Raw genomic sequence first — 60,948 nt, 5'->3', positions numbered from 1 at the left:
GGTCTAATAAGGTAAACAAAAGAAGTCCTGCATATTCAGTGAACAGCAATGAATGCAGGAAATACCAGATGTTATCCACTTAATTCATTCCTGATTAGACAAAGAGTGGGAGGACTCATGAAATGAATTTAAAACTGCTATTGTTATTCAGGTTATGGAACGTCTCCACAACAATGAGGCTGAACTGGCAGGAATGAAGTGTAAACTAAAGATAAGATTAGAACATGCTCAGAATATTTGGAGGAGGTCAATATAAACAAGCAGAAGTCAAGGTTTGATTGTCATACAAGCATTTATCAGACTCTTAAAAGACACTTATTTATTTTAGATACAATATATATAAATAAGTAACATGTAAATATGTACCTGTAAATGTAAAATCTGTCTGTACAGTATGTGTATGTGTGCAGAGAGAGAAAGAGAGAGAGAGAATTTCCATAGACAACAAGTAAGCGGTAAGTGGGGAAAAATGGAAATGGTTAGTCATTTTATCATATTGTTTGTAATATTTGCTTGCTTGGTCAGTGGGTTTTGGTTCATTCGCTGCTGTAGGCGGGCTCTGGACCTTTGAAATAACTGAAATAATCTGCCCTGGAACTACTTCATAGTTGTGCGTTTACTGGAAATAATTGCAGGTATTAATAATAAACGTCTCCGGGTATTATAGGCCTCCTTTGTGTTTGTCAGAAGAGTCCCCCTAGTGGATGACTGAGGGACACATAGCTACTATGCAGACATCTCTGTTGTGATGGTATAATCCGTTATGCGATGTTGGATGATTGTTAAGTGGACCTTTTTCAATATCCGTATGTGATGTCACATTCTTTACAAAGAAGAAGCCCCAAGAGAATGCACTGAACATCATGAATGTCACATATAAAAGATTCAAGAATTTGTCCAGCAACCGTGTGGAATTATATTTAGAACTAGATACAGATCAAGAACCAGAGACATTTAAAAGACCTGCATCATGTCCCTTTTCTTTAACAAAAGCCCTTAGGCTTCAGAAAAACCAATTGAATTAGAGTGGTTCTACAAAGGGTATTACTACTCTCTTTGCTGCAACCATGCACTAAGGTCATACATAGCATCATAAGATCATTCCTTTGGATTTATCTGCAGCTTTCAACTGTCAACATCCAAGCTGGCAGTGATATCCGAGTCAGCTCTTTGATTTATACTCCACCAGGTCCTACCAAGTCAGCTGGATAACTCACCCTCCACAGCCTGCATCCTTGGTCACGTGGATACTGTAGGGTACACCAGTACAAAACTCATCCATTTTCCAATATCATTCTGATATCTCTATATCCCCCCTCTGTTTCTTCATCTAGAATCTCAGAAAGGATCTTTGCATGCCTCTCTGATATGATTAACTCAAGACTGAGCTCTGATTCCTTTATAGCCAGGATGTCCTTTATATTTCCACCATAGGTCACACAGTCAATGCAGTTATTTCAAAGCACAGCTTCATTGAACACATTACGACAACCGCTGGTTCCTACCATAATATAAGGAAAATGAGGCCAACTGTAGACATTTCATGCCTACATTAACCAGACTAATAGAATACATTGATATCTTAAGTAGTTAACTTAGAAAGGTTATCTTTAAGTTTAAAAAAAGTAAAAAAAAAAATAAAAATAAAAAAAAAAAATATATATATATATATATATATATATATATATATATATATATATAGCCTATATATATTTTATTTTTATTTTTATTTTTTTTTAAGTTTTAAATGGATAAATATACATTTTAGATACACATATAAATGTATGTGGAAACTTTTTATGTCAGTGTATCCACCCTTTTCCTTGTGAAAATGTATTTTAATCATTTTTTTAAAGGAAATCGACATACTTCAATTTTAAATATACATTTAATGTATTTATTATCAATATATTTTCTTGATATATTTTTTGTAGGCCTATGTTTGAAAAACTATTTAAAGGGCTGAGTATTCTCAAGAATCTATCCTGGCAATTAATGTGATTTGTGCATATTATATGTGACCCTGGACCACAAAACCAGTCATAAGTCGCACAGGTATATTTGTAGCAATAGCCAACAATATACATTGTATTTGTAAAAATGATCGATTTTTCTTTTATGCCAAAAATCATTAGGATATTAAGTAAAGGTCATGTTCCATGAAGATAATTTGTAAATTTCTTACTGTAAATATATAAAAAAAATTACTTTTGTGAGTGGATATGCATTGCTAAGGACTTCATTTGGACAACTTTAAAGGCAATTTTCTCAATATTTTGATTTTTTTCACCCTGAGATTCCAGATTTTATCTCTCGGCCAAATATTGTCCTATCCTAACAAACCATACATCAATGGAAAGCTTTCATCAGCTTTCAGATGATGTATAAATCTCAATTTCAAAAATTGACCCTTATGACTGGTTTTGTGGTCTAGAGTTACATATGTGTGTGTGTGTATATATATATATATATATATATATATATATATATATATATATATATATATATATATATATATATATGTGTGTGTGTGTGTGTGTGTGTGTGTGTGTGTGTGTGTAGTTCTCAAAAATGATACACACAAATTGAGAATTAAACCGCCAGAGGGCAGCATATAACAAAAATCCAGCAATGACATGACGCAGCCAGAGGCGCTTCACTGTTATCAAAGCCACCTGAGCAAATATTACTCTGAGATGTAGTAGTTACCATACTTAGCGAACTGATGAGTAATTTGTAAAATAATAATAATAATTCGTCAGTTTTACACATTATATAGGCCTACGTATTATTTAGGCTACTATAACATTACTATGAACATGAAAAGAGAAAAGATGAGAGTGAAAAACAAGAGATAAGGAGTAACCTTGGGAAGTGTCTCTACTCATGTGATTGGCTGACAGTTCGTTTGTGTCTGTAGTTCCACTATAAAAGGTCTGCTAACGGTACTCTCATATGTATTAGCTTGGAATACTGCGCTCCTTAAGGATCTACAACTCATCATGATTTTTACGCAATGGATTAACATATCTGGATTTTATCACCTATAAATTCCGCAAAGTATCCTGTCTGGCTTTAGATTATCTGATTATCATCTATTTCAATAGGACTTTTTTCCTTCTATTGGACACATTTTTGCGTACACTGTACACCATGGCAAATACTTGCTTACAGTTCACGGGTTTTGTGATGGGTTTTCTTGGTTGGATTGGGCTCATCATCGCCACTGCCACTAATGAATGGGTAGTCACTTGTAAATATAACATACACACCTGTAAGAAGATGGATGAACTGGAGGCCAAAGGTTTGTGGGCAGACTGCGTGATCTCAACTGCTCTGTATCACTGCATCACACTCACGCAGATTCTCGAGTTACCAGGTACGTGCAGTGAAATAATACATTCATTAATTAATTTTAAAGTTTTTTAAAACTAGGTTTTTTTGTTTTTGTTTTTGTTTTTTTGAATTTCTTTTAAGATTTTTTTTGGTCGGAGTAAAGATGAAAATCATTACAAACTTAGTTTCCATTATTTAACACAGAAGCAAAATTATAAAACAGCCTAATAATGTTTAGCCTATAAAATCAGTATACAATTTATGTTATTAAATAAAATGAAATACATCAAATGTGAAATAAATGTAATAGGCTATTTGATCGTTTTTATACATTAAAGCTTATTTAATTTTAAATCTGATTATATTTTTAAAACATAAAATTATATTGTATTATATTTAAATTATAATTAAATATATTGTAGCCAATAAAAACTATATATTATTTTTTACATTATCTATAAATTAGATTTAGGCTAAATATTTTATGCAAAACCAATTTTTTCTTCCTCCACTATTTAAAAAAAATACTCGTAAATATTAATAATTGGATTACAATATAATTAACTGGATTTTACTATTACTATATTGCCATGAAATCGAGAATAAAATGAATCTGTTCTTTTTTTAAGCGTACATCCAGACGTCTCGAGCGCTGATGGTCACAGCATCGATTCTCGGATTGCCAGCTGTAGCGCTCGTGCTCATGTCCATGTCCTGTATTAACCTCGGAAGTGAACCAGAAAGCGCCAAGAACAAACGATCAGTGTTCGGTGGAATCCTAATCCTGCTGACATGTAAGCATGTATTTGTTTTTGTTAAATTAAAGGGATAGTTCACCCATTCCCCCTCAAGTAGTTATAAATTGTATAAAATGAACACAAAGGAAGATATTTGGAAGAATGTTTGTAACCAAACACATCTCGCCCCCCATTTACTACCACAGGATAAATAAATACTATGGTAGTAAATGGGGGGCGGAGATCTTTTTGGTTACTGACATTCTTCTTAATATATATATATATTGTGTGTGTGTTCAACAGAACAAAGACATTTCTACAGGTTTGGAACTACTTGAAAGTGAGTAAATTATGACAATTTTCATTTTTGGGTGAACTATCCCTTTAAGGTCATATTATGCTCTGTAGGCTACACTTAGCTACTAACATGTCCACTCATTAATCTGTAAATTTATTTAGATGTGTGCCAAACAGACAGATACAGGCCTACTGTTCCCATATAGAAAATGCATAATTCCTAATAATTGGACTTGGAAATAGATTTCTCTCTCCTCCTCCCAGAGGACCCATTAAAATCTAATTAGCCTTAAATATGTTCATGTAATAGCCAGATTTCCTTTAAATGAGTTAAATCTGTAATCAACAGTAAGAGTCAGCTGTTTAACACTTTTGAGTGTATCTTTTGCTCTCCCACTTATATTATGGTCAAAATATACGCAAAATAATACTAATAAAGAATAATTTAATGCTAATAGTGTGTCTGTTTTCCCTCAGCTTTTTGTGGCATCATCTCCACCGTGTGGTTTCCCATCGGAGCCCATTACGAGAGAAGTCTGATGTCCTTTGGCTTCTCCCTGTATTCGGGCTGGGTTGGTACTGCACTTTGTTTTTTGGGAGGCTGTATGATCACCTGCTGTTCAGTGGACACTCCTGCCGCATACACTGACAGCAACCGATTCTACTACTCCAAACAGGGCCCCGCCCATCCTGGCCCCGCCTCCACTAACCACGCCAAAAGTGCTCATGTGTGAGCTTCGGGATTATTGCTCAGATTATTCTCTTTCCTCTCTTTCTCCACTGTTTCTTGTTTCAACCACGTCTCTATCTACAGTGGTGACTCTTTGGATAGTTATGGTACAGCTGAACTCTAACCCTTTGACTCAGCAGCAGGGACAGTCGCTGGTGAAGTAACTGCACTGAAGTATTTATTGTTCAAAGGGTCTTCAGTACAATGTGCCATTTTAAGTCCTATTTTTGTAGTGGGAAATGTGTTTTTGCATTGTTATATGAATACTAACAGTATTACCAATGTAAATCTTTCAGTTTATTTCAGTCTGTTTGTACAGCGGTCTTTTCTTTTTGATTAATTTCAGAACATTTCCGAATAGCCGTCCAAACCAAACTGCACCAAAATTGTTCCAAAGCAGTAACTATTTAGCAATATTATTTATTGTAATACTTGTATGCAGTTTTTATTATGTTTTTTTGTAATAAACAATATGGTCCATGTGAAAATACCTGTGAAAGTGTTTTTTTGATGATAGGTAATGTCATTTTTATAAATAAAACCCTCTATGCTGGTAAAATGAACTGAATTGCTCTCTGCAGGACTGTATATTGTGAAGCACATGGCGTCTGCTGTCAGATGGCAGGTGCAGTGCATCATCCTTAAACCTCTCATTCATTCTCACTAAAAGCACTCGAGAGACGCACATACAGTTCAGGTGCCCAAGACATGTACGTGTATCGATTTCTTTTTCTCCAATGAGAAGCTAGACCCATTATGTCTGATGGGCAACAATGACTGGCAGACAGCACTGATTAAAGGTTAACGGTCGCAATCAGCCATAAAGGAAGATTTATGCTCTGGTTGTGACGAGTCTCCATCTTTGTTCTCTGATTGGGGTCCTTGCACTGAATGCTTCCCTGTACACATGTGGTTACAGTGGGCATACAGTCAAAAATGGCTGAATATACTGAGGATATAAGCAACATGTGAGCGTTTTTGTACATTATGCGAAAAAAAAAAAAAAAAAAAGCAGTAAATTCGATCACTACAGTATGATTTATCCTATGATGGGTGCTTTTTAGATGTCAAATATTGCTTCTTATTTGTAGGTATTAACCGTTTGGTTAGAGGTAGTTTAGGGTGGAGGAAATTCAATGAAAACTTGCATTGGTCTCTACAATATTTTTCAAATATGGCTGCAAATGATGACCTAAAAGCAAAGGGAGAGACAGAAAAAGCAGAGATTGACCTGAGCTAGAAGGAAACAGGAAGTTGAAATGTTATGATGTTAAACCAGCCTTCGTTCGTTGCTTGGAGAGAAATGTTTTAGGACTTCCTTTTTAAAGGGTCATGTAACACTTTTTTCTTTTTTTTTTGAGACATTAAAATTATGTTTGAAGAGGAAAGTAGATAATTTAGGAATTGTTGGGCTATTTTAGTAATCCGGTGTCATGAACCCCCTTTAACGTGTGCTCTATTCAGTGCTCGGTTAAAAAACGTAAACACATGATATGTTGTTTTAACTATGTAAATATGAAATATGTTGCTTTTGATTTCACAAAGCTATAGACTGAAATTAAATATTTCTCTTTCTTTAACTGCTTAGCTCACTAGCTTAGCATACCACTAGACTGTTAGCCTGCTAGCTTTATAAATCTATCATTGTTGATCATTTGTTAAGAACATGCAAATAATAAAATGTGAAACTACACTTTTTATATTATATTTAATTTAAAATATATGTAATAAGATCACCTGTTGAACAATACAGCAGGCTACAGTAGTGCTAACATCAGAGAACCGATAGCATACAAGATACAATTACAAAAGGCTATCCCCAAGCACAAACACTATTTGTGAGAGGGAGCAGATTGTTCATGACACCGGATTTGTAATTTGAAGAGAACTGATTAATGCTGGGCGTTTCATGACCCTTCAATGTTCTTTACATAATTCAGGAAAAGGTGTATCTCCATTTGAACAAACATATCTTCAATGACTAAGGTAAATCAAAGTAATCATACTCTAATGTGGAAATACAGCAACCCTGACACACTAGTTTTAGCTCGTCTGTTTTTTTCCTTGGAAAAACTGATACTACTGAGCATAAAAATGACAGAGTTGTATATTTGGTATCTGATACTCCAGTAAAAATTGTTGCTGATTAAAATATCACAGTATGAGACTGACCTTGAACTGACCAGAAAAATCTGCAACCTGAATGTTCTGAAAACACAAAATCAGGAAATGTCTGATTATTTGTGCGGTGAGTTTATATCACCTTTTGCATAAAGATTAACTTTAACACAAGGATGTATAAGTATTAAAGCAACTACTAGGTATTGCATAAGCATAAAAGTGCATATTATTTACATGTGTTTTTAAACATATCAGGAAAATATAGCCATTTACCACACAGCATCAATGAATTTACCATCTTCCTCACATCCAGGATTAGCACCAGGATATTTTGCAACAGGAAAAGGGGAGGCTTTTCCCCAAACAGATGAAATACAATATAAGGACATCACATTTAAGTTTGATTCAGGCTGATGACAGATGACACAAATGACGTCCTATGAGCGACTCATAGGAATAACACATTAATGAAGACCCTCCCACAAAAGGAGTGTGCTTCAGGTTGTGTCGATGTCTGCACCATACAGACAGACGGGTCTGAACTGTATGAACGGAACATAACAACATGCTTTGAGATCTCCAAACCATATTGTACCACATCGACCACCATTGCAGAAATGATAATGGAACAGTACGTCTCGATCTGTTCATCTCATTCCTCTGCATAGCCAGCGGCGCCCCTCCCAGTATGACCATGTTTGTTTTGTGCTCAGGTACGACCCTCGGATCGCTGTTATTCTAGGCTCACCGCTCCACCCCACAGGAAACAGAGCGGGCCTGCACCGCTTACACAAGCCACCCATGTGAGGATTTTTATTACCTCTGATTTCGGGTTGTTGTGAGACAGCCTTAAAAAGCGAAAGGAAAACCAAGAGTCACGCTTATCTGATCTGCAATAAATGACTTTCATTGTTGCATGGAAGCAATATTAACATCTCATTACACAGTGCAACGGGAGAGCAAAACCACAAGTAGAAGAAACAATAAATAGATTCTTTAAAAAAATCATTGAAACCAGAATACATCCACTTCATACCAAAATATACAGCAGAAACAAAGATCAGATTTGCAAGGGAAGCCAATCTCCACATTTCCTGAACAAATACCAAACAAACTATGATAGCAGGAAAGATAGTTCACAAAGTACAAACACTGTACCTTTTCTCAGAGACAAATAACAAATAGTAGCTGACTTTAAAAGCAACAGTGGAAACATTTTTTGATTTTTTTTTTTCCAGATAGATTTTTAATAAAATATTTCTGTATGTAGATTTTAATCTTACTTAAAGGGGTAGTTCACTGACAAATGAAAATTCTGTCATCATTTACTCATCCTCATGTAACTCCAAACCTGTATGTCTTCTGCTTAACACAAAAGAAGATTTTTTTTTTTTTAGTCAGTGGGGTCCAAAACAACTTCCATTAATTTTTCAAAATATAGTATCTTACAGATTTGGAGTGAATAAATGATGACAAAATTTTCATATTCCTTTAAAACCTTGCCCTTCTTAAAGGATTAGTCCACTTTTAAATACACTTTTCCTGATAAATTTACTCACCCCCATGTCATCCAAGATGTTCATGTCTTTCTTTCGTCAGTCGAAAAGAAATGAAGGTTTTTAAGGAAAACATTCCAGGATTTTTCTCCTTACAGTGGATTTCAATGGCTACCAACAGATTGAAGGTCAAAATTACAGTTTCAGTGCAGCTTCAAGGGCTTTAAACGATACCAGATGAGTAATAAGGGTCTTATCTGGTGAATCGATCGGTCATTTTTGAAAAAAATACAACTGTTTATGCTTTATAAACAAAATATCACCTTGAACGTACTTTCCGCTTCCGCATTCTTCATAACGCTTACGCTGAATGTCCTACGCCTTCCCTATTCTACTTACGGAACGAACGCGACGCCAGTTTAGTTTTTTTCCGTAACTTGAATAGGGAAGGCGTAGGACATTCAGCGTAAGCGTTATGAAGAATGCGGAAGCCGAAAGTGCGTTCAAGGCGATATTTTGTTTATAAAGCATAAACGGTTGTATTTTTTTCGAAAATGACCAATCGATTCGCTAGATAAGACCCTTATTACTCGTCTGGTATTGTTTAAAGCCCTTGAAGCTGCACTGAAACTGTAATTTTGACCTTCAACCTGTTGGTAGCCATTGAAATCCACTGTAAGGAGAATAATCTTGGAATGTTTTCCTCAAAAACCTTAATTTCTTTTCGATTGACGAAAGAAAGAACATCTTGGATGACATGGGGGTGAGTAAATTTATCAGGAAAAGTGTATTTAAAAGTGGACTAATCCTTTAAGCCTATTCTTATGTTCTAACATTAAACTAAATCAAAACTACTAAATCAAAATCCAAACGTCTCCAGTTATGTTTTTTAATCTAGAAAGAGGCCATTAAAAATATATGCTTTCATCACTTTTCTTCAGAAGTTCTGCTGAACCGTAAGAGAACCCACAAAACACCACCGGCGGTGGCTACGCTACCCCATCGGAGAACCTGAAGGTATGAAATGCCTGTAAAAAAATACTTCTCTTCGATATCTCACGTCTCCACACTGTTATATGGTATTCTACTCTACAGAAGTAAAATTGTGTCTTTTTGTCAGATACAGTAAACAAAGGATGCAGACTTTGGCTTGCTTTGTAAACAGAGGCCACTCAGGACGAGGAGGATTTGAGGAGTGTACGGTGGGCAGGCTGCTACCCTCGTCTCTCAGAATGCTACATTTGAGAGTTACATCAAGTCTTTCGACGGTCACCACACATGCAAATACTCACGAACATAGTTTTACTCTGGGCCCCGTACGTCTGAACATGCTACACATTCAGCAAAATGCCACGGCGACAAAGAATCACATTATAGACCAGATGCAAGGAACAGAACCAACCCAGGCCCCGAAATGAAGCTCTATGCACTGTGGGACTAATCTATGACTTTAGTCCTATTAGGACTTTAGTTTTTTTTTTTTTTAAGTTTTAAAATATTTGTCACAAGCACAAGAGGGGAGACACATTCAAATCAATACGTCATGATGTGCTCAGTGCGTGTAGGTCTTCCACATGTGTGGATTTGAGGCCTGGCTTGGTTGTTTTTTTGTTTTTGGCTGGCAGAGCTGTAGCACAGATAGAGTTGGACTGGACAGATTGGGTAAACGCCACGTGAATAATGGGAGGAGGGAACAGCAGAAGAGCACATCCAGATAAAAAATTCACAACACGCTCTCCACCACATGCAAATTTCCCTCCCTTACCCTCTGTTTTCCTAAATCGCTTCTCCTTTTTTTTTTCAACGGACACACTGACCAGCCGAGAGACACAAATCGTACTGTGGTCACACCGTCGGTATTTACACAGAGCGGCCTGCTTGCAAGGATGAAGCGGAGTCACTGGCACATAGGATGAATGGATGGTCGGTTGTGACACGTGATGGCTGACAGGCACCTTCAGCGGGAAAACAAACCCATGGATATGTTGACATCAACAAAAATAACAAACAGACAAGCATGGACATCTTGATGGTCATATTTAAAGCACACACTGACAGATGAAGGCACTATTGCAAGCAAAGTCCAATTACTATTTGTGACAACCTACAGTCCAAACCTCACTTGGGCTAGATGTTTGAGCAGAAGATTTATCATATCATTCCCCATCGTATTTTATGGCTATCGTCTATCTTTGCTTCTCAAACTAAGCTTTTTGTATGCGATAATAAAACCGACTAAGAAAATAGCTGCTTACTAAAGTAACTAAAGTGTGCAAATCGCTTGAAGTGTTTTAAGGGCCTCACATGGGAATTTTTCAGCTGGTTTTATCGACCCCACATAAAGACATTGTCGAGGTTAATAGAGTTGAAGTGACCTGTGAACGGACATCGTCCTGATAGCTGAAAGATGCTCGTATTGGGAAAAGCCGTGGGACTGTGATAACTAACAGGGCAGTAATAAATGCTAGGTACTGTAATTTGGTTGGGGAGGACTGTTGCTTTCAAGTGAAACATTAGATTATACATATTTAAGTGCTGAGGAGTTCACTAACATGATTATAATGAGAATTAATTTTAAACTGTTAAATTCATTTAAAACGTTTTAGGTGCTATGTGGTAAAAAAAAACCTTCTAAAAGTTAAATTCCATCCTAAACATTCTCATTATCCTATCAGTATTAGAAAATGGCTGCAAATGAAGGAATAGGAGTAAAATAAAAACTCATTGCAGAGACATAACAACCTAGCCCAAGGGTTCTGCAGTCGTTGGCAGACGAGTACATTCAGATTACATTCTCATTCCAAAGGATCGTCCAAATCATCGTCGACCACCAGCGCCTCAAAGCCCGGACTGGGTTTGCCAGCTTTGCTTTTGGCTCTGCTGTGTGAGGAGGAAGAGGAGGTCCTGTGGTTGTCCACCCTGTCCAGGCCGTCAGGCTGAGGCTCGCTCTGCTCCTGGTGTTTCGCTTTCTGGTGCCCACCACTGCCCTCATGGGAGCCCCAGCTTTGGTAGGGCTCTTTGTCTCCAGAAGGGTACAGATCGTCATCCACAGCAAAGTTGTCGTCCACGCCCATGTCGTAGCGCTGGTACGTGCTAGCGTGGGCTTCCTCCTCGCGTGCCGTGATCTCTAGGGTGCTGTTCCACATGCCATAGCCAAAGTAGATCAAAACACCTGCAGAGATGAACACACAGAGACAACACAAACAGTGCACAAGTGCATAAGCCAATGCACGAATGGACGTGAAAATTTAACTCAATTCATTTTTGACAAAAGATACATCAAGAAACACAGCAAAGGATTAGCAGTGGAGACATAAGTCTCAGAGAGAGAAATGTGTGGGTCATTCCTGTCATGCAATAGTTTTGAACTATGAATTTTATTGTAAAATCAATATGATTGTGCTGTCATTTAAAGGGATAGTTCACCCAGAAATGAAAATGTGATGTTTATCTGCTTACCCCCAGGGCATCCAAGATGTAGGTGACTTTGTTTCTTCAGTAGAACACAAATGATGATTTTTAACTCCAACCGTTGCCGTCTGTCAGTCAAATAATGGGAGTGAATGGGAACACAATCTATAAGAGTGCACAGACAAACATGCACAGACAAATCCAAAGTAAACCCTGCGGCTCGTGACGACACATTGATGTCCTAAGACACGAAACGATCTGTTTGTGCGAGAAACCGAACAGTATTTATATCATTTTTTACCTCTAATACACCACTATGACCAACTGCGTTCAGCACTCGCTTAGTGAGGTCTGATCGCGCTCTGACAACGGCAGTGATGTCTCGCACTCATTGAAGTATAAGCGCGAGACATCACTGCCGTTGTCAGAGCGCGATCAGACCTCACTAAGCGAATGCTGAACGCAGTTGGACATAGTGGTGTATTAGAGGTAAAAAATGCTATAAATACTGTTCGGCTTCTCGCACAAACTGATCGTTTCGTGTCTTAGGACATCAATGTGTCGTCACGAGCCGCAGGGTTTAATTTGGATTTGTCTGTGCATGTTTTTTTGACTCTTAAAGATTGTGTTCCCATTCACTCCCATTACTTGACTGACATCATTTGTGTTCTACTGAAGAAACAAAGTCACCTACATCTTGGATGCGCTGGGGGTAAGCAGATAAACATCAAATTTTCATTTTTGGGTGAACTATCCCTTTAAGGAAGAATTTCTTTAAAAAGGGTTTACTATACTTTCAGAAATATGCTCTGGTCGGAACTTAAACTTTATTAATTATAACTTTATTATTTACACAATGGCAAAAAATGAACAGGACTGAACCAAACAGGATGAAAATCAAGACCTAATATTAGCATTTTGATTTTTATAACTATCTTTTGAAACTGTGATATTATCATAGCGATTTCAGAAACATTCCACTAAAAACAGGATGGAAAGTAAAAGGGAGACAAACCAACTAATATCACAATAAATAAATAAATAACAGAATTCATTCAAATTAATTCAGGGAACTTACTTTTTAGGAATGTTATAATTAAAAACAGTAAAATATATTGAGAACACAAAAACAATATATAATTACCAATTAAAAAATTATTTAAAATTTAATTTTAAATATTTCAATTAGGCAAGGGAAAGATTTGCCAATTTATTATATTATTTAGAATTCTATTATATTCAGTCCATGGTCATTCAGTTTTTGAGTTTAAAGGTGCCCAAGAATGCTTTTTCACAAGATGTAATATAAATCTAAGGTGTCTCATGAATATGTCTGTGAAGTTTCAGCTCAAAATACCCCATAGATTTTTTTTAATTAATTTTTTTAACTGCCTATTTTGGGGCATCATTAACTATAGCGACGGATCTTGTCTCCGTGAATACAGTAAGAAACGATGGTGACTTTAACCACATTTAACAGTACATTAGCAACATGCTAACGAAACATTTAGAAAGACAATTTACAAATATCACTAAAAATATCATGTTATCATGGATCATGTCAGTTATTATTACTCCATCTGCCATTTTTCTCTACTGTTCTTGCTTGCTTACCTAGTCTGATGCTTCATCTGTGCACAGATCCAGACGTTACTGGCTTGTGTAATCCCTTAAACATGGGCTGGCATTATGCAAATATTGGGGCGTATACCCCGACTGTTACGTAAAGATTCACCTGTTTTTCGGAGGTCGTTTAAACAAATGAGATTTATATAAGAAGGAGGAAACAATGGAGTTTGAGACTCACTGTATGTCATTTCCATGTACTGAACTCTTGTTATTCAACTATGCCAAGGTAAATTCAATTTTTGAATCTAGGGCACCTTTAATACTTACATAGCCAACATTTTAGGAAAAATATGAAACAAAACTACTGTTCAAAAGTTTGGGATCAGTTTTTTTTAATTAAGACTTTTTTTTAATGTTTTTTAAATAATTCTCTTATGCTCACCAAAAGGGTGCATTTATTTGATCAAAAAACACAATAAAAACTGTAATATTGTGAAATATTATTACAATTTAAAATAAATGTTTTGTATTATAAAATATTATAAAATGTAATGTATTCCTGTGATGGTATAAGCCTGAATTTTCAGCATCATTACACCAGTCTTCAGTGTCACATGATCCTTTAGAAATCATTTTATTATGCTTATTTAGTGCACTTTAGTTCAGGGTCCAACTCTCACTATTACATAGTTGCTTATTAGCATGCATATTACTAGAGTATTGGCTGTTTATTAGTACTCATAAAGCACATATTAATGCCTTATTCTACATGACCATATTCTACATCCCCTACCCAATACCTAAACTTAACAACTACCTCATCAATGTTGTAAACAGTTGTGCTGATTAATATTTTTGTGGAAACCGAGATTCTGAAATTATTTGAAAAAGTAATCTTCTGTAACACTATAAATGTCTTTACAGTCAAGCTGAATAAAACTTACACTTTATTTTACAGTGCCGTAATTACATTGTAATTGCTCAAATAAGTACTGAGTACTATTAATGAACTACATGCACTTTCTATAGAATTACAGTTAGGGTTAGGGTTTGGTGTAGGGTGTTACTTGTAATTATCCATAATTTACTGTTATTACTATAGTAAGTACATGTAGTAACATGTAACTACCTCAGTGTAAAAGTGTTACCATTAATTTCTTAAAAAAAAAAAAAAACTTACTGACCCCAAACCTTAGTTTGAACATTAGTGTATAGATGCTGCCTGTATCATCAACAAAAATATTGAAACTCACCCACAAAGCACCATACGCCAAAACGGATCCATGTGATGGTGGAGAGCTTGAGCATGAGGTAAACATTTACAAGCATGGCAGAGGCTGGGACGAAGGGAACGCAGGGAGCCATGTAGGGCAGGCGCTTGGGGTTCTCCGGCTGCTGAATGATGATGAAGATCAAGAGCGTGATGACCAGCAGCAGCAGCACCAGCAGCAGCACGGCCCACCACTGGCCATCAGCGATCTGACCTGACCCAAAGATGATGAGGGAGCAGAAGCAGAAGTTGAGGATGAAGAGCAGAATGACGCAGCGAGTGACGGTGCGGCCGGTAGCCACAGTGGGCCGGTCCATTTTGCCCGGCAGGCCGAGCCGAATGCGCATAGTGTAATAGCGAGGCCCCAGCAGCTTCTTCAGCTTCAGCAGGTACGCGCTGTCCGTCTCATCTGACTCAATGCCTGAGGACATGTCCACAGTGCCGTAGTTGGGGTGACTGGCGGTGTAGGTGGACTTGTCAGGCTTACCAATCAGCATCTCGTTGTCTCCCAGAGACGGCAAGTTCTTGGCTCCGCAGGTGTTCGTGGGAGCTCCTCCATAATCATCACCCTCACTGACCGGTGAGCAGGCTTCTTTCTCGCACTCGGCCAGCACTCCCTCCTTACGCTTCGCGTTCTGCTCGGAGAGGAAGTTGACGAATCCGTGGATGTCTCCTTCGGGCTGGTAACGCAGCAGTAGCACACACACCGACACTAGCGTGTAGGCTAGCAGAGTGCCAATGGACATCATCTCGATCAGGTCCCTCAGACTGACGAGCAAAGCCAAGAGAGCAGAGAGGAACCCCGACACCACACAGGCCACTGCAGGAGTCTCTGTGTATGTGCTCACATGGGCCAGGAACCTGCAACATACAGATGACATCTTCAATCAACGGACACAAGAAGGTAGAGGAAGATACAGGCGTAAATGGGGTCTAAACCGAATTTGGATGTGGTCAGAATCACACATGACCTCACTGTATTTGAAGTGAAAAGCTAATCCCTCCTTGTCTGGCTATCACCAGACCAAGCTCAATTTAAAATTGAACATTGGTCTGGGGAGTTTGCTATGTATTTCCTACTGCACAAGAGGCGTGATCAACGAGCATTATTCACGCAATTGGATAGTCCTTCAACCAATCAGATCAACGATCCGGGTGACGTACTTTTGCAGAGCGATGCGAAAACTCCAGACAGGTTTAGTTTCTATTGGTTTGTAGCATTGATCAGCGGTTTGCAGAAGCAGCAATGGCATTGAGCGATTTTTGCAGGTTGTGCAAAAAAACATGAAAGCGAGTGGTATTTACACCCAGTCGAGCGATTTGTTTGCTAAACTAAAAAAGTCATTTAGCATCGTTGAGAGGTTAAAAGGAATTGGATTGACGGTCGTGCGAGAGACGTCATCGTGTTATACCTGCCCAGAGCCATAGAAAGAGCTCTGTACCCGCCAATAGCGAGCAAGGTGGATAAGCCAGTCTGTGATTGGTTCCCGCAAAAGTGTAACAGATGCAGCAGAAATGAATGTACGGGTTTCCAGACTGAGTTGCCGGGCGAAATCAAATCGCCGGCAGATCAGGCTGGATTTATCCAGTCTAAATCCCTCCCTGACATCTGAAAGGACTGATTACTCAACTGTCAATCAACGACTGCACTAAAACAACTGTTTTAAACTTTGTCAAATATGTGTGGCTAGAAAATTACTGTCTTTTTAAAAATTTTGGAAAGACGCATTTATATAGAAACATTCAAAAGTTTGGGTCAGTACGTTTTTTTTTTTTTAATGAAATACTTTTATTCAACAAGGATGCACTAAATTGATTAAAAGTGAGAGACATTTATTATGTTACAAAAATTTCTATTTCAAATAAATGCTGCTTTTTTGAACTTTCTATTCATCATTAACGAATCATGAAACAAATATCAAGCAGCAGAACTGTTTTCAACATTGAAAATAATTTGAAATGTTTCTTGAGCACCAAATCAGACTGGAGTAATGGCTCTTGAAAATGTACACTCTAAAAAAATGCTGGGTTAAAAACAATCCAAGTTGGGTTGAAAATACACAAACCCAGCAGTTGGGTTAAATGTTTGCCCAACATGCTGGGCAGTTTTATTTAACCCAACTATTGTTTAAAAAATATTATATAGCTGGCTTAAAATGAACCCAAAATTAAAAATCAGACACATAATTACAAGAGGCAACAATAATAATCAATTCCGTTTTTTGTGTTCCATTGTTATAAGTTCCCGCCACTCATCAGTCTCCATGGTCACCATCATTATGAGTTCATGTTTATTAGCTGTGTATCGTTAATCACCTTGTTATCCTCACTACTTAAAGGTGCCCTAGAATTAAAAATTGAATTTATATTGGCATAGTTAAATAACAAGAGTTCAGTACATGGAAAAGACATACAGTGAGTCTCAAACTCCATTGTTTCCTCCTTCTTATGTAAATCTCATTTGTTTAAAAGACCTCCGAAGAACAGGCGAATCTCAACATAACATCGACGCCCCCAATATTTGCATATGCCAGCTCATGTTCAAAGCATTAGACAAGGGCAGGACGTCTGGATGTGCACAGCTGAATCATTAGACTAGGTAAGCAAGCAAGAGCAATAGCGAAAAATGGCAGATGGAGCGATAATAACTGACATGATCCATGATTACATGATATTTTTAGTGATATTTGTAAACTGTCTTTCTAAATGTTTTGTTAGCATGTTGCTAATGCACTGTTAAATGTGGTTAAAGTTACCATCGTTTCTTACTGTATTCACGGAGACAAGACTGTCGTTATTTTCATTTTTTTAAACACTTGCAGTCTGTATAATGCATAAACACAACTTCATTCTTTATAAATCTCTCCAACAGTGTAGCATTAGCCGTTAGCCACGGATCACAGCCTCAAATTTATTCAGAATCAAATGTAAACATCCAAATAAATCCAAATACAATACTCACATAATCCGACGCATACATGCAGTATGCATGACGAACACTTTATAAAGATCCATTTTGAGGGTTATATTAGCAGTGTAAACTTTGTTTATGCACTGTTTAAGGCAAGCGCGAGCTCCGTGGGCGGGGAGCGTGAGCATTTAAAGGGGCCACAACATGAATCGGCGCATTTCTAATTATGCCCCAAAATAGGCAGTTAAAAAAATGAATAAAAAAAAATCTATGGGGTATTTTGAGCTGAAAATTCACACACACATTCAGGGGACACTTTAGACTTATATTACATCTTGTAAAAAAACGTTCGATGGCACCTTTAAGTTCCTGCCTTTCATTTAGATGTGTGTATCCCTGCCAGTTAGGATTCTGTTATTAAACCTTGTATTGGAAAGTTAATCATCTTTGTCTTTGACTGGCTGCCTACAAACTTTACGTTACACCCTCATGTCGTTCCAAACCCGTAAGACTTTCGTTCATCTTCAGAACACAAATGAAGATCTTTTTGATGACAGAATGCTGTCAAATTTCCTTCAATAGACTGTCTTTGCAACTTATACTTTGAAGCTTCAAAAAGTTCAGAGATCAGAAAACGAATCCATATGAATCGAGTGGTTTAGTCCAAATTTTCTGAAGAGAATTGATCGTTTGTTATGATGAACAGATTTAATTTAGACTTTTCCTTGCATATAAACATTGATCAGCAAACATAATTCTGTTTATGTTTGCTGATCAATGTTTATATGCGAGGAAAAGTCTAAATTAAATCTGTCAACCAAACCTGAATAACGCACAAGAACAAACCTCTTCCGGAAGCTCAAATGTGCTGCGTAACACACAAGAATGAACCTCATTGGTTACGCAGCATGTTTGAGCTTCCGGAAGAGGTTAGTTAGGTAAGTGGATTAGTTTTCCGATCTCTTTATTAACTTTTTGAAGCATCAAAGTGTCAGTTGCAAAGGCAGTTGCAAAGTCTATGGAAGGAAATATGACAGCATTCTGTCATCAAAAAGATCTTAATTTGTATTCCGAAAGTCTTACGGGTTTGGAACGACATGAGGATGAGTAATTAATGACAGAATGTAGCTTTGCCATCATGGGAATAAAGTAAAATTTAAAGTATGTAAAGATTAAAAACAGTTATTTTAATTTTATTAACATTTCACAATATTACTGTATTTACTGTATTTATGATCAAATGAATGCAGCCTTGGTGAGCATAACAGTCTTATTTCAAAATCATTAAAAATATTTTCGACCCAAAACTTTCGATAGTGGCAGATTATGTGAAGCACAGTTGAAATTCATTTATTGCAGGTACTCAACTAAAAAGTTTTCCGCTCAAAACATCACATTTGCAGTAAGATTAAAATGTCGCTGTATTTGTAGTCTTTTAGAGTTTTTAAATACTTTTTCATGCTTTTTAAAAAGAACCCTCCCTTTAAAATCTAATTACAAGTGGTCACATAAGATGCATTTGAGACACTTCTAGAGATGTTACTACCAAGTGTAAACGGCAGTGTATCTTGTCTGACACCTTCTGAACACCTGTGACTGGTGTACTGACGTTAATACCATGTGTAAACAGGGTGAATCATCCAAACATTTTATCAAAGAAGTCTTATCACATACCCATTATACTGGCTTTGATTTTAAAGGTCAGGCACAAAGTAGCATTTCTTTTGAGACTGCATGATGGCAGGAGCTCATTACTCCAACAGAGAATGATATTTAAATGGCATTTTAATCATTTGAAATGTATAATGGAGACTGATGCATTAGGAAGCATCATTACTTGACCCTGTGATTACTTTTTTTGTGATTTTGTTTTATAGTAGGGCCTACCTGAAGAGCAAACCATCTCCTGCCATGGCGTAGATGACTCTCGGCATTGGGAAGAGAGAGCCCAACAAACTGACTGTCAGTCCTGCAATGGAGCCGATGGCCACTATGTATTTGGCAGTTTGGAAGCCATGTAGAGAAAACATTTCCATTAAAGGAGCATCTGTGTCAATTTCAGTGTAAGGGACCATCAGGGTGAGAATCACACTGACCTGCGAGAGAGGAAGAAACAGAGTCTGATTCATTGACCTTTTAGCTGTGCCTTTAAGAAATGACCCCATCATAAATGTGCCATTTAAGCTGTTAGGATCAGACTGAAATGATCAGGAACATTGTTAAAAAATAAGTTTTCTAGTTTTTGGAACTTTTGGAAGGATATGCAAAGAAGCAACAGCCAGAAACAGACTTTGACTCTCAATTCTTATCATTATTTTTTTCTGATGTTTAGGACTAATAGAATTTCTGAGAAAGAAGTTTCTGAACACCAAATAGGCATCATTAATGTGTTCATGTTTTCAAATATCAGGCTTTATAAAGTTGCAAATGCACAGAACAAGTTTTTTTTGCAGTTTAGTTTCAATAAATGTTCTGTTTTTGCTGGGTAGGAAGCATTGAGTTCTGAAAATTACCATCTGTTTTCATAGTACAATGGACTTTTTTTATATCAAAAGATCAAGGATGCTTTGGTTAACCATGATACATTATGACACATTTAATGAATTTCAGAAAATGCAACATCTTTATCCGTAACACCAACACACGTACGCACACAAACACAGACACAGACAGACAGGGAACCAAAGTGCCTGGGCTAAAATTAGCCTCTATGACAACAAAATGAGATCTGGAGGGGCGAACGCGCCTAATTATCAAGTTTGCTCCTCATCAGACAGTCCTGTAGGTGTGAAAATGAAGAGCCATTTTAGTAAAGGGAATTTTGTTCAGCTAAAACCAAAAGAGACATGAAAAAACTGGAGACAGGGAAAATAGAAATAAAATGTATAGAATATATTGTTCTGAGATACAGGAAAGAGGTCTGGTGTTAAGTTAACACCCATTGCGTTACTATGACAACCTCCTACAGACAGACAGCATAGCACGGTGATAAAGCCGGAGAGCTTTTAATAAATTCAGACATGCTGCATGAAGAGAATAATCAATGACTGTCTGTGAACACAAAGAAAGGAACAAAGAAAAGTTATGCTATAGTAGATGATCTTTTGGCATGCATCATTTATATTATATGGAGACGTTTAAGTATAAATAGACTGCGAATTACATATCAAACTTAATAAAACCTTTTAAAAGCAATGCATTATAATATTGCGTTACTCCCTAAAAAGTAACTAATTGTGTTACTTAGTTACTTTTTATGGAATGAAATGTGTTACATTACTTTTGCGTTACTTATTCTCATCTGGGCTGGGCTTGCTTGTTTCTTTTTTTTTTTTAAAGTTATATTTTTGGCAAATGTAAAGTCCCTTTCACACCAAAAGTGGAATGAATAAGCTTCAGGCTGATCACAAATGTGATGTTTTTCTAAAGTAATTTTTGCTTAATAGTATGGTTGAATTGGAGCATCGAAGGTCAATAGAAAAGACACTGATTAATAAAGTAAGATTAAATACATAAAGGATTGCATTTCACTGTTTTTTTTTTCATTTTGAGGAATACTGACTCTGTTTTTGTGCATGTGAGATTAGTCAAGAACTACAATAACCATCATGTTTACACACAACGCCTCTACTCTTACTCTCGATTTCTCTCAACATGGCGACAGGAGAGCTGTCAGTCAATACATGGGAAAACAAAGTAATTTGCGTTACTTATTTGCAAAAGTATCTCAGATATTTTGTTGTAAATTTAAAAGTAATGTGTTACTTTACTAGTTACTTGAAAAAAGTAATCTGATTACATACCTCAAGTTACTTGTAATGCGTTACCCCCAACACTGAGTATTAAAGATGTAATTGAACAAAATTGAGGGTTAACTGGACAATCAAAATAGCCAAAAGATTTTTTTCAGGTTTAAAAGAAGGGGGGGAGGGGGGTTGGGGTCTGGGGATCCCAGCTTTTCAATGTGGTCTCAGACTTTGTTTATGGAGAAAAGAACCCAAAATTAGTGTACAAATGGTTAATGCTATATACTCACAGAAACATAGGCAGTGAGGCAGGTGACCAGAGAGGCAGTGATGGCATAGGGGATGGATGTGTTGGGACTTTTGGCTTCCTCTCCCGTAGTGGCTATAATGTCAAACCCAATAAAGGCATAGAAGCAAGTGGCTGCACCCTGCATGACCTGTTGGACAGAGTGGTTGATTATAGCTTCAAGACAATGTAATTTCCTCCTCAATGTTTATGCTGAGAGTCACTAACTGCACTAACGGATTGAACTTCAATAATTGATTTGAAATGTACTTTACCCCTGACCAGCCATAAGGCAGGAATCGTCCCTCGTCCCAGTTGCTTACACTGACGAAGAACAGGCCTGCAATCATTATGAAAACCCAGACCACAAGATTGATGACATTCAGCACGTTGTTGAACCCGACAGAATTCTTCACGCCTAGAGCAACTATCACTGTGACCAGGATGGCTATGACCAGGGCCAAGAAGTCCGGATACGACTGTTCCCCTTTACCTGAGGTGATAAAGGAGGAATTCACATAAACATGGATTTTGAAACATAACAAAAAAGGAATGAGCCCATTTTGATGCTGGCATTACAAAATATTGTCTGAAAGATTTAATGAGCTTAAAAAGCATTGAAGTTTTATGGATATTTAGGCAAGTAGTTTGAATTTTTTATAATCGACAGATAGATAGATGGATGGATGGATGGATGGATGGATGGATGGATGGATGGATGGATGGATGGATGGATGGATGGATGGATGGATGGATGGATGGATTGGACGGACGGAATGATGGACAGACAGACAGACAGACGGACGGACTGAGCGACTGATAGATAGATGTCTCTCAGATGATAGTAGTGAGTTTAGACAGTTTAGACAACATGACAGCAGACAGTCCTCTTTTGACCCCTCAGTGCAGTCATGAATAAATCATGTTTTTCTAAAAATATTCAGCATACTAACTAGGCCTTAAGCGGAAATGACTATGAACCATAATGTGTCAACTACATGTGTCCAGAGAGACACAGATGGAGGGATATTGGACTCTTAGAGAAAGGGGGTTGGTACAAGAAAAAGAAGAGATTTTACTGCTGTTGGCTGAATAAGATTATGTATTTTGGCACAAAATGCCCTGTTTTTTCTGGGTCAGACACAATAGTCTATATGTAATGTCTGTCTGCAAACCAAACATGCTGTGCAGGAAGCAAATATCATCATTTCTAGAGTACACAATACCCTTATTTCATTCCTCCAGCTGTAGTCTGAGGATCCACAGTAGATGTATAGTGTGTCTTTTTGAGAACTAAACAAAGTTGTTGTAGGACAGGGATTTTGATGCCAAGGACCCCAAAATATCCCCTTGTGAGGGACCCCCTTCCTAGAATATATACTAAAATAATGAAGGAAGCTATAACTTTTGATGTATAAAACCCATTATACAATGCGAGGAAAAAATGTGTGATATTCTAAAAACAACAAGTAATTTTGTTTTTATTACTTCACTGAAACCAACAATTAATAAATATTAAAATATTATTAATTCAATCAAGTAATTACATAATCAGCATTCATGGGGGGAAAACACATTTTTCACAAAGAAAATATGTAGCAAAAACAGGAATATGTCAATCATATCTGCTTTGAAAATATTTCTGTCCTAATTTTATTAGCAAATGCCCAACCTATAAAAGTGCTTATTTTTTCTCTTCAGAAATATAATTGGAGCAGCTGTTTCACAGTGTAACAGAAGCTGTGAGAGAGGTTTTTTTTTAATAAGCTTTCTTCACATTGTCATTGTCATCAGACTACTGACTGCTAAAGTTAGAGGTGCCTTTTCTTTTCTGCAGCACCATTAACTCCAATCTATTGATAAATTAAACCTACTGTAACTTGTGTTGTAATTACTGTGGGTGTGTGTCAAGACTTTTAGTGTGTCAATTCCAAATTCTTTCTTTGAATACTGCAACACTCCGTGACATGAACTCAATCGGATTTAATAACAGGTTTTTTTCTTGCAAAGTGAAAATGGTCTCCTTGTCGCAGTATTGAGATTAATGCAGGTCCCAGACGTTGATGATTATGCTCTAAACATAAACATAACAATGTCTAAAGTTCATGTCACTCACCCAGGCCATTGAGTGTTCCTATGTGGTTGATCATGAAGCCACTGATGCTATGATTGGCCAGCGAGTCAAACATGCTGCTGAGTGCACTGGCTCCTGCTGCTGTACCAATCAGATACTCCAAAATCAGATTCCAGCCAATAAAAAAAGCCACAAATTCGCCCACCGTCACATAGCTGTAAGTATAGGCCGATCCTGTGGTTTTAGGCACACGCACACCAAATTCAGCATAGCACACCCCTGTGGAGAGATAACAATGATTACTGTAACACCTGTACTCCTGAAGGTTATCAATAAAAGCATGAACACCTCTAACTGGTTGCTGTGATGGAAACATTGATTTTTTTTTTTTTTTTTTTGGGCTGGAGTGGCAGATCAATTCTCAAATGTAGAATCCGTAGAATCCCAGAGGGACAGATAACAGGAGGGAAATCCCTCTTTACAGGCTGGATCCCTGTAAGCCCCATTACAGTGGAAAAAGATAAGGATTATCTGTTTTTACATTCAGAATCAATATGTACTTTCTAACATCAGTGCTATAGAGCAGTACATAACCCATGAAGATGACATAATGTGATGTATTTCTGAATAAAACATGATAAAATATAAAGGACAGCACTTGAATTTATTCACTGAGAAAGGATTTGATGGTGAAAAGTAACAGTTTCATATCAGAATGGAGCCAGATTGAATTAAAGTTCAATAAAACAATGCAAAAAAAATAGCTGTTTGAATTCTGGTTAACCACTGAATGCCATCAGAAAAGAAGATGTATTACAGAGCAAGTTATTACATTTTGATTAAAGATTATGAAGACAAAGTGTTGTTTGTTTTCTTTGGAACAGATGAATAAATCACAATAAAACCAGGAATATGCATTAGGAAAGTAAATAGTATTCATTTCAATTTCATATCGACTTATACTGTAAGTTATCCGTTTCTTGAGACAGGTTACAGATTTTATTGTGATTCTAATTTGGTTCATTTCAAGTGTTCATAATGTTACAAAAGATTTATATTTCAAATAAATGCTGTTATTTTTTACTTTCTATTCATCAAAGAATACTTAAAAAAAAGTTTCCACAAAAAATATTAACCAGCAAAGTGTTTTCAACATTGACAATAATAAGAAATGTTTCTTGATCACCGAATTAGCATATTAGAATGATTTCTGACCCTGAAGACTGGAGTAATGATGCTGAAAATTCACAGGAATAAATTACATTTTAAAATATATTAAAATAGACAACTGTTAATTTAAATTGTAATAATGTTTCACACTGTAAAAAATGACAGTGATTTTAAGACTGTAAAAATGCTGCGGTGAAAAACTGTCAATTGGTTTACAGAAAGTTTCCGTACTATATACGGTGAATAACTGTAATAGATCTAACTGTACATTTAATGTAATTTTACGGTAAAATACCGTTAAATTCACAGTTTTTGGAAGTGAAAAATAACAATTCATTGTAAAATTTACAGTGAAAAAACGTAAATTGACATTCCCACAATTCCCTGCGTGACACTTCACATTTGATATATTTTCGTTGAAATTTTTTCTCATTTTTTTCTAATCAGTTATGTACATTAGGGTTTTATGTTACATCTAATGTTGTTAAATTAATGTTTAGTGCATTTTTAAAATTTCATGCATGTTACCATGATGGTGTTTAGTGTGTGTGTGAATGACACTGTGTGCACCTTCTATATGTTAGTGATGTCCTTCTCAGCTTGTGGAAAATCTGTTTGTGATGAACTTTGATTCATCATGTGACTCTTATCACCACTGTGTTTGGTGACTGTCAGTGTATTATAAAGGTACAAAACAGATATTAGTACTTCATTAGGTTGGTAAATTAACATTATATCAGTTAATGAAATACGTTATTTTACCGTAAATTTAACAGATTTTTTTTTTTACGTTGCTACTGTATTTTTTACGGTAAAGTTCTGCCAACCACAGCTGCTGGTTTTTTACCGTAAATTTTACTGGGATTTTTTTTTACAGTGCACAATATTACTGTTTTAATGTATTTTTTATCAAATAAATGCAGCCTTGGTGCGCTTAAGATACTTCTTTCAAAAAAATTAAAAAGTCTTACAGACCCCAAACGTTTAAACAGGAGTGTATATCATCTGTGGCATATATCAAAATTAAAGGGGTAGTTCACCCCAAAATTAAAATGATCCCTTAATTTACTCACCCTCAAGCTAGCCTAGGTGTATATGACTATCTTCTTTCAGACGAACACAATCAGAGTTATACTGAAAAATATTCTGGCTCTTTCAAGCTTTATAATGGGAGTGAATAACTTACATTTTAATGCCCACAAAAGCGCATCCATCCATCATAAAATTAATCCATACGGCTCCAGTGGGTTAATAAAGTTCTGTGCCTTTCGCGGTTCAAACGAATAGGGCTGGGCAACATTAAAAAATGATCATGTTAGACCTCTCATTTGTGACCGGTGTTTTGTTTTGCTCTATCCTCTGCACTTCTGCATTCGCCAAAACAACACGCGTCGGGTCAGAGTTCACTCTTCGGCCAGAACTAGACGTCGCATAACGTTATACCAAAAGCCAGTGATTAAAGTTATGAATATGGATATTTTTCTTACAAAAATGAATCAGTTCACTTCAGAAGGCCTTTATTAACCCCCATTACTTTTATGATGGATGGATGCGTTTTTTGGGGTTATAATTCAAAAGTTATAATTCACTCCCATTATAAAGCTTGGAAGAGCCAGGATATTTTTTAAAATAGCTCCAACTGTGTTTGGCTGAAAGAAGAAAGTCATATACGTCTAGGATGGCTTGAGGGTGAACAAATTATGGGATAATTATCATTTTTGGGTGAACTAACCCTTTAAGAATTTTTTTTCCTTTGAATTATTTTACTTTAAATAAAGATTTTTGTGAACATTTGGAATGAAAAACAAATAGAATAAAAAAGAAAAAAAGAAAAAAAAGGTGTCAATATTAGTGGAGGACACTGTATATCTAATGGCTATGTGGAATGATACAAAAGCTATCTAAACTCCGTTTCTGTGTCCATTAGTAGAAGGGTCAGCTGCATGGAAAAAAATATTCCTTTCATTTTCCCCTCCCTTTTATTTTTGGGTTCTTTATGTTGGTATCCACAGGGAAAACTAAATGGATTTTTCCTCCAACTCTATTTTGGTTGCTGCATGCTGTGCACAGCTTCAACCTGTAAACCTAATGAGCCAGTTCACCATGCGTCATCACTACACGTCAGGAGGCATGGAGTTATACATGTGTTCACTCAGCTTAAGCCTGACTCAGGATCAGCGCATAAAAAATGATGTTATCCACACTACAATAACACTACCTAGGCCGTGTTTCACTGGGGGCAGGTTTACAGGAAGATAACAGATGTCTTTTTTTCTGTGTTTTTCTCTTTTGTGTCAGATTGACTGGAACAGGAAGTCAGGGCAGCACTCACCTGACAGGATGGAGGCCACAGCAGCGATGATGAAAGACACAATGACCCCAGGACCCGCCATTTCCTTAGCCACCAGTCCAGAAACCACGTACATGCCCGTGCCTACACAGCTTCCCACTCCCAGAGACACAAGGTCCACAGTGGAGAGAACGCGGGCGAGTTTGGTGCCGTGAGCCCCCGTGCCACTTGTGCTCTCCAGCATGGACTCCACCGGCTTCGTGCGGAGAACACGGGACTGGAAGGCAAACCAGGTGGCCCCCCATTGAATCCGCCGTGGGTCCAGTTTGGCAAAGAGCCCGCTCATCCTGGAGCCTGGTTATGGATCAAAGGGCTTCAAGATTTGGGGCTGATACTCTGAGGAGGTCTGAAGAAGCTCTGGATCTTGCAGTATAGGGGGTCACACAGAAACCAGCTGTTCACTGATGTTCAGTCTTTCAGAGGAGCATCATTACCAGATGTTTCCACATGACCATTGAGAGTGAAGGTGAAGCAACGCTGTGAACAAAATGAGATGACAACAGTGTGATCATTAATCTTGACAGTCATGCTTTCCTTATACTGCTATAAAACCTGTTTCAAATAAATGCTGTTTTTTTTTAAACGTTCTGTTCATCAAAGATTCCTGGGGGGAAAATATATATCACGGTTTCCACAAAAATATTAAGCAGCACAACTGTTTTCAACATTGATAATAATAAGAAACGTTTTGTGAGCAGCAAATCAGCATATTAGAATGATTTCTGATGGATCATGTGACACTGAAGACTGGAATAATGATGCTGAAAATTCAGCTTTGCCACCACAGGAATAAATTACATTTTAAAATATATTAAAATAGATTTTTTTTTTTTTTTAAATTAATAAATATTTAGCAATTTTTCTGTTTTACTGTATTTTAGATCAAATAAATGCAGCCTTGGTGAGCATAAGTTGCTTCTTTCAGAAACATTACAAATCTTGAAGTAAAGTAAATCATAAAGTAAATATATATTCAATAAAAATATTAATATTTAATAATAAAACATATAGATATAATATCATATCTGCAGATAAATATGAACATATCTAATATATATTATATAATATAACTAATATACACTTTTTCACACTAGCAGTGAAATATTACACTATGTTATACATTTCTTGAATGCAAACATTATGTATTTTGCACATGCCTATTGTTATTAAAATGTGTAATTGTGATTTTTTATTTCTAACACAAAACCATTGGGGAAGATCCTGTGAATTATCCCAAAAAGATGCATTTGCTGTTCTTCAAGTGTGTTTCATTCACTTTTTGAAGTAAATCTAAGGCTGTTGACTGATAAAACATTTGTTGTGGTAAAAGCCTTTTCATGCTAGCCTAAAGGAAATGTGCTGGCATACTCACAAGAGTTACATTTATACCGCTTGATTAAATACTAATGCAAGACTTCTTCCCATCAGCTATTTACAGATCTTTGTAAAAGAAAGGCCTGTTAGCTTAGGTTAACAGATGAATGAATGCTTTCCACAACATAAAGCATGTAACAAAATATTTCACTACCATTGTGGGTCACAAAAAAGCAGATAAGAACTCAGTCATGGGTATCTCTGTCTGGCTAAATGACACTTTCTCAGAGAAATCATCAACCAAATCATTTATATGCTAACAATATGTCTCATCGATTCAAGACAAGAACATAAAATTAGCATATTATCATCAGATTTTCACATAGCCAAATTGTTTATGGCATCTGTGTCCATCATTCAAATAAGAGACCTTCTTTATAAATACACTTTCATCAGTGTCTGGTAGCTGTAGTGATGATTCATGAGTCATTCATTTCCTGTCCATCCTGATAAAACAGTTCAAAAGGATTAAATAAATATGAAAACTAAGCTTTCATAGGTGGCACTAAATGTAATGGCTTTTTGTAAGAGTTCGTTGATTTGATATCTTGAGGGCCTCTTGATAGGAAGAAGCTGAAGATAACATCAAGACCCATGTTGAACACCAATAAAATGTATTGATGAGCCCTGGTGCGCAGCCAAATAGGAACAGACAAAGAATAAAACCCAGCCTGCTCTCGTCGGCTTCATTTCCTATCTGACATTCTTTCTCTTCTGATCTTTTCTCTCTCGAACTCTTTCATTTTACCAACACATTTTTTACACATCATTTTATAGTCCTTTCCTCTTCTCTTTCACCACTAGCCCAGTCTCTTCCCTTTTACTCATCAATCCTGTCACTTTGAAGGATTTTGATGGTTTCCCTCAGCTGTAATGATACTCTCTCTCCTTTATCCCATGTCTAACTGTCTGCAGGAAGACAGTGACAGATCGCAGGGAAGTCTGTCCATCACATGGCTCCTGGCCAGGATAATGATTTGTCACAGGTTTACAACCGCTCAACAGGCCACATAGACTGGGTCTATCTCTACTAAGCTTTACCTAAATGTATGATGGATTCTGGTTTCAAGCAAAACAATAAACTAAGATGATGTCCTGCAAAATGTAAAAGTAAAGGTTATTTAACGTTCATATGCCAGTCCATAGTGTACAGTTTAAAGCTAAACAGTAACATTACCCTGATGCTGTTTGTCCCTTTAGGGTGCTAGAAGAGTATATATTCAAACCTTACCAATGACCTTATGACTCACACATGTATAAACAGTGGCCTGAGGTGCAACACAGAGCATTGGTATTATTCAAAGCCATAAAGAACCTACTGTACATTCACAGCTCTGCCTGTATATAATACTTTCCACATTTATCTTATGCATTAACAGGAATATTTAAAAAAAAAAAAAATGCATGTAAGCGGAAAGCATAGTGCAAGGCAAAAAATGACTTTTGCCAAATACATATGAATACTACAAACTTGATATTTCTGTTTACTTAAAATTGGGAACATCATAATTCAAAAAAATTATGTAACTGATTACATCAAATTTTTTGAGTTAGCCCAACTTATTCAGGTTTACAGTGTAAAAAAGTAATATTGTTATATATTATAACAATTTAAAATATCTGTTTTCTACTTTAATATATTTCAAAATGTAATTTATTTCTTTAAAGGTGCCATCGAACGTTTTTTTACAAGATGTAATATAAGTCTAAGGTGTCCCTGAATGTGTCTGTGAAGTTTCAGCTCAAAATACCCCATAGATTTTTTTTTATTCATTTTTTTAACTGCCTATTTTGGGGCATCATTATAAATGCGCCGATTCATGTTGTGGCCCCTTTAAATGCTCACGCTCCCCGCCCACGGAGCTCACGCTTGCCTTAAACAGTGCATAAACAAAGTTCACACAGCTAATATAACCCTCAAATGGATCTTTACAAAGTGTTCGTCATGCATGCTGCATGCATGCGTCGGATTATGTGAGTATTGTATTTATTTGGATGTTTACATTTGATTCTGAATGAATTTGAGGCTGTGATCCGTGGCTAACGGCTAATGCTACACTGTTGGAGAGATTTATAAAGAATGAAGTTGTGTTTATGAATTATACAGACTGCAATTGTGTTTAATAATGAAAATAACGACGGCTCTTGTCTCCATGAATACAATAAGAAACAATGGTAACTTTAACCACATTTAACAGTACATTAGCAACATGCTAACGAAACATTTAGAAAGACAGTTTACAAATCACTAAAAATATCATGATATCATGGATCATGTCAGTTATTATTGCTCCATCTGCCATTTTTCGCAATTGTTCTTGCTTGCTTACCTAGTCTGATGATTCAGCTGTGCACATCCAGATGTCCTGCCCTTGTCTAATGCTTGAACATGGGCTGGCATATGCAAATATTGGGGGCGTACATATTAATGATCCCGACTGTTACGCAACAGTCGGTGTTATGTTGAGATTCGCCTGTTCTTCAGAGGTCTTTTAAACAAATGAGATTTATATAAGAAGGAGGAAACAATGGAGTTTGAGACTCACTGTATGTCATTTCCATGTACTGAACTCTTGTTATTTAACTATGCCAAGATAAATTCAATTTTTAATTCTAGGGCACCTTTAATGTTAAAGCTGAATTTTCAGCATCATTACTTCAGTCTTCAGTGTCACATGACCCTTCCGAAATCATTCTAATATCATTCTTGGAGCTCAAAAAACATTTCTTATTCTTTTCTATCTTTTGAACAGTAGTGTATACGGCAAGAAAAGCATATTCAAAGTTGGCTGTGACATTCATGCTGTATAAGCAATTATATCATTTTATGAAACAGCCAGAAAACACAAACCAAACAGGCGGAGCCCCAGGTGGATGTCAAGTTCACCTAAATCAGTCATGTCCGTCATTTAGGAATCAAGATAATTGTGCAATTGTGCGGTGTGATTGGTAAAGGAGGAGGTGATGGAAAGTGTTTGGCCATCTGCAGGCAATGTGAGAAGAATTGATTTCCATTGTGAGATCATTGTGTGGGAAAAGAGAGTGGGCGTATTCTACAGCTTTTGTCGAGGAGGTCTGATTGATTGAACCATAATGTGCATCTGATACAAACCTGCCTACTTGTCATTATTCATATTTGAGGAATAAAAAAGCATCATAGAAATGCTTCTCCTCACTGCTCTAACTGTACAACCTTATATATAACAAATGTTTACTTTTTTGTTCAGTTTCAAGTTGATGTTGGTTCATCTGATAGTATTTGTTGTTGCATTTCATTCGAAAACGCATATGCCATCATCACTAAACCCTAAATAAAATTTTGGGACCTGGTCTATCCACATCCTAATAAACAATTCAGGAGATTTTTATTTAGCTCCAACACACTGTCACATGGTCTAGTCATAAGAAATATGACATGCGCTGTGTCATATGGTGAAACATATTTTATCTAGAGCTGTTTTCAAAGCTAATGTCCAAATTCTGGCATCTTTTATTGTTTATAATGCTATACAGATTTTAATGTAGCCAATTCAGACAACAGTCTTGACGAGCTTTCCTTTCTCAAGTTTAATTTTGAATCACTGATATAACAATGAAAGACTGGGAGATTTGAACCCACAGTTCCAGATGAGAAAATGACAGCCCAACTACTCACCTTCCTTTCACACTACATAATTCTCTTGCTAATAACAGAGTGAATTTACAAGTCAATTTAAGTCTTCTCGCCTTCATCATTTCACCTTGTGTGACACTGCTGTTGCCTGTATTCAGAATCAGAGATGGAAATCTTCCATCCCACTGTTCTGCCGCTTTAAAATTTAACCTGAGAGTACAAGATACAGCAAAACACAGCCAAGCTACGGCTGCAGCAGATGGTGTGTAGAAATGGTGAGCAGAACTGTATTGCTCATATTACATAGAAGGATTCAGACTACATGTATTTTTTAATTGCACAGCCCTGCCAATATACATCCTGGCAGAGGGATTGACTGAGAGAGTGTTCTGTCTTCAAAACGTATTTACTGTTTTAAAATACCAGGATTAGGATACCAGTCCTTGTTGGTGGGGATTACAAACACACATCTTAAATGTAACTGAATTATGTATATTAACTAAAAAGAATTTTACTGCGGCACTGTTTAGAATCTAAAATGAGGATCAGCATCAAATTAAAGATTATAAATAATGATAAACTGCCATTCAAAAGTTTTTTTTTTTTTTTTATCTTTTTGAAAGACATTTTATGCTTACCAAGGCTGCATTTATTTGATCAGTAGTTATATTGTGAAATATTATTACAATTTAAAATAACTGTTTTTTTTTTTTATTCCTGTAAAGGTAAAGCTGAATTTCCAGCATCATTTCTCCAGGATTCAGTGTCACATGATCCTTCGAAATTGTAATGCATGCATTGTAATTCATGCTGCATGCATGCATCAATTCCTGTGAGTATAGTATTTATTTGGATGTTTACATTTGATTCTGAATGAGTTTGAGGCTATATGCTCTGTGGCTAACGGGCTAATGCTACACTGTTGGAGATTTACAAAGAATGAAGTTGTATTTATGAATTATACAGACTGCAAGTGTTTAAAAATGAAAATAGTGACGGCTCTTGTCTCCGCAAATACAGTAATAAACGATGGTAACTTTAACCACATTTAACAGTACATTAGCAACATGCAAACGAAACATTTAGAAAGACAATTTACAAATATCACTAAAAATATCATGTAATCATGGATCATGTCAGTTATTATCGCTCCATCTGCCATTTTTCGCTATTGTCCTTGCTTGCTTACCTAGTCTGATGATTCAGCTGTGCACAGATCCAGACGTTAATACTGGCTGCCCTTGTCTAATGCCTTGAACATGAGCTGGCATATGCAAATATTGGGGTCATACATATTAATGATCCCGACTGTTACATAACAGTCGGTGTTATGTTGAGATTCGCCTGTTTTCCGGAGGTCTTTTAAACAAATGAGATTTATATAAGAAGGAGGAAACAATGGAGTTTGAAACTCAATGTATGTCTTTTCATTGTACTGAACTCTTGTTATTCAACTATGCCGAGGTAAATTCAATGTTTGATTCTAGGGCACCTTTAATATTTGTGTATAAATCATGTGTTTATTGTCACTTTTGTTCAATGTAAAGGGATAGCTCACCCAAAAATGAAAATTGTCATTACTTACTCACCCTCAAGTGGTTCTAAATCTGTATGAGGTTCTTTCTTCTGCTGAACACACAAAAAAAAGTTGTTGTTTTTTTAAAGTTATATTTAGGTGCTTTTTGTGCCTTTATTTGGAGAGGACAGTAGAGAGCAGACAGGAAAGCTTTGGGCAGAGAGAGGGGGGCAGGATTGGCAAAGAACCTCAAGACGGGAATTGAACTTGGGTCACATTTGCGCCATTTGTTGGTGCACTAACCACTAGGCTATCGGCACCAACGGAAAAAGAAGTAAAAAAAAGAAGTTATTTTAAAGAATGTGGGTAACCAGACAGTTGATGGCACCCACTGACTTCCATAGTAGGAAAAAACTACTATGGAAGGCAATGGATGCCAACAATTATTTGATTACCAAAATTTTTTTGTGTTCAACAAGAAGAAAGAAACTCATACAGGTTTGGAACAACATAATAATGACATATTTCTGTGAACCATCCCTTTAATTCATCCTTGCTTGAATAAAAATATGAATTAATGAAAGAAAATCTTACTGATCTTAAACTGAGCACCAGAAAAAAAATCTGAATACTCCTGTTCTCCACAACATAGAAAGAAACTAACCCACTTACATAAAGTGGAATGATGCTCCATTTAATTCCACCAGATCTGACTTACTTTGTTTTTAGCATGAATAAACACCTTTAAGTATCACCTTAAAATCACCTCACATTTCACCCAAAAACAAAAGCATGCAAACAGAACACTAAATGTAGAAACTTTGCTAACACTTGTCTTCACCCACACACAGTCAGACCTTTCTTCAGGGCAGTATAGTGCAGCTCCTCCCTTCTTCTTGCTTTCCCTGCTCTACTCTCCTCTCCTCCCCCTCCTCCTCTAGGGCGCTGCACTGTTACATAAACTGGCTGCTGAGTGGAGTGAATCTGCCTGGCACAAACATAACACCATTTCAGGCCATCAGATTTATTGCTATCTCTTTCTCAGTTCAACTCACATAACTATCAGGGCACATTCAGAACCAAATTAAACCAAATATAATATATATACAGCACTCTGAAACGACTGTTTTTGCCGCATGATGTTGCTAACTGTTTGACATATAGCAACAATATGGTATTAATCAGTCAGAAGGTGTTAATTAACAACAAACACTCCCGTAAGGCACTGTGTGATGCATACAATAACAAAATCTTAAACATACAAACATTACCACTGTACTTTCGTACAATACAAAATGGTTCCTAAATTGTTGCCAGGCATTTTACTCTACAAATACTGCACTTTAAAGAATGCATTTGTGTTTTTATAAGGGAATGAGTATTTATGTGTAGTCTCCCCTCAGCTGTACAGACTGCATTACGTCTCATGGTCAGATGCAGTGCTGCAGGTGGTCCTAATTGACGGAAAGCCTGTAATTGTATTACAGCATGTGCGCAAACAGTACGAGTGACATCACAATTGTGGCAGGAGCTTAATGGGAGCGAGCACAAGTGTGGCTCATTGAGAAAAAAGCAAGTCATACCCATGAAGTCTGAGTCCAAAAAAAAAATAAAAAAAAATAAAAAAAATAAAAATACAGACGTGGCTTTTCAGGAGCCAAAACTCATAAAATGCAGTCACAGGTGCAATGATAATATCTTTATTGTCCACTAATGTGGAAATTTGTCAAAGCTAAATCATAATTTTAACAGTAAAAAGTAAAAATGCTACAGTTAAAAAGTTTTAAACTGTACCTTACTGTAGAGTGAAAATTTGAATTTAAACAGGACAATACATGTAATTTTATGGTAAAACACAGTACAAATTATTGTTCTGAAGAAAAAAGAATTACCTTATTATACTTGTACTTTTACAAAAACATTTCCCATATGCTCATGCATTATATATAACACTGATGATCGTTTACTGAAATAAGAAATTATTATTATTATATATTTCTGGTATCAATTATCCACAATAATGTTAAATTTTATGTTGTTTAAAGTGTAATATTACTTACACTTATCTTCTGCCTTTTGACACGATGACATTTGAGCATAAAATGAATAAGATTCAGTATACAGTACATAAAAATACGGGTGGGGTGCAGTGTAATAAAAACATGAGTGCACAGCAATAAAATATATGACTCAATAAATCAGAATAAATAAGCTCTATAAAAAACTGAATCAATAACCCCTACAAATACATAAAGATTGATTATTCAATAAAACAGCAGATGGATAATGGAACAACAGGAATGGCAATAATTTCCGTTTCTATTTAAAATCGTTCACAAGCAAAATTACCAATGATCAGACCACTTCTAAGGAGGTGGCAAACATGAATCTCTATACAACTAATTCCTACAAAGGAAAAGATAGCCTAGATTACATGTCAAGCAGGTTAAAAGTACCCTTACCAACTATTTTTAAGTAGTAGTCTAATATCATACTAAAAGACACTAAATGATGTATAAATCAGGACGTGTATGTTTCAGCACCATGGTCAGCGCCGCTGTATTTTACACGCCCGATTATAAACAAAGCAGCATCCATGAGTAACTGCCATCATGTCATTGGAGATTAACCTCGTTTCACTGCCTAGAGCTCCGCTATAGACACATTCACAGGCGGTGTAATCAAAAGAGGCCATTGCTTATCTAAAAACCCAGTCATTAATAATGTAGACAAGCCTTTTGCCTTTCTATTGCATAAAAAGCATGTTATTGAAATGTAGACATTCACTTGATAGCGATCTCACACCGCCCCTCCCGTGAAACACAACCAGCTGATACTAAAACAATTTTTTTTCTGCTCTTCTCGTTTTTTTAAAACAACAACGTGGGTTTTAATTCATTACTGACATCGGTTAAAAAGATTAAAAAGTTAATTGCGAAAACGTATCGCTGTTATCCCAACAGAGCTGCTTAAAAATAACCGCTTTAAAACCAGTAAAAAAGAAACTAGATATAAAAGCTTATTTTTGCGCTGTTTTTTGCGCCTGTAAACTGTAATTTGTTCATATATGATTCTGATTTGGGGCTGAACGAGGTCTTGTGTACATCCTGACCTAGTGTCCTGGTTTGGTCAACACTTACCTTCCAGGCTGCTGCCGCTGTCCAGCTGTGCCGATGCTGATGTGAGGTGCTGCGGCTCACAGCAGCGCGATACGGTGGCGTAGTCCAAAGGCAGGTGGATCCCAGGCTGGATGCATTTCCGTTTGCGTATCATATAATGCTTATTATATACATTAACAATGATTTATCATAACTTAAAGCCGCACTAAAGGCGAAAAAATCATCATTGTAAGGATTAAGGTCGTCGTAGGGAGGGATACTTCACTGATGCTGCAAAAGGGACGTGTACGCTCGTGTAGTAACGCAGGGGTTAAATTATTCAGACGCTGCCTCCACGTGATAAGCGAGCAAATTTCATTATTCATTATCGTCGTCTACGTCAATGACGTTATGATATCATTGCGTGAGAACATCTAGCCCTTTTTGCGACAGGCAAAATTAATGATCCGTCATCATTCCTTCATCAAAAGCATGACGGGAAGGAAACCGGAAACACGCTCGCTGCATCCATTGAAAAGATGCACAATCCGGGAGATGAAAGTGACATGCTAGTACTAATATTCCTAAACCAAAAGTGCTGTTTGTTACAACCTACCCTCAGGAAGCGTTGTAAAACTAATAGATTAAAAAAAAACTACTATGTAAAAAAACTATGTAGTCTATTTAATTTTTTTATGTTTTAAATTTCGTATAGGGCTACATTTATTTTCATGTCATCCATAAAATCTCCATTTAGCTTTAAATATATTATTTCAAAATGTTATAAAAAAAAAAATAACATGCAGTACAGTAAACAAATGGGAAACAAATGCAAAAATACTAATCTCACAAAAACTTTTTTAAAGGGTTAGTTCACCCAAAAATGAAAATTCTGTAATTTATTACTCACCCTCATGCAATTGTGAGGCCTGCATAGGGAGCAATGACGTTTCCTCTTTCAAGATCCATAAAGGTACTAAAAACATATTTAAATCAGTTCATGTGAGTACAGTGGTTCAATATTAATATTATAAATCGACGAGAATAATTTTGGTGCGCCAAAAAACAAAAACAAATAACGACTTATTTAGTGATGGCCGATTTCAAAACACTGCTTCAGGAAGCTTCGGAGCATTATGAATCAGCGTATCGAATCATGATTCGGATCGTGTGTCAAATAGCCAAACTGCTGAAATCACATGACTTTGGCGCTCCGAACAGCTGATTCGACACGCTGATTCATAACGTTCCAAAGCTTCCTGAAGCAGTGTTTTGAAATCGGCCATCACTATATAAGTCGTTATTTTATTTTATTTATTTTTTGGCCCTCCAAAAATATTCTCGTCGCTTTATAATATTAATATTGAACCACTGTACTCACATAAACTGATTTAAATATGTTTTTAGTACCTTTATGGATCTTGAGAGAGGAAATGTCATTGCTGGCTATGCAGGCCTCACGGAGCCATCAGATTTCAACAAAAATATCTTAAGAAGGTCTTACGGGTGTGGAACGGCATGAGGGTGAGTAATAAATGACAGAATTTAAATTTATGGGTGATCTAACCCTTTAAGGCCCGTTCACACCTTGGATAATAACTATAACGATATAGGCTAGTTCTAAAAACCGTTCTAAATGTAAAAGAATAGCAGAATATACACCACATCCTGCTTTGTCTAAAGCAGCAGACGACAAAACTGCAGCGTGCTTACAATAAACAGAACAATATCGTCCGCTGGTGTGGACCGGTCTTTATTGCTTAAAGGGTTAGTTCACCCAAAAAAGAAATTTCTGTCATTAATTACCCTCATGTCGTTCCAAACCCGCAAGACCTTCATTCATCTTCGGGAACACAAAATAAGATGAAATCCGAGAGGTTATTTTATCTCCCATAGAAAGCATAATTTTTGTTTTGTTTTTGCAGTATTCTCTTAGCTTCATTACATTAAGGTTAAACCACCGTAGTCATGTGGACTATTTTAACAGTGTCTTTACTAATTTTCTGGACCTTGAATGCGGTCATTTCATTGCTTTCTATGGAGATTAAAAAAAAAAAAAACTTTCGGATTTCATCAAAAATATCTTAATTTGTGTTCTGAAGATGAACAAAGTTCTTACCCTCATGTCGTTCCATCCAAACTCGTAAGTAGTTAATGACAGAAATTACATTTTTGGGTGAATTAACCCTTTAATATGGTGAAACATCATCTTCTGTCCATATTTCCCGTGTCTATTATTTATTAGTTTCATTCTCTATTAATAACAATGAGTCCAGTTTGCATGCATGAGTCATGCAGTCTTACACCGTGAGTAATATTCAGTGGCTGGGAAACATTGCCTACTGCTCAGTAACAGACATGAGTTCCTCTTGTGCAGGTTTTTAAACACATGGCCTCAGCTGAATGTGATGGGTCACAGTTTCAGATCTTACTTTTACTCTTGCAGATTTTTTTTCCTGGTGAAAATGTCAAATCCCTCACAGTTCTTAAGCCATGTGTATGTGAAGAATCGAATATTTGGGGGGTCTCTTCCCAGTTTTCAGCCTCTGGCCCAATCTCTCTGTCCTGACTGTCACATGTAATAAGGACAGAAGGCATCTCAGAATTGTTTTGGGCAAAGCATTCCTTATTATAAAACACGTATGTCAGTTTGATTCAGTGTTGTATATTGTATGTGAATCATATGGAATCAACTTTTCTAATGTGGACAGAGGTTGTTGTAACAAGATTATGAAAATGTAATCTTGTTACAAAAAAAAAAAAAAAATCAAATCAAATCAGCAGATCAGCAGATGCATTGACAGAAAATATCTTCCCTATCTCTCTTTTTGTCTGTCACTGCCTCTTCTCACATGAGTGTCAGTTTCAAAAAATCAATAACATCCAAATTAACTGTCATTTTCTGTGCTGCCAAATCATATTCAGTCATAAAGTCATGACAGTTTCCAAGCTCTGTCAGATGCTTCAGCGATTCATTAGGAGGAAGCTGAACTGAGCATTACGGTTTTGCTGCTAATTGGCAGCGTTCAGATGTCACCCGTGGTCCTGCTTCTCTTTGAGGTACAGACTCACCTCAGGAGCGAGACCCTGTAGCCTGCTCATTATCATTAGCGGGTAGCCCTGATTGCTCAGAAGGTGCCAGGCACACCCGCACCAAGAGATTTTAATGCCAGCCCTCCCGTGATGAAGAACAAGAAGAACCCTGACTATGCATGCAAGCGGGGGATAGGCCAATCAGGAGAAATGACCGACCTTTTTAAAAGGGTGATGAAGCCATAAGGAAAGTGTAGATCCTTTCCTGGACAAAAGTAGGATGGTCATTATTGAGAGAAACCAAAGGAAACATTGCATGAAGTTTTGTTTCTATTGACTTGATTTCTACAGTATTTGGTTTGTTTAATCTTTAACAAGTTTGGATTGTTATTTTTTATTTTAGGGATCCACTAATATTAAAATTCTGTCTGCTATAACAAAATTATAAATTACAGTATGAAAAAGTGGTATTAATTTTAAGATTTGCTAAAGATTAAATTTAACAGTGTAATTAATTTACTAATTTAATAATTGATAATATTTTTTTGTTGTTGTTTGTTTTTAGGTGACAGCAAAGATGTTGTAAATGTAAAAACAGGCAAAATGACAATGCATGTACAATCAAATATTCTTATACTCTTCATTTGTGTCAACTCCTTCAGACACATTAAAAAGCATGCTATTTTAATTTGATCCATCCAAGTACAGTGAAAAGTATTCAGTTATGTAATAATGGAGTTCAGTAAAGGAACTAAGTGATAAAATACATTCTCTACAATTTTTTTTTCCTGGGTTAGGGTTATTATGAACAATCCAGTTCCTAAATTCCTTAATTCTTTTCCATCGTTTTTAATATTAAACATGTATAACCAATGTTCTTTGGTAAATCAGACGTAATATTATGTAGTTCATTTGATGTTTTAATATTTTAACACAATAAATTGAAAACAGAATAAAATATTTCTTTCAAAATGAACAGTAACCTTCATCTGATGGTGTTAAATACTGACAGATTTGATATGAAAACAGAAAAAATGAGGAAGTTGACAAATACTGAGGGTGTTGACAAAGGTCCAGCTGAGATTACAACAACTGATTGACAAGACAACAAATTAAAAACTACTTATATTTAATTTAATTATTCCTGTGCATCAATCACAATTTGGCCCTTGTCAAACTCACTCAAATCCTTATACACTTGCCCATTTTTCCTGCTTCTAACACATCAACTTTGTGGACAAAATGTTCACTTGCTGCCTAATATATCCCACCCACCAACAGGTGCCGTGATGAAGAGATAATCAGTGTGTGGCGACCAGGGCGGGCGAGATTTAACGAGCTACACCTGGGAGGCGCACCGGCCTTGAGTCTCTCACGGAGGAGCTCCGGGAGCATAAAAGGAGGAGCGATGACGGTGAAGGACGAGAGAGGACCAGGCCTGGACTTTATTTTATGTTTTATTATGTTTGTGTGGCCGGCAGACGTCCGCGAGGGTCTGCCGGCATTACTTTTGTTTTGTTCTTTGTTTATTTTATATTAAAGTTACGTTGAATGTTTGCCGGTTCCCGCCTCCTTCTTCCCCTATATACGAACAGTGTTACACAGTGTTATTCACTTCTCCTGTCAGTGGTCATAATGTTATGCCTGATCGGTGTATAATATGTATATAATATCGGGGTATTTTTTTATAAAACTTGTATAGTTTATATATATATATATATATATATATATATATATATATATATATATATATATATACACATATAAAATGACCAATATTGCACCATCTTTATTTTCTTTCACACAGGACAGACTCTGTGGACAGTTATAAAGGGCTCCATTGCATTAACAAAGAATCTCTGTGCGCACATCTGATGGCGCACTGCCTGCAACACGTTACTGTTGAAGCAATTTATGGCTGTCCATAATACTACAGAATGGAATATTATGAGGTTCTTGGTAATTGTGATTTATTCTACAAAGTATAATTGCACTCTTTTATAATTATCTCATCAGTCTCTTACTGAGTTTCTAGAGTGCAGTTCCCCTAGAACTGGGTTTTCTTACAGTAAACAAGATCTCATCTACAGATTGCATTTGTAAGACTGTTTTCAGTAACAAGTAATTTGGTACACCACTGACTCCACAATCCACCTAATAGCCTGTCTCTGTGAAATCCATTAATACAATAAAATGTTCCTGATGATTTCATGCCGAATTCCCTCTTGTACATTCTCCTGTCTTAAGTAGTTCTGGTTACCAGCGTATTAGGCAGGAATTTGCTATTGATTTACTAAACCACAAATTCATCTCAACTTCTAAACACCAACTCTGAGTGGTGCATAACAACTTCTGTCATGATGAGAAGCTTCAGGGATACAACTGAAGCCATCATTGAGGCTAAGCGTGGAACAAAAAGATTAAAAAAAAGACAAAATCAACGCATTATGTGCCAATGATATACAGGTGCTGGTCATATAATTAGAATATCGTGAAAAAGTTCATTTTTTTATTGTAAATTATTTTTAAAAATGAAACTTTCATATATTCTAGATTCCCTACATGTAAAGTAAAACATTTCAAAAGTTTTTTTTTTTTTTAATTTTGATGATTAAGAGCGTACAGCTCATGAAAATCCAAAATCCAGTATCTCAAAATATTAGAATATTTCCTAAGATCAATCAAAAAATGGATTTTCAAAACAGAAAAGTTCAAGTTCTTTAAGTATGTTCATTTGTCCACTCAATACTTGGTCGGCAGCACATATTACAGCAAATGACTTGCTCCTAGCACAAATTACAGCATCAGTGATGTGTGGCATGGAAGTGATCAGCCTGTGGCACTGCTGAGGCACTATTGAGCCTTCAGATCATCTGTATATTGTTGGATCGACTGTTTCTCATCTTTCTCTTGAAAATATCCCATAGATTCAGGGGTCAGGCATGTTGGCTGGCCAATAAAGCACAGTAATATCATGGTCAGCAAACCACTTGGAAGTGGTTTTTGCACTGTGGGCAGGTGCTTGATTTACTAACCCAAATCATTACTGACTTCAGAAACTTCACACTAGACTTCAAGCAGCTTGGATTCTGTGCCTCTCCAGTCTTCCTTCAGACTCTGGGACCATGATTTCAACATGAAATGCAAAATTTACTTTTATCTGAAAAGAGGACTTTCGACCACTGTTCACTGTCCAGTTCTTTTTTTCCTTAGCCCAGGTAAGATGATTCTGACGTTGTTTCTGTTTCAGAAGTGGCTTGGTAGTCCTTTTCCTGAAGATGTCTGAGTGTGGTGACTCTTGATGCGCTGACTCCGGCTTCATTTGACTCATTGTGAAGCTCTCCCAAGTGTTTGAATCGACTTTACTTGACAGTATTCTCAAGCTTGCGGTCATCCCTGTTGATTGTGCACCTTTGCCTACCCAATTTCTTCCTTCTAGTCAACTTTGCATTTAATATGCTTTGATACATCACTCTGTAAACAGCCACCACATTCAGTAATGACCATCTGTGACTTACTCTCTTTGTGGAGGGTGTCAATGATTGTCTCCTGGACCATTGCCATGTCAGCAGTCTTCCCCATTAGTGTGGTTTCAAATAACAAGAGATACCCGGAATTTATACTGTAGGGATGGTCATTTAATGAAACTCAAATGTAAATATTCTAATATTTTGAGATACTGGATTTTGGACTTTCATTAGCTGTATGCTCTAATCAACAAATTAAAAAAAAAAAAAACTTTTGAAATGTTTTACTTTACATGTAGGGCATCTAGTATAAATGAAAGTTTCATTTTTAAAAATAATTTACAATTAAAAAAAATTAACTTTTTCACGATATTCTAATTATATGATGAGGAACTGGAGTATAAAATAAGCCACACAAAATATTTACATTTGGAGTGAACAACAGTTGCAAACACTTTAAAGCACTGTTGCTTAAACGGTTTTCCTTCTACTTTTATCTGTCTTTTTGAAGCCTGTGTCACTGGGGATCTCTCTATGGAGAAGAGCCTTGCGCTGTTTCTCTCTTGGTGTCAAGAGGGAGTTCTGCAAGTCTGCTGTGATTGGATCTTTTTCATCAGTCATCCAGTGGGAGGGCCAAGCTCCTATCAGTAAAGCAGGGCACCATCTGGCACTAAAGTCATCCAGACTGAAGTGGGATGGGGGGCTCATAAAGAAGGCTAATTAATGTAATTGGCAGGATAGTCAGAAAGGCAACGATACCTCCAATCCCTTGATCGATACAAATCAGCCATTCATACACTTAGTAGATTACTACTATGCAAAAATGAAGATACAAATGTAATTCAGACAGTAAATAGAGGATTTAGATAACTATAAAAGGCAATGGTGTATTTTAAAAATGTCTGATATTTCAGGTTTTTTTTCTTTAATACCTAAAGTGCAGACTGTGTAAAATGAGCTCTGAGCTGGATGAGCAGAAAATTGGTTCAAAGAGGCAGCTTTTATGAGGGAAGTGGCTTTCAAAAGTGGAAATGTTTTGATGAAGGCGTTTAATTGTGCGTAGCTGATTGCTGTTGACACACTGAAAGCCTCTAGGTGTGCTTATGTGGCAGAATCATTACCAAAATGTAAACTTGCACAAAGAGGACTGTCTGCTACAAAATGAATGTAAACAATTGGAATTACACAGAGGAAATAGTTCTCTCAACCAAATCATCAGAAATGTGAATAAACACACCCAATTACATCCACACTAGCATAACACATTTTACATGTATATATATATATATATATATATATATATATATATATATGTATGTGTGTGTGTGTGTGTGTGTGTGTGTGTGTGTAATGATATATAATTTTATTATTAATATTACCATTTTTGTAATTTTTTCAGTACATTTTTATGGCAATGATCTGAACGATGTTTATTTTCCTTTTTTTTAGTCTTGCATGCCTTGGTGTCATTATAAAAGATGTTGCAGGCCTACTGTTTGGCTGACTCAGATGAAAGAGAATGATGCTGGGAATATGCCTGCCAAAACAGGCTCAGACTTCAAAGCCAGTAGACAGAGAAGCAAAGTCAATGTTTTAAATCTTTATTTCTCATCCTTTCCCCCCTAATTTGACTTTTATTCTTTGTTTTAATTGCTTTCAATTCTTTGGTAAATCCTGATGATCTCAATGCGGTTTCCATAGTAACTCTAGCTGCAGCGCATGAATGGCATTGTAGTTGCTGTGGGAACAGAAGTCGACTTACCTCGAAAAGAGATAGTGATTATATGCATGAAACTTCAGCCCTTTTATTAGAACTTATTGAGGACATATACTGTACACACACACACGCACATTTGGCTACAGTAGGAAATGTAACCTGAAAGAATCTTACTCTGTATACTGTACTGTATATTAGTTGTATTAAGCAAAATGATCACTGTTGTGAAAGCACTGGCCAGTGGATTGAGCATACAACAGCCAATATGCAGCATATACCCACGTTTGGTGTAGAAACAAAATTCACTGTTATTAAGACTGTACTAGAAGTGGTCAGTAGGTGTAAAAAGTATCTTGTATAGTAAGTTCCTGTGTACACCTACACAGCTGTTCAAGCAGATTTAGTTTTGGGCTTCGGCCAGATCCGATTCCTTCGTACAGGCTCATTCATCTGCAGTCCACATGGCATAAGCATCCCGTTACTTCCAAGTCAACTGGACTGAACGTTCCATTATGTTAGTGTCTAACCACCATGTAAGTTTCTCCTATTCTTCAATAATGTAAAACCTATTAAGAATTCATTTAGCCAGACCTCATTTGTTAGACTTTTGCATTTAATATTCACAATATTATGGTTGTGAAGATTTATTGTGTAATTAAAGATGGCAGTTTTTCAAGGGATTGGCGACATGAAAAACCTCTTACTGTATAACTCATGCCATACACAGTAATACTCAATCATCTATGGGAGGACAATGTGAATTATGTACAAATCATGAGCTCCGCGGTCTGGCCCACAATTCACTGCTACTCTTGTATATATAAAATATGACTTTGTGTACACCCTATGCAAATATCAGTATTTGTCAAGAGCCAAATGTCCCAATGATGACAAAAGAGATTCTTCAACTAAGTGGAATTATTTGGATAGTATGTAATGTCCAGCATCAGAGTATACTTGCAGTCAAAACAGACTTTACATAAAATTCTTTGTGTCTTCTTTAATACTTCTTGCTGTAGCTACTGTTTATGTTCAGTTTTGGTTTGGTTTCACTGTATTCTGTTGCTGTTTTGCCTGCCTGAGTTCCTAGTTAGTTTCCTTGATTGTTAATAATCTCTCACACCTGTTTCTTTTCAGTTTGATTACCCTCTCCATGTATTTAAGCCCTGTGTTTCCTTAGTTTCCTTGTTTGTTATCTTCTAAGTTTTATGTGGTTGTTTATTATTCTTTCCCCCGGTTTCACAGACCAGGTTTAAGCCTAGTCCCAGATTAAAATGCATGTTTGAGCTGTTTTAACTGAAAGCATTAAAATATGTCAGTGCCATTGTTTTGCCTCAAGATGCACACCAGTAATGTTTTTTTCCTCAGGCATGCATAAAAGCTACTTAACCCTATAAGGCGCGACGTATCCTGGGGGACACAAACATTTGAGAGGCTGTGGGGAGAGGCAGGGAAAGTTTAGGTTTCATTTCTTGGTTTCATGTTGAAAGGGTGTTTGTTGTGAATATATAGATCTGGTGACTTTGTTCATAAATTCTTTGTTTAGCTCAAGGGCAGCATTTGAAAACAACATGACCACCTGTAGTGGGAAATCTACTCACCTTCAGATAAAAGTTGATATACAGTGGGTACGGAAAGTATTCAGACCCCCTTAAATTTTTCACTCTTTGTTATATTGCAGCCATTTGCTAAAATCATTTAAGTTCATTTTTTTTTTCCTCATTAATGTACACACAGCACCCCATATTGACAGAAAAACACAGAATTATTGACATTTTTGCAGATTTATTAAAAAAGAAAAACTGAAATATCACATGGTCCTAAGTATTCAGACCCTTTGCTCAGTATTTAGTAGAAGCACCCTTTTGATCTAATACAGCCATGAGTCTTTTTGGGAAAGATGCAACAAGTTTTTCACACCTGGATTTGGGGATCCTCTGCCATTCCTCCTTGCAGATCCTCTCCAGTTCTGCAGGTTGGATGGTAAACGTTGGTGGACAGCCATTTTTAGGTCTCTCCAGAGATGCTCAATTTGGTTTAAGTCAGGGCTCTGACTGGGCCATTCAAGAACAGTCACGGAGTTGTTGTGAAGCCACTCCTTCGTTATTTTAGCTGTGTGCTTAGGGTCATTGTCTTGTTGGAAGGTAAACCTTCGGCCCAGTCTGAGGTCCTGAGCACTCTGGAGAAGGTTTTCATCCAGGATATCCCTGTACTTGGCCGCATTCATCTTTCCCTCGATTGCAACCAGTCGTCCTGTCCCTGCAGCTCCCCCACAGCATGATGCTGCCACCACCATGCTTCACTGTTGGGACTGTACTGGACAGGTGATGAGCAGTGCCTGGTTTTCTCCACACATACCGCTTAGAATTAAGGCCAAAAAGTTCTATCTTGGTCTCATCAGACCAGAGAATCTTATTTCTCACCATCTTGGCAAACTCCATGCGGGCTTTCATGTGTCTTGCACTGAGGAGAGGCTTCCGTCAGGCCACTCTGTCATAAAGCCCTGACTGGTGGAGGGCTGCAGTGATGGTTGACTTTCTACAACTTTCTCCCATCTCCTGACTGCATCTCTGGAGCTCAGCCACAGTGATCTTTGGGTTCTTCTTTACCTCTCTCACCAAGGCTCTTCTCCCCGATAGCTCAGTTTGACTAGAAGGCCAGCTCTAGGAAGGGTTCTGGTCATCCCAAACGTCTTCCATTTAAGGATTATGGAGGCCACTGTGCTCTTAGGAACCTTAAGTGCAGCAGAATTATTTTTGTAACCTTGGCCAGATCTGTGCCTCTCTGAGCTCTTCAGGCAGTTCCTTTGACCTCATGATTCTCATTTGCTCTGACATGCACTGTGAGCTGTAAGGTCTTATATAGACAGGTGTGTGGCTTTCCTAATCAAGTCCAATCAGTATAATCAAACACAGCTGGAGTGAAAAATTTAAGGGGGTCTGAATACTTTCCGTAGCCACTGTATTTAACATATTTACAATATTTGGAGGAGACTTACATGTTTAAAAAGTTGTTGTTCAGTGTTAGCTTATTAGGTTTATTTTGAAATTTCATGAATTTCATAATGTGTCTGTAAATGTCCCAGGAAACATCACCCATTTGGGGGTATAAGGCCCCGCCCACGACTGCTGACGGACTCTGCTGTATTAACATAGTTTCTGCCCAGAGCGAGTTATACACTGTCCACCATTGTCTCGACGCCGGAGCAGCTGTAGCGACAAGAATGTCTCGTAAGCGATTGAGGTGTTTTGTTGTTGGATGTAAGAGTGAACATAACAGTCTTCATTTACTCCAGACATCTGAGCCACTGAAGATGCAGTGAATTAGTTTTGTTTTTGAATGGAATGCGCCACAGATCTAATATACACATGCTGTTTATGTTCAAAGACATAACCGACTGTGTTTGTGTGTTTTTGACATAACCTTGTGTGTATTTGACAGTTTCCACACAATAAGACATGGAAGAGAAGTTAGTTTAATACTCATGAGATGTGCCGTCAGATGTGTTCACTCAGAAACAGATCTCTTAGAATGAAAAATTTGAAGTTTAAACTGATATAGCTTTAAAACACATTCAGATAATAAACTTTCCAGACTGACCTCCAAAAAACCCTGACCATATAGGTGGTTTTTTAAGCACCTTATTACGATCTTTATTTATGTTTTAAAGTCATGCGCCCTCTAGTTGGTGTAAAAATAATGACAGTGTCGTGTTGTCTGTCATCATGAAATCATGTATGACTGTCCTTACCAATCAAAATGCATGTTCATTTAAATGCAATTTGTGGACTTTTTTACACCATTTGTCCTATTTACATTTAGCAAAACTCATTTTTTTTATTAACGACTACACCCACCCCACCCCTAAACCTACCCTTAGTGATTTATAGTGCATACACACTTTATGAGCACATGAGTTCCCTGGGATCGAACCCACGATCGCATGATCACATGATTGCATATTGTTATATATTGCAATGCTCTTCCAACTGAGCTATGCAAAACCCGAAATATGACCCAGATAAAAGGGAACAAATGCATTAAAATGATTGGCGATAGGGGCGCAACTTTAGTAAACGCGCCTATGGGTCGTATTTCATGAATTAAAATGAAAGTGTTCTGTTGCCGATAGGGGCGCAACTTAGTAAATGCTCATATGGGTTCCTTTCAGGGAAGTGACAAACGACCTATATAGACATATTGGTTGGAGAACATGTTGAAACTTTCATGATGAGGAACTGCAATGTCCATGAGCTTGATTGCAATATAGAGTATTTAGAGATATATTTGGCAGAGATTATGATGCAGGCAGGAGCTATTGAAGGAAGCGCTGTCCTGGAAAGGGGGTGGGGAGCAGCAGCTCATTTGCATTTAAAGACACATGCATGGAAACAACATGTTTTTCCATGTCCCCTTTAAAAGATAATAATAAACTATTCAAATATATTCTGAAAAGTAAAGAAAAGAAAAGAAAAGAAAAGAAAAGAAAAGAAAAGAAAAGAAAAGAAAAGAAAAACGAAAATGTATAAAGTATGGGTTGATCATTTCTGTTATGGGACTGCTATCATATTGGAACAGAGAGAACAGAGAACAACAACAAAAACATCAGCACCTGCCGTCTAAACACTGCACTGGTCAAACAGGAAATTAAACTAGCTAAGTAAACTCAGGTAATGTTAACACCAGCCTCTCCCAACCAGAAATGCAAGCAATATGACAATATTGAACATATGCTTCTCACACAGCAACACACTAATTCAACAGTGAATTTTCCTCTTTTTGTCAGTGAACACTAAATAATACTCCAAAAGTTAGTACACACTAAGCAAAGATTTGCAGATTTTTTAATGGGTCTACTATTTGAAAATCATTTGTCATGGGGAATTCAAACACAGGTCAGATAGAGTGTTCTGTGCCTTGAGAATAATCTCAGTGCTGTCCTTGAATAAGCTCCAAACATGTTGCCAATTATATCTGGTATCAAAGGTCACTGGCGTCCAGGGTAAAAAAAAAAAAAAAATAGAGAGAGAGAGAGAGAGAGAGAGAGAGAGCAACAGACTGAGAATGACATAAAAACATAAGTGTCTGAGCTGCAAATCATTATTTTACCAAATCATTTTTGCAATGTTAATAATGAGTCTGAGAAAGCGTTTTGGTCTGCAGGACAGTATGGGCAGCTGTTAGTTGATATAAATAGTCAGTTTACAAGAGACAAAGAGAGATTTAAAAGAAAAGGGAGAGAATAGAGAGGCAAAAGAGAGATTTCCATTTAATAGGGTCTTGTTAACAAGACCCTGCATGTCCATTATTCATCCCTTATTGTGAAGTTTACATGGATCGTTTTCTTCAGCCTAACAGAGGAAACAATTAAACTGAAGGAGACAATGGATGTTTAATGACTCTTATGAGCAGAAATAAACATAACCCTACAGAGGAAGATAAATCCTGCCTGCTAACCCTGACGACTGAACATTATATAGCTGTTTACACAGTGATTTTCAAAGTTCAACATTTCATTTATAATGTGGATTACTGCCTGTGTGAAACAGAATCTTATATTAGAGCTCTAAATAATTGGTCACATATGGAAACACTTTCACTTTCAGCTCAAACATAATTTGTCTTGCATCAAAAATGGTTAATTTAATATTTAGGTTGACCTCTGCACCATCAACTTTGCCCAGGGCTTGTCATCTGTTCATCACAAACATTTTCCATGACTATCCCTATTGTGTCCTTCATTGCTTTCACAATGAAACCCACTGCCACAGAGGCTCTTGTGAGTCGTGACCACCTGCAATCTGAATCTGCTTTATTCGGCACCATATGTTTGTGTTAGCACAGCTGGCTTTCTATGGCCAGAGATGTGCACCTCTTCTTCAAGTTGGGTCAAATCTCCTGAACCACCAGCTGTATCTGTACTCCACAGTGCCTATCAGCTACTGTCCTCATGTTACTACTGCCTCATCCTCAGGCCTGAAACAACCTGATGTGTGACCTTTCATATCAAAACAACATGCGTTTTTTTTTTTCTCCACACAGATGAAACACAGATTCAAGGGATCAGTTTGTAACTGCACACCATCTGGGCCTAAAAAGCTGCATATTCTGATAAAATAAAAACAATTGCAAGAGACATACAATCTCAAATATTTCATTATTTTTTCCTGATTTTACATTGTACATCAAATTACGACACAAAAATAATAAACTTTATGATGTATACACTGTAAAAAACAATGCTACTTTTATATTTGTCAAACTATTGAATGAAAAAGTTGATATTATATAAGACAATTTAGTACGATGAGCAACTTAAAATATTATTAAAGGGATAGTTCGCCCAAAAGTGAAAATTCTGTCATCATTTACTCACCCTCAGGTAGCTCCAAACCTGTATGAATTTCTTTGTTTTGCTGAACACAAAGAATAATATTTGGAAGAATGTCAGTAACCAATCTCGCCCCCGCATTGACTACCATAGTAGGAAAAATAAATACTATGGTAGTCAATGGGGTGCAAGATCTGTTAGCATTGTTTTTCGCTGTTTTCCCGCAACCCTATCAGCAAATTTCTCTAGAGTGACATGGCATTTATAGCATAGTTGATTGGGTCAAAAACTCCCAAGCAACTGTCCTTGAAATGCTAGCAGATAGCTTTTTTAAGGTATTGTAGACCTCCTTTCACAGATCCTATGTGTTCGTTGTTCATAGTACAGCCTGATGCCAGACAGTGAGAAAGAAGATTGATGTCTCATCGCTGGCTGAAAGGAGATGTGATATTTCCTTGCCTTGTTCAGGAGATGAAATGAAAATAAACACACCATTGGTGAGTTAATAATGTGGAGCAGTGCTGATAATCACAGGAAAAGGAATTGAGTATCACTTTTTCTGATTGCCATGTGAGGAAAAAGAATATAGTGCAAATAGAACCGTGAGAATGGAAGATTATACTCTATAGAGATTGTGAGAGATTTACACCACCACCATAGATGATTGGCTGGTTAAGTCAAGTGATGACAGAAATAGAGGAACAGACAAAGAGGGAAAGAGAAAGAAAATTATCTATAGAGCGAGAGACAGTGGGAGTGAGAAATGGGCGTCAGAAGTAAAAAACAAGCTGTCATGCCGTTAGGAAAAAATTAGTTGCTTTGGCTATCTAATTTTTTCCTCTGAGGCCTTACTAGGAGGACTCTAGTAATTGGTTATGTATAGTTAAGCACAATGCAGGAATGGTTGCAGACAGCAGGGAGAAACAATACCACATGCAAACAATAAACTGCAACTATCCATATAATTGTGGTATGATAGCAAAATGTAAAGGGTTTTATAAGGGAGGAGAAAATGATTTTCTTACTTTTTGTTGTTGACATCAAAGACATGGCATCTAAGGACATGCTCAAAAAACATGATTAAAACTATACAAGTTTTATTAAAAAAATACCCCGATATTATATACATATTATACACCGATCAGGCATAACATTATGACCACTGACAGGTGAAGTGAATAACACTGATTATCTCTTCATCACGGCACCTGTTAGTGGGTGGGATATATTAGGCAGCAAATGAACATTTTGTCCTCAAAATTGATAGAAGCAGGAAAAATGGGCAAGCGTATAAGGATTTGAGCGAGTTTGACAAGGGCCAAATTGTGATGGCTAGATGACTGGGTCAGTGCATCTCCAAAACTGCAGCTCTTGTGGGGTGATCCCGGTCTGCAGTGGTCAGTATCTATCAAAAGTGGTCCAAGGAAGGAACATTGGTGAACCGGCGACAGGGTCATGGGTGGCCAAGACTCAGTGATGCACGTGGGGAGCGAAGGCTGGCCCGTGTGGTCCAATCCAACTGACGAGCTACTGTAGCTCAAATTGCTCAAGACGTTAATGCTGGTTCTGATAGAAAGGTGTCAGAATGCACAGTGCATTGCAGTTTGTTGCGTATGGGGCTCCATAGCTGCAGACCAGTCAAGGTGCCCATGCTGACCCCTCAGTGGGCACATGAGCATCAGAACTGGACCAAGGAGCAATGGAAGAAGGTGACCTGGTCTGATGAATCACATTTTTTCTTACATCACGTGGATGGCCGGGTGCGTGTGCGTCGCTTACCTGGGGAACATATGGCACCGGGATGCACTATGGGAAGAAGGCAAGTCGGTGGAGGCAGTGTGATGTTCTGCTCGGAAACCTTGGGTCTTGCCATTCACGTGGATGTTACTTTGACACGTACCACCTACCTATGCATTGTTGCAGACCATGTACACCTTTTCATGGAAATGGTATTCCCTGGTGGCTGTGGCCTCTTTAAGCGGGATAATGCACCCTGCCACAAAGCAAAAATGGTTCAGGAATGGTTTGAGGAGCACAACAAGTTTGAGGTGTTGACTTGGCCTCCAAATTCCCCAAATCTCAATCCAATCGAGCATTTGTGGGATGTGCTGAACAAACAAGTATGATCCATGGAGGCCCCACTTCGCAACTTACAGGACTTAAAGGATCTGCTGCTAACATCTTGGTGCCAGATACCACAGCACACCTTCAGGGGTCTAGTGGAGGGGTCTAGTCATGCCTCGATGGGTCAGGGCTGTTTTGGCAGCAAAAGGGGGACCAACACAATATACAGGTGCTGGTCATATAATTAGAATATCATCAAAAAGTTGATTTATTTCACTAATTCCATTTAAAAAGTGAAACTTGTATATTATATTCATTCATTACACACAGACTGATATATTTCAAATGTTTATTTCTTTTAATTTTGATGATTATAACTGACAACTAAGGAAAATTCCAAATTCAGTGTCTCAGAAAATTAGAATATTGTGAAAAGGTTCAATATTGAAGACACCTGGTGCCACACTCTAATCAGCTAATTAACCCAAAACACCTGCAAAGGCCTTTAAATGGTCTCTCAGTCTAGGTCTGTAGGCTACACAATCATGGGGAAGACTGCTGACTCACAGAGCTCTTTAGCCCAGGCGAGTCGCTTCTGATGCTGTCTGTTGTTCAAGAGTGGCTTGACACAAGGAATGCGACAGCTGAAACCCATGTCTTGCATACATCTGTGCGTAGTGGTTCTTGAAGCACTGACTCCAGCTGCAGTCCACTCTTTGTGAATCTCCCCCACATTTTTGAATGGGTTTTGTTTCACAATCCTCTCCAGGGTGCGGTTATCCCTATTGCTTGTACACTTTTTTCTACCACATCTTTTCCTTCCCTTCGCCTCTCTATAAATGTGCTTGGACTCAGAGCTCTGTGAACAGCCAGCCTCTTTTGCAATGACCTTTTGTGTCTTGCCCTCCTTGTGCAAGGTGTCAATGGTCGTCTTTTGGACAACTGTCAAGTCAGCAGTCTTCCCCATGATTGTGTAGCCTACAGAACTAGACTGAGAGACCATTTAGAGGCCTTTGCAGGTGTTTTGAGTTAATTAGCTGATTAGAGTGTGGCACCAGGTGTCTTCAATATTGAACCTTTTCACAATATTCTAATTTTCTGAGATACTGAATTTGGGATTTTCCTTAGTTGTCAGTTATAATCATCAAAATTAAAAGAAATAAACATTTGAAATATATCAGTCTGTGTGTAATGAATGAATATAATATACAAGTTTCACTTTTTGAATGGAATTAGTGAAATAAATCAACTTTTTGATGATATTCTAATTATATGACCAGCACCTGTATATATATATACCATGATTATAAATATTCTAGTAGTCATGGGACAACATTCTAGTAGTCTGGGACACATTTTTTGGTAACACTTTACAATAAGGTTCTATTAGTTAACATTAGTTGATGAATTAACTCACATTAACTAATAATAAGCAATACAATAAATTTGTTACTATATTTATTTTTATTTTTTTTAACGTTAGTGATTAACAATATAATAATAATATTAATAATATTAATTAATAATATACAATGTTCATTGTTAGTTCATGTTAGCTCAAGTCCATTAAATAATATTAACAGACACAACGTTTCTTGAATGGCAAACAAAATTATGTTTGGTTACCACTTAATGTCCAATATTAAATCTGTGTCGAGGCACTGGTTTAACATGTCAAAAGCAGCCAGTAAAGCTACAGAAGCTTAAAAGAACTAAACTAAAAGAAATTTAAAAGCTGATAACAGACTGAGAGGAGGAGCCCAGAGACTCTCAGATATCAGAAGAAAAATGTGTCTGCATTCTGTGGAATAAACACAAAAATAAAGACCATTTGTGAAACCGTAAAAAGAATTCTCCAAACACGGCGAACATATCTTCAGACATGCGTGAGCTACGTTACATAACGCCTGACTTCTTGCAATGTCAGAGGCTTTGTTGAAGACATGTGGACCTCTTTAGCCCTTATCATGAATTGCTCATTGTTTGAATCAATGATACAGCCCTTGTCATAGTTGTGATGAAGGGAGTAGATCCAGACGAGGCCAGCACAAAGGGCTGTAATGTCAGCTCGAGAGAACGGGAGGATGGGAACAAGGCTGTGGAGGCTGGAGAGAGGGATAAAAACATAGCAGGCTGCCAGAGAGTGTGTTACAGTGTGATGAAGAGACCTGGCTCCAAAAACATCTGCTTGTTATTGAGGCCTTGAAATGGAGCCTATATGCCATTGTTTTATTCCTTTAAAAACGCAAAGCCTTGATCGCGATGAACCGCACAAAGTGGGTACACAATGTTTCATTAAATAAACCACTGTTGCAGATGAAGGAATGTCATTGCATAGTGTTTTACTAAGGAGCAACATGTTCTTTTCGTTTAGAGGTGATATGATTTAGTTGCTATTGTGGGTGAGATATTGTGATGGAAACTGACTCATGAATATGCATAAACATTCAAACACACACACACTGGTATTTTTATCATTATGGGGACATTCCATTGACATAATGACTTTTATACTCTACAGACTGTATATTCTATCTCCTTACTCTAACCCTAAAACTACCCATCACAGAAAACTTGCAAAAAACTGCAATTTTACATTTTATAAAAATATAATTTTGTATGATTTATAAGCTGTTTTCCTCATGGGGGGAAAAAAATGGTCAAAAATTACTGGTATTATTATTCTTGTGGGGAAATGTTGTCCTCACAATGTAGGGAATACAAGGTACACACACACACAGAAAGAGAGAGAGAGAGGGGGGGGACTTCCCTCACAGAAACCATTTTGCATATTAAGACATTGTGCAACACAGGAAGGTGATTTCAGGTTTTTCTATTCATAGGAAGACAATTAGCACCCACAATGTAGGCAAAAATGCAATGTAGGCCCACGCAAAAATAAAAAATGTGTTACATTTTATGTTATTTAATTAATGTTTATTGCATTATTTGAGTGTCATGTGTGTTACCCTGAGGGTATTTTCTCTTTTGCATTTATGGCCCTGTGCACTATCCTGTGCAAACACAGCTGACATTTTTTGCTGTTAATAGGGCCATCTTTATTGTTGATCCCTGACAGACACACACACACACACACAGCTGATAGCAAATTCTTACAGAGACCATAGAGTCCTTTCTGTTAAACATATTGCAAGGGTTAGTCACATCTTAATCTCCAGGTGGTCAAATCTACTTGTGTGGAAACAGATAATTTTTTCCCCCTTTATTTTCGAGAAATACAAAAAGCTGACAATAGACATAGACAATAGCTCCTGTGATTTGAGCCAAAAAATCTCTTGAAGAGATCCACTTAAGACTCAAATAAAAATCTTATATCTGCATATTTAAAAGTAACAATAGTCTGCATTGTCTAGAAAACAGCATTTAGGCTTGTTTAGGACTCATTAGCGTCACATTTCACATGTAAATATGTCCATTCTTCTATCATGCATTATCAGAGATCACATTTCAAACATCACGTCCTTGCGTGCTGCAGGATCGACTGAAAACACTGTACTGAAGGCACGATCCAATCAGAATGAGGCCACAGTATAAACAACCACACGCAATGTTTTCTTACCACATTTAGAAGAATATTATTCATCTACTCATGGAGCATCATGTACCAATTTCTGAGCATGTGAACTAGCGTTGACAGTGTTGGACTCGTAGCCTGAATGAATGTGCCATAAGCAAGATAAATGAGCCCTCTACCTCCATTTACCCAAATGCTCTTTTGTTCTTTAAGCTCTCTGATGTATGAGGCACTTCATCTCTTTTCTCCAGCCGCACATCATTTGCTGTAGACTGTGTGAGAGAGAGCTAGACTGCTATTTCAAAATGGCGGAAAGGTGCTGTCAATTGAACATGCAAAAACAGAATTCATCAAGGAAATTTTGAAAAGTTAAATGACAGTGAAGCTGCTACAAACATGTATGCTATACAAAATACTAATAAAACAGTTAATTACACTTAATGGTCCAATATAATTTTTTAAATACATATAAATATTACATACACTACGGTTCAAAGGTTTGGGGTTGGTAAGAATTTTGAATGTTTTTGAAATGTTTTTTATGTTCACCAAGGACCAATAATATTGAATTTTCAGCAGTCTTCAGTGTCACATGATCCTTCGGAAATTATGCTAAAATGCTGATTTGGTGCTCAATAAACATTTCTAATTATTATCAATGTTGAAAACTGTTGTGCTGCTTAATGTTTTATTTATTTATTTATTTTTGTGGAAACCATGATCATTTTTTTCAGGATTCTTTAATGAATAGAAAGATCAAAAGAACAGCATTTATTTGAAATTAATTTTTTTGTAACATTATAAATGTCCTTACTGCCACTGTTGATCAGTCATTGCTGAACAAAAAAAAATCTTTCTGACCCCAAGCTTTTTAACAGTAATTTAATTTATTTATTTAGAGCTGTATTTGTACAAAACAAAAGGTTTTGAATCAAGAAACTCAATTCAATGTTATATATCAGAGAAAAGACAGTGTGTGTGGGGCTGAATATCAGATTGTTTGGCTTGGCTGTAAATCTGTAAAACTTATTGTTGGAAAAAGTAGTTGCTAGAAAATCTCATTTTGAAAAAAACTACCATCACTCTACTAAAAAGTGAGTAAAAAGTGGCTAATTTATCTATGGCACAGCTTTTAAATAGTTACTCCTCAATGGAGAATTGTTTATTCACAATCTCAGTACTTCGGGAATAGAGATTGACGTTCTAATTAAGCGTGATTAACGTGATTAAATCTTGTAAACAGATCTTTGGTGAAAAAGACACGATCAAGGGTTGAATGAATGTGAGTCATTGCAAATAAATGAGTTTCACCAGAGCTCCACACCCCATCTGCAGAGGGAAAAAGTATTCTGATCTATGTGACAATGAATGTGCACTGACATGAAGTCACAGACAGATCCGAATGTCCAAGCAGGCCAAGTGGTGGGGTGGAGCCGGAGTGTACCGTCTCTGTGAACTATATGTATGCTGGGAGTGCTGGAAAAAATGGTGGGAGAAATGTGGCTGCACACCAGGAAAAACACTCCCCTACTGCTCAACATGAGAATAACAACCTACAAATGCAAAACAATTGAGTGTCTGTGTACAAGGGTGCAAATTGAGTGTCATGCAAGTGTGAACTGTGTGAGAATGTGTTATGGCAGAGGGTTAAAAAATAGATAGATTAGATAGATAGATAGATAGATAGATAGATAGATAGATAGATAGATAGATAGATAGATAGATAGATAGATAGATAGATAGATAGATAGATAGATAGATAGATAGATAGATAGATAGATAGATAGATAGATAGATAGATCTAGCAGTAGTCTGAATCTGAAATTTATTTTGTGCCTTTATGGTCTGAACGGTTTATATTGCTATTGCATATAAAAATATGAGAGGACTTGTAAATGTTAATGCACCTGTGCACACATTTAGTCATTTTACTCTCCTAAGACACATCTAATGTTTTGTAACAATCACCCACACAAAATGAGGGAGTACAATAAGAGACTATTTTAGAATGAATTGATTCAGGATGTTGAATAATGTCTTAAACAGCACCGGTAATGCTAAAGTCTATAAACACGACTGAAACCTACCATTTACGTCCATTTAGGCACTGTGCTAATGCCAGCCTGCCAGTCCAGGCACAGCCTGAGAACACTTTGTGGTCTTCAGAAATTGCTTAAGGTTGTCCGTGTGCATTCAGCACTTCATGACCAGCTCACAACCTTTCAGGATAGACAGGGCACTTCCTGCTCAGATGACGGCAAAGATTAGGAATATAACTGGACAGATTTGCTGATTTCTAAAATATCTGATCGTTTTAATCCAAATGAATGTCATCTGGTGTGTAAAGACAAATACTGGCTTGATTTGATCACTGCTAGACTTATCTCGACCATATTTTGGGTTAATAATGATTAAAGGCGTTTGTAAGAGTAAAATGTCTGATCTTTCTGATCTTCCTGTAAGTCTGTTCTTACAGGTTGAGCTGTGGAAAGTGTTTCTCCATCAGCAGTGTGTGCTCTTTGTTAAAAAATGAAAACAAGTTGTGACATAGCCATGCACTTCCACAGGCCCCCCATATGGGTCATATTCATGTCATCCAGCAGATCAGTCACATAAAAAGAGAAACAGTCCACCCCACTGAAAATTGCAAAATATACATCACATCTCCTACATTCCTCGGGCCCCTCTTTATTCAAAGCACAATACCGGCTCTTGACCTCATCCCGTTGTTGTTTCTTGTCATCTTGGAGATGCCTACACAAGCCCTCACTAAGTATAATATTCTAACACTAACTCCATCAATAATAGTCATCATGCACTTATCCTCCTGGGGCAAAAGTTGGGCAAAACCCCCCAAAACTCATACATGTCTAATTTTGTATACACATGTGTTTTGGGAGCTTTAAAAAGCCCTGGATGTCATTTTTAAGATTCATCAGCACTTAGAACTGTGGAATATATAGTCTCAGAGAAACACAATGAAACAAAGGGCAAAAAAATAATTGCTGGGACACAGGAGGTCAATGTTTTCTTTCAGCACATAGAAAGCCTTGATTTACACTAATAACACACACTTAGGTGATCTGACTGACAGGTTCCCCAAACAACAGAGTGTTACATAATGTGTAAAACCATGTGTGTGTTTTCTTAGAAAGGAAAATCTCAATTACACACAGTGCCATTTCTCCAGCCTGGGCGCACAGAACACAAAGCCCTGAGCAGATAGAAATCTCTAGGTAGGAACATAAGTAGGAACGCTGTTCATTTCAAGTGCAAAACAAGCACAGGTTTCACAGCTGGTGCACATTAGAGTGGGACGTGGTGAATCAAAGGGAGGAAAAATGAGAGGGTGGGCACTGGACCATCGTGCAGATGGATAAGCGCCTATGCCAACAGAATGTTCCCAAACTAACATTCCTTCTAAAAATACACACTGCGGTGATGGAGCGCCTGAGCACCGCACACTGGTGACGCGTGAGGAGTCAGACATAAAGCTGAGCTACCGCTAGAAACAAAGTCCCAAAAAGGTTCGCTACTTTGATCATCCAATTACAAAGATCATAACACCACTGGAGCAAAACAGCAGTTGAAGGGGTTTGAGTTTCGCGAGAGCAAACTTGATCTATCTCCATCTTCAGGCCTCCAGGAGGAGAGGCTTTGATCTGCCTGCTCTGCATGTTTCAGTAGAGGTGACCA

General features: G+C 37.1%; 2 protein-coding genes and 1 long non-coding RNA gene across 4 annotated transcripts; 2 read left to right on the top strand and 1 right to left on the bottom strand.

Moving 5' to 3' along the window:
• The first annotated feature begins 2,938 nt into the window (after positions 1 to 2,938).
• Positions 2,939 to 5,588, top strand: cldn11a (claudin 11a). The gene is made up of 3 exons (XM_048163761.1): positions 2,939 to 3,379; positions 3,966 to 4,130; positions 4,848 to 5,588. Exons 1-3 carry the CDS (start codon positions 3,154 to 3,156, stop codon positions 5,102 to 5,104), a joined length of 648 nt encoding a protein of 215 aa, XP_048019718.1. The 5' UTR covers positions 2,939 to 3,153; the 3' UTR covers positions 5,105 to 5,588.
• A 1,741-nt stretch (positions 5,589 to 7,329) lies between these two features.
• On the top strand, positions 7,330 to 10,237 carry LOC125250925. 2 transcript variants are annotated; one of them, XR_007180896.1, is made up of 4 exons: positions 7,330 to 7,852; positions 7,935 to 8,024; positions 9,659 to 9,734; positions 9,838 to 10,237. It is a non-coding gene; the product is annotated as an uncharacterized LOC125250925 (long non-coding RNA). The 2 variants fall into 2 exon arrangements; XR_007180897.1 differs by having other exon boundaries at positions 7,798 to 8,024.
• A 508-nt stretch (positions 10,238 to 10,745) lies between these two features.
• Positions 10,746 to 37,605, bottom strand: slc7a14a (solute carrier family 7 member 14a). The gene is made up of 8 exons (XM_048163760.1): positions 37,148 to 37,605; positions 27,487 to 27,981; positions 24,027 to 24,263; positions 22,186 to 22,403; positions 21,915 to 22,061; positions 19,766 to 19,974; positions 14,951 to 15,828; positions 10,746 to 11,889 (listed from the first exon to the last, which is right to left on the bottom strand). The coding sequence occupies exons 2-8, from the start codon at positions 27,788 to 27,790 to the stop codon at positions 11,513 to 11,515; spliced, it is 2,370 nt and encodes a 789-aa protein (XP_048019717.1). The 5' UTR covers positions 27,791 to 27,981; positions 37,148 to 37,605; the 3' UTR covers positions 10,746 to 11,512.
• Between the last annotated feature and the right edge of the window lie 23,343 nt (positions 37,606 to 60,948).

Source organism: Megalobrama amblycephala, linkage group LG17, assembly GCF_018812025.1.
Source record: "Megalobrama amblycephala isolate DHTTF-2021 linkage group LG17, ASM1881202v1, whole genome shotgun sequence".
NCBI lineage: Eukaryota > Metazoa > Chordata > Actinopteri > Cypriniformes > Xenocyprididae > Megalobrama > Megalobrama amblycephala.
The sequence above is the reverse complement of the archived record's forward strand: the minus strand, read 5'-3'. Positions and strand labels throughout refer to the sequence as shown.

What these genes read in the sequence shown, in the direction of transcription:
- cldn11a (XM_048163761.1), top strand. Translation starts at nt 3,154, where the DNA reads ATGGCAAATACTTGCTTACAGTTCACGGGTTTTGTGATGGGTTTTCTT. An exon ending in GCAGATTCTCGAGTTACCAG is followed by an intron (nt 3,380 to 3,965) that starts GTACGTGCAGTG and finishes TCTTTTTTTAAG; the next exon opens with CGTACATCCAGACGTCTCGA. An exon ending in AATCCTAATCCTGCTGACAT is followed by an intron (nt 4,131 to 4,847) that starts GTAAGCATGTAT and finishes GTTTTCCCTCAG; the next exon opens with CTTTTTGTGGCATCATCTCC.
- slc7a14a (XM_048163760.1), bottom strand. Translation starts at nt 27,790, where the DNA reads ATGAGCGGGCTCTTTGCCAAACTGGACCCACGGCGGATTCAATGGGGG. An exon ending in AGGAACACTCAATGGCCTGG is followed by an intron (nt 22,404 to 24,026) that starts GTGAGTGACATG and finishes TTATCACCTCAG; the next exon opens with GTAAAGGGGAACAGTCGTAT. An exon ending in TGGCGTATGGTGCTTTGTGG is followed by an intron (nt 11,890 to 14,950) that starts GTGAGTTTCAAT and finishes TCATCTCTGCAG; the next exon opens with GTGTTTTGATCTACTTTGGC.